At 32.3% G+C, this 72,089-nt stretch overlaps 5 protein-coding genes across 6 annotated transcripts in view; 4 read left to right on the top strand and 1 right to left on the bottom strand.

The window, feature by feature from the left end:
- LOC136975235 (glycine receptor subunit alpha-3-like) overlaps positions 1-10,870 on the top strand; it is a 13,491-nt gene extending 2,621 nt beyond the window's left edge. Inside the window, exons 3-8 of the mRNA XM_067270263.1 lie at positions 897-964; positions 4,277-4,503; positions 4,627-4,709; positions 5,833-5,991; positions 8,552-8,877; positions 10,634-10,870. Of these exons, the coding sequence (XP_067126364.1) occupies positions 897-964; positions 4,277-4,503; positions 4,627-4,709; positions 5,833-5,991; positions 8,552-8,877; positions 10,634-10,870 (1,100 nt within the window). The remainder of the gene's footprint in view (positions 1-896; positions 965-4,276; positions 4,504-4,626; positions 4,710-5,832; positions 5,992-8,551; positions 8,878-10,633) is intronic.
- Positions 10,871-12,629: 1,759 nt separating this feature from the next.
- LOC136975256 (POTE ankyrin domain family member B-like) lies at positions 12,630-15,328 on the top strand. Its single transcript, XM_067270291.1, has 2 exons — positions 12,630-12,747; positions 12,821-15,328. The coding sequence occupies exon 2, from the start codon at positions 12,892-12,894 to the stop codon at positions 15,217-15,219; it is 2,328 nt and encodes a 775-aa protein (XP_067126392.1). The 5' UTR covers positions 12,630-12,747; positions 12,821-12,891; the 3' UTR covers positions 15,220-15,328.
- A 10,708-nt stretch (positions 15,329-26,036) lies between these two features.
- LOC136975265 (glycine receptor subunit alpha-2-like) lies at positions 26,037-46,596 on the top strand. 2 transcript variants are annotated; one of them, XM_067270298.1, is made up of 8 exons: positions 26,037-26,142; positions 33,291-33,355; positions 36,594-36,661; positions 37,901-38,127; positions 38,227-38,306; positions 40,543-40,701; positions 44,522-44,847; positions 46,245-46,596. In XM_067270298.1, the coding sequence occupies exons 1-8, from the start codon at positions 26,132-26,134 to the stop codon at positions 46,467-46,469; spliced, it is 1,161 nt and encodes a 386-aa protein (XP_067126399.1). In that variant the 5' UTR covers positions 26,037-26,131; the 3' UTR covers positions 46,470-46,596. The 2 variants fall into 2 exon arrangements, with proteins under 2 accessions (XP_067126399.1, XP_067126400.1); XM_067270299.1 differs by lacking the exon at positions 26,037-26,142 and adding an exon at positions 32,302-32,347.
- A 4,124-nt stretch (positions 46,597-50,720) lies between these two features.
- Positions 50,721-67,686, bottom strand: LOC136975255 (lysosomal alpha-glucosidase-like). Its single transcript, XM_067270290.1, has 18 exons — positions 66,936-67,686; positions 64,692-64,852; positions 63,490-63,655; positions 63,303-63,399; positions 61,348-61,586; positions 59,842-59,973; positions 58,666-58,776; positions 58,465-58,581; positions 58,180-58,379; positions 57,968-58,101; positions 57,749-57,900; positions 56,876-57,024; positions 56,718-56,802; positions 53,493-53,671; positions 52,534-52,619; positions 51,847-51,896; positions 51,632-51,778; positions 50,721-51,546 (listed from the first exon to the last, which is right to left on the bottom strand). Exons 1-18 carry the CDS (start codon positions 67,581-67,583, stop codon positions 51,484-51,486), a joined length of 2,916 nt encoding a protein of 971 aa, XP_067126391.1. The 5' UTR covers positions 67,584-67,686; the 3' UTR covers positions 50,721-51,483.
- Positions 67,687-70,537: 2,851 nt separating this feature from the next.
- On the top strand, positions 70,538-71,284 carry LOC136975234 (uncharacterized). The gene has a single exon (XM_067270262.1). It carries the CDS (start codon positions 70,538-70,540, stop codon positions 71,282-71,284), a length of 747 nt encoding a protein of 248 aa, XP_067126363.1.
- Positions 71,285-72,089: the final 805 nt, after the last annotated feature.

The raw sequence follows: 72,089 nt of genomic DNA, 5'->3' as shown, positions 1-72,089 counted from the left end.
GAATGGGAAGAGGGCGGAATTCTTCTACAAGGGAAGATTTTAAATTGCTCCGTAAATTTATTCCCTGAAGGTCCTAAACGCTATTTCTGGTTCTACATGATTTTAGAGATTTATAATCGGTTTAACTGATACTTTATTTTACGAAACTATGCGAAATATGTAAGTTTTAATTTACAGCACACATTGTTGATAGAAACTATAATGTTTGTTTGCTAAAGACAAAGAAAGGCTATGTAGAATTTGTGCACGATGTTTGCTCGCATTATGTTTATATTCCTTTGGACGCATGTCGTACCACCCTGTACACACCATTTCATGTATTAAGCATTAGAATAGTGATATAATATTTTTTTTAATTTTAAGGTTTTCAAAAATTTCATTTAATTGTTTTGTTTATTGTTCCCTCCTAATATTTAGCGTCACTATTGGATGAATGAATAGATTAAAAATACGCGATCTGTCAAGGGTACCGCCAGAAAAAAATCTATAAAAAAGTGGACCTTATTTAGGTATTATGCACGTGAAAAAAATCCGGAAAACTGCACGTGACCAATCCGATGGTGAAGCGCGAACCCGCGACCAGGGTTCAGTGGGGCTTTATCCACTCGGTCACTTTATATTTCATTTTTTTTTTTACAAAATAGAAATAAGTACAAAAACAGAGGATAAACCTGAACAAATTTATAAAATTTTGTTAAAACATTTAATTTTATGATATATTTTAAAAAATAAAATGCTAAAAATATGTTCAAAATAACAATGTATCATAGTAGAAATAAAATTACGTTAAAATTAATTATATTATTAATATGTAAAAATACAAGTAACCTCATTAAGTATTATTGTTTAATATAATTTAAAGAAAACCTAAAATTTTAGAATTCTTTTTTTTTTAGATTTACCTTCATCGGTTTATATTGCGTGCCAAATACTCGGAATCGATGAAATAAATGAAGCAACTATGGTGAGTCGAAAAACATTTTTTTTTAAATTGAATAATAACAATGTTAACGCTTGAAATAATTTGTGAATTTAAAGTATTATTATAATTTTAATATATTTTCTCTATATTTAAAATTGTTAGCAGCGTGTTTTCTATGTGACAAGTACTTAAACAAGCAAACCAATAATTTAGTCTGTTTCATTTGAAATGGACTGTACTATTGATTTGCTTTACTGCTTTTTGTCATATAGAAATACCTAAAATGGCAATTTAAACTCTTATTTCTCGTTTTTGAATAAATGTTAAGATATCTCATGTTTAGGTTTAGTTTATTTAAATACGACGATGCGACACGTGGGCGAGCTTCCGAGGGGGAAACCTCTCAAATGCTCTTGTATGGGAAACTGGCCTTTATTTAGGTGTTACAAACGTGAATAAAACCCGGAAAATTCCACGTGGCCAGCCTGTTAACCAGGCGCGAACCCAGAGCTCGGTGGTTTTAAAATATCTCATAATTACCACAATAACACGATTAGTGTACCGAATATTTTGAAGTGTCAAGAATACTATTTTAGGTTTTTTTCTTTCTTAAAGTTTTCTAATTTGTAATTTAGAAATTTTAAAAAATTTCTAAAAGTTTCCTAATTATTTCTTCTTATTATTATTTTTTTTAAATTTGTAGAAAATTAACGAATTCTATTTTCAAAATTCTGAGCTGCACGTTAATAGAATAATTAAATTAATTTTATTTTATGAAACACAGACTATGAATTACTTGTAAAGTAGCTATTACAAAGGCAAACTCGAGTATTAGTACAATACAGTTGGCTCAGATATTGGAGAAGCAGGGTACTTTCGAACGGACTCTATACACAGATGACATTCCAATTTATTCTTTTCACGTGAATAAAATCAATATTTCTTTTATGCGTGTTGTTCCCGAAAAATATACAAAAACAGAATCTAATTAATAAAGTGAATTAATTGATTGTTGTGGAGAATGGTGAAGGTAATGTCACCTCCATCGTCGTTACAATGCATCTACCGGCACACATCATTGAATTTTGTATTTTGTTTATGTTTATCGAAGAAAATAAAAATGGAAATAAAGCCCAATATGAACAGATTATGCAGAAATATGTTTATCGAGTTTCAGAGTGGAGAGGTATAGGGGTGGAACATCCTCTGAAACATCATTAAATGCATTGTCATTAAACTTAAGTATAGAATTCTCGAAATAAACACGTCTTCATTGCAGTGAATTCACGCCTTCCCTATAGTATGTAAACGTTAACATTATTTTGAAGTACCCTGTACTGTCTTTGTGAATTCACATTTTCAAAATTTGTCCGTGAATATTTCCTTTAATGGTAACAATTAAAAAAAATTTCACGGACAAATTTAAATCTAAAATTAAAGAAATTTTTAGTTAAGTTCATATTTTGAAATCCCGATTTATTTATTTATCATTCACAACGATATAGAATATACTACATAGAGTGGCTGAAGCGACGCCATGTTTGAAGAAAATTAAATACACGTCCGCCATTTTCTTTTTAGTCAAAGGGCGTGGCATTTTTGTTGGGAAAGGAAACGAGGTGGAATATTTCAACTCGTCGATGCCACCAAGAGCGCTGTAACCGTGGTAACGGCCAGTTTACGTTGTATATTCTAGTTCGTTGATTATTCATTACTGCTTCGACGTGACATATATAAATAACGAACAGCAGTAAAAAAAGTACAATCAACGGTTAGTATTGATTTCTTTCGTTTTTCTTTATTTTTTCCATCTATTCCTGTAATAATTAATGATTTTTCCTTTATATAGAATGATGAACGTTAATTTTAGCGTAAAATCTTGTTACTCTCCCGGGAAAGTATTGTAAACGTGTCAAATTTGAGCCTCTGGATTTTTTTGCAAACCTAGACATTTCGAGACCCCTGAACCAAAAAAAAAAAAAAAATCAAGGGGAAAATTCCGTAGTTATGTAAATGTGTGCGTGCATGTGCATGTGCCTGTGTTGGCATCCATTTAATTTAATATCTCAGGATGGGGTAAAGATTAAGTAACGAAACTTGTCATGATAAATTGTATGTAAAGGGAATTAATGTTATTAAATTTTGGAGTACGTGACTCGTGGGAATGATGCCATAATACTAGCTCAAATTTAAAATTGCATATGGCGCCATCTGTTATAAGATGTTATTAAAACTGATTTTTAACATATTAATTACGTATTGTAAAAAGCAAAAGAGCGCGCAATTTTGAATGCCGAATTGCGAATTTTAATCACATTTTTAATAATTTATCAATTTAAGTTATATCCTTTCCACCTCAAATTAGTATTGTTTTTGTCCCTGTACAACATACTTTACCTGTTAGCAATAGAGTCCTGCGGGTCATTTATCTAACACATCTTAAGAAAACACTTGAATTGAAATAACGTGACTTTCGGTTTGTATCGGAAGTTCTTAGATAGTTAATCAGGGCAATCTGCCCCTATTATTTTTATATCTGGTCTCGTATAACATCGTTCTCGAGATTGATGAAATACAGACAGCAGCCGACCGTGGGAAAACGTCTACAGTTTTTTCAAATTGCAGTCCAATGATTTATTACGGACAGTAAACAGTAGGATGAGGGATAATACTTGTCAGTTTTATATAGTATTTTATTACAAAAAGTAAGCACAAGCACAAATTCTCGCGGCTATATTTTGCTCTAGAATAGATCCTGATTATAATGTATGTGTATTTCGTATAGCTTTGGTTCCCAAATGGTGGTTCACGCTCACTTGGACCGATCGAAAGTAAGCGATTTTCACTCGCAAAAGAGGTCATCCTATCAAAAAAGCTCAAATATATTAGCACAAAACTAAATTTGTGCCTGGAACCATCTGTCATTAAACTTTGGTTAAAAAGTAACTTTTATTTATAATTCCCCTGCGTTTTATTGAAAATATCGAAATTTTGCAGGGAGGTTTGTGTATTAGGAGGGTTAAGGCGATTAAATTTTTGTGACTAAAGGTCAAGGGAGTGAGGAAATAAAGGGGTCATGTGTATCTCCAGTAGGGTCGGATTTAATTACGATTTTACTTGTTATTGGCATTTACAATTATTTATAAAACCCATCCTTCCCTTCAAAATTACGCTTTTTGCCATTTTATAATAGTTAAAAATATAAAAAGATATTTTAATAAAATATGATAACAAATGGCGCCAGCAAATGTCGCCGGAAAGTTAAACAACTCGCTGCTGGATTTTTTTCGTTTTGATAACTTCAAAGCCTTTCTAGTTTGCAAAGATATAAATGAGAACTTACAATTATTTTAGGACTTCCATCTGATTTTAGGACTGATTGCAGTTTGGAAGGATCCGAGATTGCACATAGCGCATTTAGTTTCCAAACATCCCGTAATTTTTCCAAGTAATTTAGTAAGTAAAATTTGGAAACCAGACCTTGGATATCCAAATACCAAAAAGGTCGAAGCATTTGAAGAAACTTCAAAAATTTCCGTTGTAAAAATTCTTTCGGACGGATCGCTATTTGCAGCCATCAGGTATTTAATTAGAATTCAAACGTTATTACATTAAATATTAAAAAATATTTTATATTTGATCGAATTTTGCTTCATTTCAATGCGGTTTCGTACATTTTAAAGCCGTAATATTTCAAATTTCAGGATAAATTTTTTAGTCGATTGTCCAATGGAACTGCATAATTATCCGATTGACGTTCAGATTTGTAAGTTCTATATTGGTTTAGGTAAGTCATTCATTATCCCTGTTGAATAATAGAAAAATGTAATTCCTTCTTTACTTATTTAATGTTTAATGTATACTTTTTAATTGATTAAAATTAATAAATTTTCCAACTTTCACTTATTCGCAATTTTCAATAAATCAAATTTTTAGTAATACCTATTATGAAAATTGACATTGAATTGTAAAAGCATTTACCTTTATAACATTTTCATTATTTCTCAAGTGTACTTCTGTTTACATTTGTTTTATTTATATACAATTGTTTCCCATATCTACATTATGCTAGCCAATAGTTCTAATTAAACACAATATATATCGTGTGATCAATCAAACAGAGAAAGAATATTTGATCATGAATTGAATTGTGTTGAAAAAATAAAGCAATTCAACACGTGGGCGATCTACCACGGAAGATTCCTACCCAATTTGTACGGTAACTGGTCCCTATTTATTCGTTTTACACCTGAAAAAATCCCGGGTAACTTTACGTGAAATTCAAATCCCTTTAACGGAATTTCAATTTCTTTGAATTATATGTTCAAAAAATTACATATTACCCGTATTTCTATTTATTCGAACTATATTATTATTCAGTCACCGAGTATACCTGAAAGCAAAGATTTCAAAAATATTTTAATAGTTATACAAGCTTTATTAATTTTGTAGGATGCATTTCGATGACAGAGGTTACGTGTATGTTATGGTTATAATAATAAAAACTAGATTTTAATGTACAATAAAATATCTGTACATTATAAAAGAGAGATGTGGTAAATTCTATTAGAACAATGAAAACTAAAGGTTGGTATAAGGAAGCTTGTATATTCTATAAAATATACCCTGTATTTTTATAATTTATACAATATACCACTATTGTTGCCACAATTATAACCACAACACACGTAACTTCTGCCATCCGTATTTATGTAAAATAAAGCTGATCAATAAAGGATATAAGTAGTTTGAAATGCCTCCTCCAGAATTAAAGCCTGTATATTTACCTTTGTTGTGTGTTCTGGTGTGTTTTGTTCTTTCAAGCAATCTTATGCTTACTCCTAACAATTAAAACGAGAAAAGAAATAATCAAGTAATTTTTTCTTATAAAAAACATGTTTATATTATAGCTACAAATACAGATAAAGAAATCAGTGTAGAATGGATGGGAGAGAGGAGCAGTCCTTACAGGCATCTTGGTAAAAGTATACAAGTCAGAAATATGCATCTGTTAAAATACGAGACGGATGAAATCAAAGCTAAAAAAGTTACGCAAGTTTGGGTGAGCGGTAAGTTTATTATACTTATTTTTGATTAATTGAAATTATTTATAATAAATTCTCCTACTGGGACGTATATCCAAATTATTTCAAAGTAATTAGTCGACTTTTGTAATTAATATTTGTATAGATTTAATATTTTATAATATTTAAATGATTAATAATGCAGGATCAGACCCGTGCGATAATTTTAAAAGAGTAGTATTTTACAATAAACATTTTTGTAACTTAGTCTATTAATATTTACAATGTAAGTATGTAAATTAATATAATCATATATTTACTTTATTTAATTTTATTTATGCCCTAGGATTTACTATTGTACATGATACTTTTCCTACACAAACTACAGTCTCAGTACAACCTAAATTGTATAAACACTTTCACACACTAATAATTTTCTGGCTACTCTACTTCAAACGTTGAGTTGCCATGTTAAAGATATTCTTCAACAGAGAATAAACACGAGTAGAAATCTTTCTTTACAGTGATGAAACTGTATATACAGTAAATATGTTACCGGCAAAACCCGATTTTACGCCAAACTAGTTTAGAATTATTATTCAAGTATATTAATGATTAAATAAATGGTTAATTTAAGTTTATCATAAAACACAAATAAGTTCATTTTTAATTTTAGTTTGATTTTAAAAGTTATTTTTATTATTTCGTTTGAATTTTTGGAAATATTTTCGAAAGTTAATTAGCTTTAAAAGTGCGTGGCTTAATAGTAAAAAAAAAAATAAAATAAAATAAAAACTGATAAGTATTGATTACTTTATTTTTATTTTGCAGTTTTGTACAAGTGTTGTGTCACTTCTAATCAATACCGTTTTTGGTTAATGTTACCCTAGGCATCGAAGATGGCGGTCCGTCTCCGATTCCAGCGATCAGAAGACAGGGAACAGTGGGGACGCACGTTCTAACCTAACCTAACCTATTCTAATAATTTGGTTGCTAATGATTATGGTAATTTATTAGAATAGGTTAGGTTAGGTTAGAACGTGCGTCCCCACTGTTCCCTGTCTTCTGATCCGTGGAATCGGAGACGAGCCGCCATCTTCGATACTTAGGGTAACATTAACCCCGTTTTTATAATTAAGTAGACTATGTTTGAATAAATATTGTTCATCTAATTGATTGCCTTTTAATTTTATTTTAACCATTAATATACCTGAATAATAATTCTAAACTAGTTTGGCCTGACACGCTTACGCCAAACTAGTTTGGCCTAGGCAAAACTAGTTTGGCGTAAAATCGGGTTTTGCCGGTAACACACACTGAGTAGCCAAAATATTAGAGACACTCCTTATTTGAAATTAAATCAGTACGACAGTGACGTAGAGTGACGTAACAACGTAGCGTTGCTTATATAAGGAACGCTCATCTTCAGACGACGTAGTTATCGCAGAAGATAATGTCAAAATGGGTAAGACAGAAGATTTAAGTGACTTTGAACGAGGGATGTTCATTGGTGTAAGAAGAGCTGATGCCAGCATCTCTGAAACGACTCTCTTAGGATTTTCTCGCCCAACAGTATCTCGGGTATTTAGAGAGTGGCAGTTAACAATAAAAAAACTTCAAGTGATAAGAACAATTCTGGTTGAAAAAAGTTGATAAATGAGAGAGGTGAAAGGCGATTAGCACGCATAGTCCGCAGCAACAGAAAGCCTACAACACGACAAATTACAGCTGAATTCACTGCAGGTGCATCACAAAGCATATACCAACACACAACAAGATGGACTTTGCAAAGGATGGGCTTTAGCAGCAGGAGACCATCAAGAGTGTCTTTGGTATGACAGAATAATAGGGAAAGCGCAGCTATTGTGGGCCCAGGAACGACGAAATTGTTCACTTAAGGACTAAAAAAAGTAGCCTGGTCCAATGAATCTCGTTTTCTGCTCCATCATGCAGATGGCAGGATCAGAATATGGTGCAAACAGCATGAATTCATGAACCCCTCCTGCTAAATGACAACTCTTCAGGCTGGTGGTGGTAAAATTTTGGTGTAGGGAATGTTTTCCTGCAGTACACTGGGTCCTTTAATATTTGTGAATACATCTCTGAATAGCACAGCTTACCTCAACATCGTGCCGATCACGTAGACTCGTTTATGGCTGTAATGTTCCCTGATGGAGATGGTCACTTTCGGCAGGACAATGCACCTTGCCACCGTGCTCGATCGGTGTCAAATTAGTTTGACGAACATCAATCAGAGTTTAACCTGCTTCCATGGTCAGCTCAGTCTCTTGACATCAATCCTATGGAGCATTTGTGGGAGGAAGTCAAAAAATCACTTCAAAGCTTGGAAACGCCAACATCCAATCTGACCCAACTTAGAGCTGCCATTACGTCAGCATGGCCCAACATCCCTCAGCAACAGTATCAGCAACTTGTTGAGTCCATGCCAAGAAGAATATCGGCTGTGACCAGAGCTAAAGGTGGACCAACTCGTTATTAGAGGGTGTCTCTAATTTTTGGCCACTCAGTATATATATATATATATTTATTTATACTTTTAAAATAAATTAATGCAAAAGTCACAATTTTATTTAAATTATTTCAGGTAACTTCACTGTATTAATTGCCGAATTTAAATTTAAGCGACGTCTGACCGGTAACCTGATGAATGTCTACATCCCTAGTACATTAGTGGTCATGCTGTCATGGCTCTCATTTTGGATCGATGTTCACGCAGCACCCGCACGTATCACTTTGGGTGTAACTTCAATCCTCACTTTAGTCACTCATTTGGTGCAGTCCAGAAGCTTCGTGCCTCCTGTCGATTATTTGAAGGCTCTGGATATTTGGTTTATATTCTGCATTGCTGCTATATTTTTATCGTTGTTGGAATACGCATTCGCTTATCAATCCGTCATCACAGTAAAAGAGGTAAGTTTGAAACAGTTTATTTTATCTAACATTCAAATATGAAATAAAACACAAAAATGTATGCCTATAACTTTATGTCGTGTAAAGAAATAGTTTTAAAGAACACCTTTATTGCTCACGTTCTTCGAAATTGGGGTGGATGACAGTGGGCTGACCACCATCCTCATGTACTGTACTTCACTGCAATGTATTTACGGGCGCACGTGATTAAATTTTATACTTCGCTATGTTTATCGGATTTCGGAGTGGTGAAGTACATCATTAAATGTATTGTGGTACTTTAATATGTCCTCAAAGATTCAGTCTTCTATTTTAATTAGAAATGAACATTTAAGTTGCAAGATTTGAAGATTTTATACAAGGCAGGTTATTAAGTAAGAACGTTTAATAATAACAATATCGTATGAGTCGTTCCTCATCGAGCTGATAGCTCATACTTTATTATAGTACAGGTTGTTCCACTCGTAAGTACTCAATTTTAATTCGCCATAAAAAATGAATGGTTAAAGATATATAAAAGCAACAAGTGAAATCGACTGCAGAAACACATCACGTTTTACAAATATTTTTTTCCATACTGCAAGATGAGGCAAAAGCCGAATTTTTAGCATGTTTGTCTAGTCATGGCTTCGCCACAGGAGAAAGTGCAAGTCGTGGTCTGGTAAGCCATATAGCGTAGCCACTAAGATTTTCTGATATGACCTCTTTAGTATTTTTTCTGTGAGGTTACGTGTAAGATCTGGTTTATGCAAGTTTAGTTAGAGGCCTTCAGGATCTTCGGAAGTTCATCATCGCACCCATCGCCACTGTGAGACAGGACATGCTACAGCGTACATAGCAGGAAATTGCCTACCGTCTTTATGCTGTCACTGTGAATGTTAGAAAGCATATAGAGTTGTGGTGATCTTTTTCGTGAAATTTAGTGAGTTCTTCTCTCGTACGAAATCTTTGTTGAACTTATATCTTTAATTGTTAATTTTTTATACTTACTTTGAATACCTACTTTCGAGTGGAACTCCCTGTATATATAATTACCAATAAAATCTATTAATTACCTAGTATTTCCGTTATTTATAATATTTTCATTGTAATTATTGGAACCGTTTCATTTATTAATAATTTAATTATTTGAAACATAAAAAAATATTTAAAATCATACATAAGTACCGAAATATTTTCTTAAGATACAAAATGCATTATTCTGTTTTACTTTTTTAATCAAATTTCATACAGCTGGGCAGTGGCGTAGCGTGGGTGTCAGCCGCCCGAAGCGGAGGAAAATTTCGCAGCCCCCTTATTTAGGTATTTTTACAAGATATTATTATTTATTGTGAAATTTTGCCGCCCGGGGCCGCCCCTGCCGCCCCCACTACGCTATGCCACTGCAGCTGGGTAAGCAAACTAACGACATTGCTCGTTGCATATTGGTTTGATTATCGAGCTGTATGAAAGCTGTTTTACTGGGCAACTCACCCAATGAGAGCATCATACTCATAAAATATCCGCTGGAAAAAATTTAGTTTTAAAACTCACCACTTCGGGACTTTAGGCGCTGCGAGTGCCAGCTAATTAAATTTCATAGTATTCTTTTTCCTTTTTAAAATCTTTAAAACTTCGACAAGTAAAGTAGATTTTAAACTATTTATTTATTTATTAATATTTTGAACAATTATGTATTAGGTAGATTTGATTAATTCTTAGAACTATTTTAATTCAAAAAATTAAAATGTATACTTATGACTTGATATTCTTTTAGGAAAAAGAAGTTCAAACTCCTGCATTGGAGTCAGATCAGAAGAAAAAGAAATTTTCTACAACGGTTAAAGGATGGATGTCACACTTGAAAGACATAAAGAACACTCTGATTGTATCAAAACACATAAATGCTTATGATAAAGTGTCCAGATACATATTTCCTTTTGTATTTATAAATTTCGTTAGCTTCTATTGGTTATATTATTTGGGTCACAGATACTTCCATTCAGAAATGTGACTATGACAAAGTAATGTAAACATTTCAGTTACTTTAGTGGTTTTTGATGGAGATTTAGTAGTTAGTACTTTCAATATTTTAACCAGCTAATCTTTCCTTTTATCATCAATTCAATGCAATATGATTTACTTGAATATTCTTCAAAAAAGTTGCTTGATTTAATATCATGTGAGAAAATTTTTTTATGTTTTAAAGAAAGAAAAACGCCACTAGATGATTTAATGGCGCTTACGTTAAATTGATAGAAAAATTTACGCATTTTGAAAAAGTATTTATTGACAATTAAGTCAAAAACAATTGCACTTCTGTCTTGTACGTAATTATAATCAATACCTATCATATCTGGCCACCTTTTCTGCAAACTTTCGATCACGTGAGCTATAATGTCAATAGATGACAGTCTATTGGCGCCATGTGTAGGCAGTAAAATGGATGAGACAGACATCCAGTTCTTTAATCTTTGTTCTATGTGCTGACGCGTTGTCATAATGGTATTAGACTTTGTCAATTTTTGGTGTGTATGGGAACACTCAAGTTGTGCTAATTCTCTGGTGATCAACCGTAGAGTATCATCTATCAGTTTCAGAACGTTATCATCAATGGTGCAATCGCTGTTTGGGTACCTAACCTCGAGTCCGATGAGTAACGTATTGTGAACATCACCTGGTACCAACTAGTTTAGTAAATGGTCTCCGAACGAATTGATACTACGTGATATTCTCAACTTGTCAGTGTTGCTACTTACATAATTCGAAGCTAAGAACTCTGGATGACGTCCATCTTGAAGCGAAAAATCTCCATACTTAAATTTCTCGAATCAATTGTAGTAGGTCTTCTAGTTGACAGTGTCCTCACCAAATTGCCTTGTAGATGAGATCGTGAGCTTTGTTGTGCCCACTTTAAGTTATAGAGCAACAACAGCGAATCGTTCATTCAAATGTTTCATATTATCAGACATGGTTTATGAGACTATTTCCAATAAAACATAGGACAAAATGTGCTGTGGTTACTCTAACCCACATCGAACGTTCCAGAACATTTTTTCCAATCGTTTCTAGAGAAAATCGAAATGTCTTAAGTTTTACCTTTACAACCTGTAGCTATGTTATTGTGGATTATCTTGATTCTTTTGTGTTATATAATTCCAAATAAAATTATATATATATATATATATATATATATATATATAGTAAAAATGCAAAATTTTAAATTTTTTAAAAGTTTGCATTTTTACTATTTATATAAAGTCCAAGTCACATACTTTTTTAAAATATTTCAAAGAACACTAAAAAATTAGTCACATTATGATAAAGTACAAATAAAGGTCTATTGTAAGGTGTGTAATTCGTCAAATATGAAATTTTTTCGGCATAACATGAACCTGTAAGTTATTTACACTGTTTACTGTTGATGACAAAATATTATTTGCTGTATACAGTATATATTTATTCTTCCATCAAATTTCAATCAATACATACGGTGTATAATGTAATTTTTAGTATATTTTTCTATAAATGAATATTAAAACGTTTACTATTTAATCTAATAGAATATATTGGTTGAATGGTTGAAAAAGAAAGTATAGATATCAGCGTGCCATAATGAGTTTGGGTCGATTCAGACATTTCCATGGATGAATTGATCCGGTTATATCAAGTACCGTCCTTCACCAGTAGTTGCCACCCATTATGATATACAAAATAAACTTCATCTTAATTGCCGATAGAGAAAAATCTTTAAAATACTTACGTCTGATATCAATGCAAAACAAACGTAATTTATATTAACGCATTGTAACATCAGTAATTGTTTCAACAATTGACAAGAAAACAAGCCATATTGTTCGCATCTGCTTTCTGCCAATATTTTAAGTAACCGTGGGTACTCAATACATTTTTAGTTTTTTTGAAATAAAAATTGTAAAAGTAAATAATATTAATTCGGGATTAGCGTATACTAAAGCGTTAAGATCTGAAGAAGTTTCTGGAAAGTTTTCGTTGAAATACCATTAAATAATAATTATGGCAGCACCTCCTGTACCAGAGTCCAATGCTGGTTATACTGTAGACTTAAAAACCCAGAAAGAAAATTCCACGAAGTTGCATCGTGCATGTTGGTTGGGTAACGAGAGCGATGTTAGAAATTGTTTGAAGTCAATACCGTTGGATAGCAAAGATGATGAAAATCGAACTCCGTTACATTTGGCAGCAGCAAAAGGAAATATTGCAGTCATTGAAATGCTGCTTGAAAAAGATCCCAACGTAAACGATCAGGATATCAATGGGAAGACTCCATTAATGAAAGCCATTGAGGGTCATCACGAAAAAGCCATACATTTACTGATCGAAGCAGATGCAGAGGTTAATTTGAAAGACAGAGGAGGAAATACAGCCATTCACATAGCGCTCAATACTGGACAATACGACGTTGCACAATATCTGCTTCAGTATACAACTGAAGATAATATTGGTAATAAAGACGGAATTACTGCACTTCACATCTTAGCTGAAACTAAACGCGTGAAGCTAGCAAGAAAGTTTATACATCATGGAGCTAGTGTAGAATCAAGAGATAAGAACCTGAGAACTCCTCTCATGCTCGCTTGCAAAAAAGGTTATTTTCCAATGATATCACTTCTTCTGAAGAACAGGTCAGATGTAACTGCAGAAGACTCCAAGGGGTGGACTGCCATTGATTATGCTTCGATTGTGGGACATACACAAGTAATAAATATCTTAGAGCAATATGCTAGAAGTGATATAAAAAGTACATTTACTGTAGAAAACGAATCGGAGAGTAGCACAACTACAGATGAAAGCGAAGAGACTGAAGATATAAAACGTAGAAGGAAAAGAATGCATAAATCTCCATCCGAAAGAACTGTTCCTATTCTATTAGAAACAGATGAAGTTTTATTTCAGAGAGAAAAGGCTAAGAAACGGCATCACCATAAAAAAGGAGAAAAATATGAATCGGAAATAAGTAACCGTAAATCTACGTCGAAATTAGGCGAGGGAAAATTCGAAGATGAGGGAAAAATAGAAAGTCAACCTTTATCTGTTCCAGATATTGTAGCAGCTATGCAGCTATCTGCTAATCAGTTGGGAGATATTCAGTCATGGCTCAATCGTCAACAAGATATTGCTGAGAAAAAAAGAATGCAATGCGAACAGTTAAAAGAACACGTTAAAAGACTTTTAGCTGAGAAAGAGGAGCTGATAGCTACTAAAGCAAATCTGAAGAAGAATATCACAAAACTGAAGGAAAGTTTTCAGAACGTTGCTAGTAAAACAGAAGCTGAAGTTTTACATAATGAATTGACTGCTTTAAGAGAAAGTTTGGACGACTTGCAAGCAGAACACAATAGAGTTCAAAAAGAAAAAGAGGAGCTAGAACAAAAGTTCGACGAGCAACAAAAGATTCAAAAAAAATCAGGTGTAGCACTAGCAGACAAAGCAGAGCAATTAAAAAACGAAAATCAAGCTCTTCGAGATAACTTAGTTAATATTGAAAATGATACGCGAACGATTATCGAGGATTTAAATAAAAAATGCAAAATGGCAGAGGAGTTAGTGAATCATCTGAAAATTTTGTTGAGAGGCACTTACAAACTGCTGGAAGAAAAACACACACAGATAAATAAAGTTATGGATGAATTAATAGTAGAAGAAAACCTAATGAACGATACCAAAGAGAGTTACGAGCAAGTCAGAGAAGAGAATGTGCAAGTTGGAAAAAATATTGACGAATTGGGAACGAAGATGGTTTTGGTGAAAAAATATTTAACAAAAATCCAAAAACAGATGGAAAAACAGTCACTGATGAAAAAGCTTGTGAGTGCCGGTGTGATGAATGAACAAGGTGAAGATATCAAAAAAACTGCCGTTCAAACAGAAGAGATTAGGAAAAACGTTGGGCCCTCAAAGCAGAAACAGGAATCAGAAGAGTCTAAGCAGAAGAATAAACTGAAAAATATAAGAATTAAAGATAAAGAAGTCGGCGAATTGGAAGTCGAACCAGAAATAAAGGAGCTAGCAGCTCAGAAAATGGATCCTACAGGCTTAATGTTTGCAAATGTGGATGCTCCAACAGTATGCAAGACATCAACCAAAGCCGTTCGATATTCGTGGTTACATGAAAAAGATGAGGATGCATTGGAAGATTTTGATTTCTATGGTAAAAACTATCCCTCTGCTAAAACATCAGCTCCTCTTCCTTATGGCAACGACGCAAAGGATTCTGGAAGTAAACCAGGGGCCAGTACTCATGACGAAATACCAGCTTCTCTGCATGCCAAATTGGCTTGCGTCATTGCTAAATACAGTCAGTGTGACGAAAATGACGAATAAACATCATAAATTCTCATCGAATTTAATTAAAATCTAAAAATTAATTTAGCATTTATCAAAATCGAAAAATTATTGAGATTTGTAAAAATAAAATAAATAAAACAAAATTTTTAACCAGTTAAAATTTCTTTATCATTTTATTACATCAAAGAAATTTGATAAATAAGTAAATTTGACGAGCAATTATTTACTGTGACATCGTCACAATGCCGGGCCGCAATTTTTAAGCATACTTTTAATTTAAAATATAGCCTATCCTCATTCCACCTGACCTTTCTATATTTAACCTTGATTATTATCTACCTAATACCGTTCTCGATATTAAGGAAGGACAGAGAAAGAATTGATAGGTCGACAATTTTTTTCAAATTGCATGCAAAAATTACGTTGATCACCTTACTGTCGTGGCATAACAAAATAAAATTGGCCTAATCCCTTTAAAAATTCGATTTATCTTTTCGGTGTTTAGTATTTACCTTCGAACATAGATGCGACCACTTGTTTATGGATTCCTCAAAAAACTTACTTTGTGAATATTTTAATATTATGAATAGGAAAAATGAGCTCGAGTTATATCAGTGCTAAAGAAGAGAAAATTTTCCTTTTTTAATTAGTCAATGAAACTTCCATTAGAGTTTCAAATGAGAATCTGTTATAAATAGGAATATTGATAGTCACATTTTTAATTATATTTTAAATAATTTTTTAATTTAAAATATACACTCTCCATCTCAAATTAGTAGTGTCTTTCCCCCCGTACATAACACTTTTCTGTTAGTAATAGAATCGTACTGGTCAGCTAACTCGTTTCAGGAGACAGTTTTTGTATTGCTACTGGTAATGGAAAAGTGCGCTTCACAGGAACAAGCAACTACTAATCTATATATATAATCGAGACGAGTTGATAATAATAATAATAATAATAATAATCAGCGCAGAGCCCAAACGGTTAGGAGTTGAAAGTTGAAATTTGGTACATAGTTAGGGTACGTCACGAGAACGCTCAGTAAGAAGGGATTTTTCGAAATTCCTCCCCACGGGGGAGAGGGACAGGATCAAGTCTTAGTGACAATGGAAGTGTCAACAATGGAATTGTTATGTAACAAGGAAAGTGTTAAAAGAGAGCGACGTGCAAGTCGCAGATGCAGATTTTTTCGTTTTTGCGGGAAATCGAACATATTTTTAGACCCATCTAAAAATTCTCTAATTAGTCCGGAAATGGGAGACCCAATTCTTGCATTCTGTGAAAAGGGTAAAGTTGACTATAACGTAATAATCTTAATCTTCGCTATCATTACTTTTGCCCGAGCAACGCCGGGCCTATCTGCTAGTTTAACGTATATTTTTAATTAAAGTATTGATAATTGAAAATATGACTAAAAATTACAGCCCGGCATTGTGACGATAAATAATTGCTCGTTTTTTTTTATATTATTTTAAAATCCTAATGCGATTGACACTCTTTTCACTTTATGTACAATACATATTATAAGGTATTGTACATGAAATATGATGTGCCGTGCATATCTCTATATATATAATCGAGACGAGTTGATAATGATAATAATAATAATAATAATCAGTGCAGAACCCAAACGGTAAGGAGCTGAAAGTTGAAATTTGGTACACAGTTAGGGCACGTCACGAGAACGCACACTAAGAAGGGATTTTTCGAAATTCCTCCCCACGAGAGAGAGGGACAGGATTAAGTCTTAACACTTCCATCAACAATGGAAGTGTTAAGTAACAATGGAAGTGTCAACAATGGAAGTGTTACGTAACAATGGAATTGTTAAGAGAAAGCAACGTGGGCGATTTACAGGTGCAGCCGTGCAGATACGGTTTTTTTTCGTTTTTGCGGGAAATCAAACATATTTTTAGATTCATCTAAAAATTCTCTAATTAATCTGGAAACGGGAACCCAAATCTTACTCATTTTCACAGAATGCAAGATATCTTAATCTTCGGTATTGTTACTTTATATTCGGTATTCGGATAATCTTAATCTTCGGTATTGTTACTTTTGCCCGAGCAACGCCGGGCCCACCCGCTAGTTCTATTATATTGTAATAAAACTAATGCTGTATTTTTAGACGTGTTTGCAACTTAAAATATACTTCAAGAAAAGGATTCTTAAATTTAATCTTTTTTATTATATCTTTACAAACTGTTTGAGTTATAAATGCGGGAGGCGTCTTCTCTGAAGAAAACCACATATAAATAAACTAACTTTAATTAATTATGAATAGTTAATTAACTATTTAAACTGCCTATGATAATGAAATAGCTCAGTCGTTCATTATTGAGGCAAACTTTTAATGAAATTTAAAAAAAATTTCATTACAATAATGAATGTTAAAAGAAAATTTTCTACGTATTCCTTCTTTTATTAGGCAGAAATTTTTTTAAAATTGCAAACCTATAAATTTCCACTGTCTGTCTGTCGTCTGTCCTTCCTTAATCACTAGAACGGAATCAGATATATGTAAGATGATAATAGAAACGTAAACAGACAGGCAGGAGACCCCGATTAACTATATATTAACTTCCGATTTGGATCAGAAATCACGTTATTTTAATTCAAAACTTTTCCCCTCGGCATGACTTAATTGTTAACAGGAAAAGTATGATGTACAGGGGTAGGATACTACTAAAATTAGTTGTATCAGTGCTAAAGAAGAGAAAATTTTATCATTGTGACCATGTCACTAAAAAATATCTCGTCTCATTTATCTCTGTAATAGAAAATAATAGTAAATTAAGTGTTACGTTTGAAAAACAGCAAATTGGATTATCGTTTCTTTATTAGATTGCGTGTTTATATAAAAATCAATAAATTTAACATTGTTCTCCTGCTACAGGGTGAATTGTTTTGTATAAAACTGTACTTCTGTTTTCACTCTGGCGTTTGCAATGACGTTACTTTCTTTCCTCAGTTTTACTTCCCTTCTAGTTGGATGCATGTGGTAAGTTACAAAATCATTTCAAATTTTATTGATGTAAACATAAACAATATTAACAATGATGGGTATAATTACTAGTTTAACTAATCGGTAATTAATTAAACTAGTAATTATACTAGAATTACATCTGTTGCTGTTTTCCTTTAAGCAACTTCGAATTCATACAATTACTGACTGATGTAAATAACGTCTAGAAATTACAGTTCAATTCTTCAATTCATTACGAGTTATTTCCTTTCGTACGTCACAACAAGGCCGGTTTGTCGGGCCTCAGTGTGAGGCCCGTGCTCAGAGAGGAATTTCTAAGCAAAACAATGGGTACAAAAGTAGATATACGGTTGTAAATCTAAGAAAAACAGGGTACGATGCTTGGTATTCGTCATTATTTTCATTATTATATTTTGTTTTTTTCCATAATAAAAATTACATATCTACTTTTATACCCACTGTATATATATATCTGCCAGGTCCACAATGGGACGTCCGGATGGAAAATACATTGTGTCCGAATCCATAATGGGTTTCATAACAAGAGGCCCTCTTAATGTCCATAAGGCAGAAAGAGTTTAAATTATTTATATATGTATTTTATTCATATTATAGTTATTACTATTATATTTATATTATAATATAATATAATATATACAGTAAATAAATATATATATATATATATATATATTTTTAAAAGTGGAACAGAAGATGAGAAAGTTATTCCTGACGGTTACAATCCTGACGATCCACCAATGGTTAACAGTAAGTTCAACATGCAAATGAATCAATACATTTTCTAATTTGTTTAATTAATAGATAATTTAATATTACATATAAAGTCCAATACATATACCGGTACATATATACCGGTACATATAAGGTACGGTATATGGTATATGTACCAGTATGTACCGTACCGGTACATACCGGTAATCACGGGTGAAGATTGTCTTTCTTTTAATATTACATTTAAAAATAAATAAAAACGAGAAATTACTTATTGTGTCATGGTCATAATGCCGGTCTGCACTTTTTAATCATATTTTTAATTTATTTAATCTAAAATATACGCTCTTCATCTTAAATTAGTAGGTGCTTGTCCCTGTACATCATACTTTTTCTTTACAAAACAAGTTGTTCCTATCATTTAACTCCTTTCGGGGAAAATTTTTGAATTGGAATAACGTGATTTCTCGTTTGTATCGGAAGTTATTATATAGTTAATCGGGCCTTCCTACCCCTAATAGTTTTATATCTTGTCTCGTCTTTCATCTGTCTAACATCTTTCTCGAGATTGAAGAAAGACAGACAGCGGACGGACGATGGTGGAAATTTATAGGTCAACAATTTTTTCAAATTGCAGCCCAATTATGGCATGATTATTATTATTGTATTATTTTAGATTTACCTGCAACTGTTTATGTTTCGTGTCAAATATTGGGAATCGATACAATAAATGAAGCAACTATGGTGAGTAAATTATTATTAAATTATTAATTTAAGAATTAATATATAAAAAATGCTTCTAAGTTTAAAAAATTAATGTAATTTTCATATTTATTTTATTTTCAAATTAAAAATTGTGGAATAAGTTAACAAAATATTCTTTGCTACGACGACTTGCCCATTTACTTCACCACATAATAGTATGGTGAAGTAAATAGGCATGCTGCCTCCATACGCAGCCCACCAGTAACCGAGTGGATGACTGTGAACACTGGAAGTTAGTCGTGGGTTCGTGCCTGGCCAACGGGCTGGCCACGTGTTTTCATCACGTTTGTATCGCCTAAATAGGGGCAGTTTCCCACAGGAAGTTACCTCCTCAGTAGATCGCCCACATAGCGCGTTGCTGTAAACAAATAAACCAAATGGTATAAACATTTTTGTTTATTCACGAAGAAAGGAATAGTCATAAAATATTTTTATTTATATTTGCTCTTAAGCTGTCGTTTTATACATATAAATATTAAAAATATAAACAAACATTTTATTTGTTCTGAATGATTTATGCTTTAGAAAATAATCTTTATAGATTTAAACATATTCAAGCATTTCAACTTTATTTGAAAAAATAATTTTCATTTATTTAATAATTATATTATCTGATAAACAATGAAGAAACACACACCTTTAATAACAGATCGATAATGTAAAGTAGCATTAAATATACTCGGGTACTAGGAAAAAATTGGAGGAGTGGAACCCTAGTGAAATGCAAATATTGGTCGTGGGTTCGCATTCCCCCAACGGACTAACCAAGCCTACCACCTAAAAGGGAACCAGTTTTTATAGAAAGTCCTCCCGGGAGGGATCCCCTTTGGCAGACTGCCCACGTGTTGCATTGCTTTATCCATTACATCCTGCAAGAAAGCATTCCATGGAGGACGTTTTCTTGGATAATTTTGAAGCCTTTTTTAACTTGTTAAAAATAAGTTTTAAGCAAATTAAAAAAATGATTAAAAATTTTGAAATTCTTTTTTTAGGATTTCCGTCTAATTTTGTTGGTACTTGTAGTTTGGAAGGACTCGAGATTGAATTTAACGCATTTAGTTTCGCAACATGCTGTAATGTTTCCAAGTAATTTAAAAAAAAGAATCTGGAAACCAAACTTTGGATATCCTAATACCAAACTGACTGAAGCATTTGAGGACACTACGGAAATTTCTGCTATAAAAATTCTATCAGACCAATCCCTGATTGGAGGTTTCAGGTATTTCATAGAAATATTTAATATATGTCAGTAGTTTTATATGATTATCTTATTGAATTGACCATATATGATACAATGTTATTCATTTTTAAGCCTTTATAAATATTTTGATTTCAGAATGAATTTTTTAGTGGACTGTCCTATGGAATTGCACTTTTATCCGATGGATGTTCAGACTTGTCAGTTTTTAATTGTTCCAAGTAAGTTTATTTATTGTTACTTTTAAAGGATAAATATAATTCGTAATTTAGCCTGTATATCAACACTTATTATTTTAAATACAGTAAAAACGATTCCTGAACGGTCTTCTAAAGCAAAAAAAAGTGTTTCTATGTATAACATGTGGCTAAAAGTAATTTTGTACCAAAATGTATGTTAAAATGTAGTTTTGTACAAAGTAAATGTTCTGTTTTGTACCACTCTGTGGTAGGTACTGTACAACTCTACACCTATCACATAGCCTTGTGGTATGTACTGTACAAAGCTATACAAAGACTAAACTCTCCATGTAACTGGAAATCGCTACATTATCTGTTGATTGTAGCGCCGCGAAGCTAGGTTATATATAACACTGTGTTAGATTTTAAGTATATTAATTTACCTTTAAATACAGTAATTGCGTTACAGTGTTTATTTTTCTCATGAAAATAAACGAAAACACACGAAATACACACGAAAACAAAGGACCCCAAAGAATGAGTATGTGTAGAAAAACATCCCGGAGGGAAGGGTTAATTTAAATTCAGGAGGAGTTAATTTCTTTTGTGTAATTAATCTATACCATGTTGAAATTTCTCTCTGTTGCGTGTCGCTTTGCACTGAATTTTTTTCAATGTTAAGGCTAATAAAATTTTTTTTAAAATTATTTCTTTATTTTTCTCAAACAAAATAAATATATTTAAAAATATAAAAACAAAAATCATTATATTTCGGAAATTAGTCTAGTCTCAAAACGTTCCGATTCAGCACAACACAGTCCTCAGAAAAACAAGCAAACCTTACCACTCACGATGGGAAAGAAGTCTCATTCAAATACTGCCGCGTCCTTAAGTACCCTCTCATAATCGCGCCAGTGCTGCCAGTTAAAAACGCATATAAACTAAAGTAATATCGGAGCATCCCAAGACATAGCCGAATATTGCAGCGCCACAGCATTAGCGGAAATTAGAATTTGCCGACTGAAACGCTTTCGGTTGATCAATTTTCGGATAACAACGCTCTACTGTACTGTATTTCTAACTTGACTTGCCTACAGACGCAACGCTGCTAGCGAACACCGTTCCAAATGACAACGCTGTTCTATTATAGTTTAGGCGGAGAGTGGCACTCGGGGATTCCCTAATAGCGCATAAATTTATGAATATTATTTTTAGGCTCGTATTTAAATATTTATATTGTTTTTATTGTTTATATGTGCAATATATTTAAGTAAAAATTATTTTATATATTTTTTATTTCTATTATTTCTAAACATGAATTTATAGTAAATTTATAAAATATTTGAAAAAAAAATTGATCTGGCATCAAATTTCAGCGACCCCCCAAATATTTTTTACGACCCCCTTGGGGTCGCGACCCACACTTTGAGAATCACTGAGCTAGCCCATTGGTGATGCGTGAACCAACAACAGTGCTCAGTGGTTTTGCGATGTTTCTTGTTTTAAATAGGCCTTGTTATAGCAATTAATATTATAAGATTCACTAATATTTACTTGCAATTCAATGGGCAGCAATTTTCAATTTTCATACCTATACTTATGCCGTCACCCGTTGTTTTTCTGTCCTTCGTTGATCTCGAAAATAAAATTAGATAAATGAAAATCGAGACTAGACATTGAACACTTAGTGGCCGGAGCCCCGAATAACTATATACGAACTTCCGGGCTAAACCGGAAGTAACATGGATTTTCTAAATTAAAAAAATAATTACAATTTCAGTCCGGCATTATGACCATGCCATAATGAATATTGCTCATAATAAATTTTGTTTTCTTTCAATTAAGAAATATTTTCAAAAACGAATGAACCTACTAGTTTTATACATATTTCAAATTCATCAAAGATAATTGAAAAGTAATGGAAAGTGGTATTGAAATTTAATTTAAAAAAGTAAAATTGCAGGATGAAGGATAAGTAATTGCGTATTAAAATTGTTTACCAACTTTTTCAAGATTAATATACTCTTATTAATAAAGAGCAACTATTTATTGTGGCATTGTCACATTACCTTGCTGCAAATTTTTAGATTCGGATGCACAATGCTCTTCATTTTAATAGTTTCTTGCCCTTTACATCATTCTTTTGCTGTTAACAAGAGAGTCACGCCAGAAGAAACTTTTTGAATTCAAAAGTAAGACTGCCGTTTCAGATCGAAAGTGTATATATAGTTAATATGGGCCTCTGGCTCCTAAGCTTTCCATTTATGTCTCGGCGTTAATCTATCTAACACCATTCTCGAGATTAAGGGTAGATATCACACAGACAGACAGACGCCAGTGGAAATAAATAGGTCTGGAACTTTAAAATTGTAGTCCGATAATATAAATTTCTGAACCGAAAATAAAGTTTTACACATCTTAAACTATGAAAAAATGTAACTGTTTCACGTACACGATAAAAATATACAACAAAAAACAATATATTTAATTATGCAAATAACGTTTGGTAGTGAGAAAATACACGTAACGTATGCAAATACAATAATAGTATATAAAGAACCGTAAATCATACATGCAAATAAAAAAATATACCAACAAAAACAACAAATGCAATTCACGTTTATTTCTCAACGAAGAGCATTTAAGCGTGTACTATAGATTACCACCTATGGAATTTCAGGACTTTGATTATATATTTGAACTCAGGGGACCGAGACGAGTTCAACGGTACCCTATTTTTGGACCGAAGACGAGAAATAAAAAAGTTATCATAGTTTTTAAGTTATCATACTTTTTTAATGCTCTCATGAAGACGGCACCATAGTTGCTAGTACTGCCATCTTGCGGTAAAGTCTGCAAACCATGACGACGGACTACGGTCATCTCTAGGAGGGTTAAACACGCGATACGAGAGCGGAGAGAGCAACGCGACTTCCGATCATCGCGCGATCGCCATTTCGGTCGGTTAATGTTACTTATGGCAGCGAACATGGCGGCCGTTCCCACTGTTCGTGCTCTTGACTGACCTCCCGGAGGGGAGCCGCCGGCAGGCCGCCATGTGCTAAACGTCACTAGTTATTGATTCACGGTAGTTCTTGAACAAAGTAAAAAAAGGGGGAAACGTCTACTAAAGGCAAAAGGCGTTGCTTGCCTAACGGCAAGCGATGCCTTTTGCCTTTAGTAGACTCCCGATCGCGATAACGAGGCCGACTTAGCGGACAGAGCGACGCGACTCCCTATCATCGCGTGATCGCTGAAAAAAAAGTATGATAACTTTTTTATTTTTCGTCTCCGGTCCAAAAGTAGGGTATCGTTGAACTCGTCTCGGTTTCCTGTGTTCGGGTATATACCCAAAAACCCGAAATTCCATAGGTGGTAATCTATAGTGACCCCGCATTTTACAATAAGCTCTTTCTTATACATGTAAATTAGGAAGAAGGAAACCGTTATCGGAATTGTAATCACTGGAAATGTCCACCATGTGAAATGCTATGTCCAGCAAAGTTACGCTATTCTATCTGCTTCCTCATATGCTAGAAGTACGAGGGGGCCAGCCAATCGCAATCATCTGAAAAGAGATCAGTTGCACGATATCAAACCGCCTTACGAGTGTATCAAGGAGAAGGACGAACAGACACGATACACAGAGAGCCCAAACGCTGATTACAAACCGATCAGCTAAATTTTATCCAGAAACGTCTGAACGAAGATTGTTCAATCGCAATCTGCACTTTATGCCCCCTAGTTTAAACCCCATTTTAAAAATTTAAAACGCTATTACGTGTTAGAAAATGTCAGAAGTGAATACAACTTTTCCATTCTTTGTCTATAGGTGGTTCTTAGATAGCGGTCGCAGACTGTGGACCACATCATTTATTATCAAGGCCTTGAATAAGGCCTAATTGTAAATTATAAAGCTGTTTTGCATAACAATTTCCCGATCAAATTGCATACTGTTCTATTTCATGTTGCATTCTTCCATTATATTTTCCATATTGAACACATTATTCGACTAACTACGCGTTTTATGACTAGGAATGTCTACTCATTTATGGGATATTTTTCTTTTTGTGGTGAATACAGTATTCTCTCCTGAATCTACGTTACGAGTACAAGTGTGCCAGATTGTAATTATCTCCGTGATTAAAGTATTATTTGGAAAATCTGATATTATCAATTATTACAAATACTAAAGATTGGATTTGGGTTTAGGGATTCTAGTAGCTTCTACAGCAGACAAATGAACAAAAACTACGAGTCTATAAGAAATCAGAAAGATTTAAGATTTATATCTTTACTAAGAGGTAATTTGTTTGGACATTGGCACCTTATGGCTTCATGGGGTCCAGGTAAATTTGAATTAGGGGACCCCATGTACAACTTTGACTTCGAACATTTTTCAAAAATATTTACTTATAAAAGATTGGTTCGAGGTTGGTGGGGCGTCAAGGCATTTTCCCCTTTTGTTCATAGGATAATGCACCACTATCATGAGAGCTGTGTAATAGAATACACAGTTCTGGAATTGGTGAATACATATAATTATGAGTACGGTAAGAAAGCCAAATATATTTTGCTTAAGTGAAGTTCATACAATCAACTAAGTGTATATATTGAGAACCCGAAATCGATTCCTGATTACGATTGCCTTTAATAAGTGTAATTGTTATCTCTTTAGTTACAGTGATTAACTTCATTGCAGGTCGAACCCACAACAATGGGTAAAATTATGCTGGCTTTGATGAAGCTAAATACTTAATCATTCAGTCCAATGCTTTCAATAATGAGTCAAATTTTAAACACGTAAAATTACTTTTTTTTTCTTTCTTTCTTTCCTTTTTGCTGTTATTGTGCAAATTATTATATTAGTCATCACTTGAAGTAACAAGTTTAAAATTAAAAATGTAAAAAGTCATTAAACTAATTTCAATTTATCTTTTAGCTAAGTATACGGCGAGTGAAGTCCGTCTTAAATGGATGGGAGATAAGAATAGCCCTTACAAATATCTTGGTAAAGGTGTACAAGTCAGAAATGTAAACCTGTTAACGTACGAGATGGATGAAATCAAAACTAAGACGTTTCAAACTGTATGGTTGAGAGGTATTGCTCATAATACTTATTTTTTGATTCTTTATACCAATTTCCAATAACTTGCACGCCCATCAATCGCCGAGTGAACAAAAACCACTAACCCAGTATAGTCAGTCGTGGATTCGCGCCTTGGCAACGGATTTTATGGCAACATGCAGTTTCCCAGGTTTTCTTTACGTATGCCACGTAGGGTTTCCTAGGTTTTCTGTACGTATCTAACAACTAAATAGGACCAGAGCGCCCAGGTTGTGCGTTGTCTAAATCTAATCCAATGTTTATAAATTTAACTTAAAATATACAGGGCTTCTTTACTTTTAAATATAAAACTGATTTTATTTTTTTCTTTGCATTTCATGTTCTTCATATAGAAATTTTAAATTATTCTGTATTCTGCAATACTCAAAAATACGAAAATCCAACTTCAGAAACATCTAAGACTGTATATTGTAAGAATATAACAATTAAGGAAACAGAATAATCGCGTTTTAAGTTAATAGAAAGTAAACCTTTGCCCATACAAAAAAAATTATATAAAATACAGTTTTATCGAACTGATTCGATAGAAATATATTTTATATTCTATTCGGAATAATGGATTTTTATTTATTAATCTGATATTATATCAATGATCAGTATTAAGGTGACTTAGTGGACCGATTCTTTATCCGAGGCCTATTGCACTCCGGAAGCTCTTGTGGACTCTATGCATTCAATATTCATGAGTCTCGAGGAGTTTTCTCGGTTTTTTTCTTGTGTCTAACACCTAGATAAAGCCAGTTTTACAAGAAAAAGTTCTCCTGGGAGACGTTTTCCTTCTATTGCGTTGCCATATCCCACAAGTTGAATTTAAGTTCTTGCGTCTAGCTCCTGGCATGCTGCAAAATGACGACAATTTGACGTCATTTTGCAGCACACCTTAACTTAAATCAGAGTTTCGACCAAACCCTGTATAAAACAGTACTTACTTTACAAGAATTTAATTTATTTTTCGTATGGCAATAATTATAAAGATGAAGTCCGTCACGTTATGGGAATTACACAGCTGCGTATTTTGCGTGATGCTTAATTCGACCCTGCCACGCGCACATTAATTGACATCAAGATCTTCACTGTTGGTATCTAGTAGCCGTTTAAAGCTTAAAACTACATATTTTAATCAAAACCCTATATTTTAATCAAATATTCCTTTGCGTGCTGCTCTCAATTTTCAAGTAACTTATTATTGCTTCCTGTTAGACTATAAGAGAAAAACACCAGAAAAAAGTCATTTCTAAAGTCTCAGTTTAAACATGAATTATTCAATTAAATTAAAAATTTGTCTTGTAATGCTTAATTCGTGATTTTCTTTACAATTATTCCAGACAATATCTCTACAATAAGCGCCGAATTTACATTTAAGCGACGTTTGACCGGTAACATGATGAATGTCTACATTCCAAGTTCATTAGTGGTCATGCTGTCATGGCTGTCATTTTGGATCGACGTCCACGCAACACCCGCACGCATTACTTTGGGTGTGACTTCAATCCTGACTTTAGTCACTCACTTGGTGCAGTCCAGAAGCTTCGTGCCTCCTGTCGATTATTTGAAGGCTCTGGATATTTGGTTTATATTCTGCATCGTTCTGATATTTTTTTCTTTACTAGAATACGCTTTTGCTTACCAATCCGTCATCAAAATAAAAGAGGTATATTCAAAACGGTTTATTATTTATATATATATAATTTCATAAATATTAAAAAATTAAATACTTTTGAATTTTTATTTATTTATTTTTTCTGTTAGGAGAAAAAAACCCAAATTGAAACGATAAATTCAGACTCGAAAAAACAAAAGATCTCGGAAATGATTAAAGGATGGATGTCGCAGTTGAAGGATATAAGAAACACTCTGATTGGATCAAAACACATAAATCCTTACGATAAAGTGTCCAGATACATATTTCCTTTTGTATTTTTCAATTTCACTAGCTTCTATTGGTTATATTATCTGGGCTACAGGTACCTAAATTAAAAACATCACTTGTAAATTTTGGTGTTTATAATATTTTAAGGAATTAAGCTTTATTTATTATTAAAATTCATGCTTGAATGATCCTGTACACATGCTAAATGCTTCAATCACAATTTTTAAAATGCCTAATACTTGTGGGCATCATTTAACTCCACACATTTAAAACAAGTTTGAAATACAGTGATGCCTTATACTATACTTCGGATTCCAAATGTTCGAAATACGAATCAATTTACCCCTACTAAAAATAAGAAATACAATAAGAAGTAAAATAAAGACTTGCAATTTGATATTCTTGCAAATGCTTTTTAAGAATATTAATCCACTACAAGCTTGCTTACAATAAGAAAAACGTACGCATTGAGTCGATACAACAGGCCCACTATTAAATGATTATATAAATAAAGCTCTATAGCTGAGAATTTACCAATCTTGGATACCAACCTAGGAATCACTTCCTGGATGTAAGTGAAAAAATTCTGTCATAGCCGCCAAATGTAATTTTAAAATCGATAATTTTCTTCTGTTGTAAACAAGACCAAAGTCAATAAAAGCTGCTAATTTTAACTATTTTTGTGTGCTTTTCAATTTTTTATACATTTCTGAAGGTCTAATATTCGGTAACACTAATTTAATCCATACACCTATCGACTTAGTGTAACTGTAAATTAATAATTAAAACTCATTGATTATGCAGCAATCCTTGAAAATTGTGAGACCTTTAACTATTTTCAATTTGTGGGTGCTCGGCGATTCCCATTTTCATGAAAGAGAGGCATGAATTAAATAAGATTGGGAGTAATGGAATGAAAGATGACGTAGGTATATTTTAAGATTGATCTGCACAAAAATTTAGCAATTTTTAGAGGAAGTAGGCCTTTAAATTGACGGAATATAAAATAAATAAATAGTCAAAACGAATTTCCCAGCCATTTTAAAAAATTCAGAGAGAATTAATGAATTCGATTTTCAATACAAAACTACAGCGAAGATTCCACACTAACATACAAAACTGCAACGAACATCTATAAACAGTGAAATTCTTAAGCAATCTACATATAAATAATTCATTTAATTTACTTCTATCGTGCATGTAGTCTAATTTCTAAGCATTACAATGTGACGGTCAGATGATGAGGGACGAAGTCCTTCATATCCGGATGGATCATCCTCCGAAAATTCAACCCTTCCAGATTCTATCTGGGGTCCTTAATTAAAGCGGTAAGCTGCCACCTCAACTGCTCAGCCATTCTACTGTCATATCCATCATGTATTGTATAAATTATTACTTTCACATCAAAGACAATAAACAATATCTATTCAATAAAACAAAGTGACTTACGTGATTTGATTTTCCTCATTGCATAATTACAATAAATTAATTTACTAAGTTTTATTTATTATTTAAAGACTTAAGAGATTTACTAATAAATTTAAATTTCGAAAATCCATAAATAATATGACCGAATAGAAATATAAGTTGGTTTTTAACTTCACAAAGGGGAATTAAGTGCATAAACATGCGATCGATCTACACAGTGACCTCAAAGGTTGTTGTCCAGGTAACGGTAACTTTTCTCAACGCGCATCTGACGTGCTACCTGTATTAAAAATCAAACATTAACTGAATTCTTAATATTGAATATAACGCTATGGCATATTTGCGGGTGTTTAGGCAATGAGACATGGGCAATCTGACAGGGAAGAGTGACTCCCGGAAAGCCTCTTATGAAAAACTGACCCCTATTTAAAAGTTACTACTAAGAAAACCCGGAAAACTCCACCTGGCCAGGCGCGAACTGCCAGTGTTCGGTGATTTTATCAACTTGGCCACTGGTGGACTACTTATGGAGGTGATGTGGGTATTGTATTCCTAACAGGAGGCTTTAGGAATAAATTTTAAACTAAGAAATTCGTCTTGAACAACAAATCTAAACATACGTTTTAATAAATAATTCAATATCAATAAATTAATGACGCTCAGTTATCAATAGCCTACTTATACTTCGTGACTGTGGATTGTAATAGAAGGTAGGTCATCAAGTTTGTTCCAGAAATTTTCTTCTAGATGTATCGGGAACATTCTAGAACATTAGTCTGGCGGGTATATATATATATATATATATATAATAAGGGACGATCATTTCTCGGCAGCGAGGGAATATGGAATAATCATCCTCCCTTAGAGCATAATCTTAGTTAGGCTATCTCTTGTAATGACCCGAAAAGTCCACACCAACCATCACATTCTAGATCAGCGATGTCAAATCTTTTCTCAAAAGTAGATTAAAATTGAATTCTAAATTTATTAATTCTAAGTTGTGTGTTGCAGAAGAAACTCTGATTCTATTTGTGTATGTGACATTTTTCGATGCTATATTTAAAAATCTGCAAAAATACAATTATTGCAGGAGTAAAATTATAATAAAATCGTTCTGTTCAAAAGTGGCACTATTACTTAAATGGCGCCTACATAATATAGGTCTATATGGCGCAATATTTCTAAATTCCCCACCAGCTTTAACCAAAACCGCCTTAGCCCAATACTACTAGTGTGAATTCATTAAAATTATTTTAATAGTAAAACGTGCAAATATTTATTGTGGCATCGACACAGTTCCGGGCTGTAATTTTTAATCATATTTTTCATTTATTTCATATAAAATATTTGCTCCCCATCTCAAATTAGTAGTAGCTTGTCTCTGTACATCATACTTTTCCTGTTAGTATCAGAGTTGTGCCAGTCATCTATCTAACTCCTTTCTAGAAAAATTTTTGATTTGAATAATAAATGGAAAGTGGAATTCATGATTTGATGATTATATGATTGATGATTGATTGCCACTAGGTTTAATTTGAATAATAAATTGGAAACTGCCACGTAGTGACAAATTCCAAATTTATTATTCTAATCAATTAGCTTTTTTACATTTATTCTAATTAAAGCATATTCGTTTAATTTCTTTAAATATCATTATTTGAAGTCTAAAGTTTTGGCACCCATAAAAATCTCTATAGCTAAGTAGTAAGTATTTTACTAAATGGCGCGCGTGGTCAAAAACATACGTCTTCCCCAGCATAGGTCTTCAATTTGAAAATTGCAACCCAATAATCCAACAAACTGCATTTTTAGCATTCGAAATAACAGCATTATCATTATCGATTGTTGTTTTCCTCGTTGGAAAGCAAAATGTTGCGCGCCCACAAGTAATTTAAATATTAATAACAAGTCGCATTCGTTGCAACGTTGAGTACAATTACCTTGTTATACCAAATTAGCATTATTAATTTAGAGATATTAGTTGCATTTTCTACTTCAGAGATTAAAAAAGGGTATTGAAGAGATTTAAAAGGTCACCACCTCTGGCAGATATCCTAGTGTTGAAGTGCCTCTTCCATAAATTTAATCCGTAAAAATTACAGCGAACTCATATAGAAATCGAAGAAAACTTCAAAGATCCGTCCTAATAATTCACTATCCCATTTTCCAGCTGCAATAATTTACTTTTTGGCATTCAATATCTTATTTTATATAAGACCCCGACCGGAAATGCACTACATCTCTGAGTCATTGCGAATTTTTATTTTGTGCAATAATCAATAACGTGTTCATTAAATCAATCTCAACACATCATAACAATATCTGCAAGGTTTAGATCGCTTGTTATTTATGGAAATACTCGAAAATACAAAAGCAAAAATGTCCGGTAACCTGGTATTTTCGGTAATCCGGCACCACTCTATTTCCTTAGATAGCGGATTAACAAACTTCTGCTTCACATAAAATCAATTTAAAAATGAAAAACATAGTTTTTAATGTCCACATTTTTTCAGACATGCTCTTCGTCGATAAATTCTCGTAGTTTCATAGATTTTAATATAAAATCTGATGAAATGTAATTAATTTAAACTTTTAATTAAAAATTAACAATTAAGATTAATTTATTCCTATTAATTCGTGTGATTTAAACAGTGAAAACAATTCAGTTGTAAAAGCAGGAAATTATATTTTAGCATCTATAAAATTTTTAAACTAGATTGCGTGTATATAAAAATCGATTAATCTAACGATAATATTTTTACTACTTATCCAATTATATTTGATAAACTACAGCAGTGTTTTATTGCCTTTACCTTGGCATCGCACAATGATATTACTCCCCTTTGTCTCGTTCACTTCCCTCGTAATTAAGTGCTCGTGGTAAGTTGCATATTCCTTTAACAAGTAATTTACATAAATATATGCTAGATTTAAAAAGTTTAACTAATTACAGTTAATTTGCGTTATATCCATGCTACTTTTCTAAAGCAATATCTCGATTGCCTGAATGGCAGGTTATATAATTATTTAATCTATCTGACAATTAATTAATTGAAAGTTTTGCAAATTTCCCAAGATATTTTAGTAAATTTCCTGAAAGATTTGGGAATTTATCAATTAACTTTGCTCATTACTGTAGAAGAGATTGATCTCCTATGTTTATATGTAATGTTAATAATGAGATGGGCACGATTATCTTCACCCAATTTGAAGATTAATAGCACCTGTGCCTTTTGTTAAAAACTTCTGAAATTCTGCAGGGAAGTTTACTTATTAGGAGCATTGATGCTATTAAACGGTGGTTAAACATCGAGGGGTGTGGGTGATAGAGGGTTGTCATGTGTTATATCTCGAATGAGGTCAGACTTAATGAAGACTTTATTCGTTATTAGAATTTACAATTTTTTATAAAACTCATTTCTACTCTCAAAATTAACTCTGGTGCCATTTTATAATAAAAATTAATAATATGAAACAAATTAACAGTAAAATCTATAGTACAGTAACAGGTGGCGCCACACAATTTTAACGTTTTGCCGGATAAGTTAATCAACCCGTTGTTGGAGTTTTTTTTATAATTCCCTTCCTAAAATTTATAGATTGCACCATACAATTGTAATAATGTTTTTAAATCAATTAATTTTATAGACTAATTTTAAATATTTTTAGGAAATAAAATATTATACACTGCATAAGACACTATAGTAGCGAAGGCGCTGTTAGCATTAACTGTAATGATATAAATCTAGAAATAATATTGTTAAAACATAAAATTTTACTACCTTTTTTACTATTTAATATATATATTTTTTCTTTTTTAAAGTGAAACAGAAAGTATGAAAGTTATTCCTGATGATTACAATCCCGACGCTCCGCCAATGATAAATAGTGAGTTCAACATATTGAAAGTTTATTACCAAAAATTATTAATAATTAAATAAAATTTCATTATTAAAATTACGAATCATTAAACGAACCTCCCAATAACGACCACCTCTAAACGGCGGCCATTTTTTAGAACGTTTCTCTTTGAAATAATAAAACCAGCAATTATATTCATTGTGGCGTCGTCACAACGCCCTGTCGCAATTTTTAATTATTTTTAAATTTAAAAATCAAAATCACGTTACTTCCGGTCCAGACCAGAAATTCGTATATAATTAAGGTTTCCTTATCTGTTTTCGATTTTAGCAGTGTCTTGCCCCTGTACATCATTCTTCTCCGGATAGCAATCGAGTCATGCCGATCATCTTGCTAATTCCGTTCTGGAGAAAACTTTGAATTGGAATCACGTGACTTCCGATCCAGGCTGGAAGTTCGAACACATATATTCTGGACCTCAGTTCATAAGATTTTCATATCTGGTCTTGATTTTAATCTATCACAAACTGCGCTCTCAAGATTAACAAAGGAAAGAGAGACAGCCCTTCGCTGGTGGTCCTACCACCAACCCTTGAGTACTGCGTGAGCGTACCACGAATTCAGTTCTACACCACTTTCTACTAAACCTTATGCACCATACCCATAAAGGTCATCCTAGTAGTTAAAGTGCTGTATACTGTTAGGTACAGTATGATTATACCGCCCCAGATACTGAGCGCTATGCCCTCCTTATATAGTAGTGGGTTAAGATTGCAGCAAGACGTTTATGAACAACGCTGCTGCTACCAGATGTGCTTTCTCCGAGCAGGAAGAGACACCCTAAAACCCTAATACTTAGTTAAAACCAATATAAATAAAACCTATATACCTATATACAAGTAAAAGAATATACAGTATATATAATATATATACTGTATATTTTTTTAGCGAAAAGATTTTAAAATCTTGTATATATAAAACCCTTATAACTAAGTTAAAACCATGTAAATCTAAAAAACAATATACCATAAAAACCAGTGTGCCCAGACCTACATCATAAAAACCTATACAAAACCCATATAAAACCATATATGTATAACAATATATAAAACCCCTATAAAACCCTATATGTATAACTATATATAAACCCATATACCTACATATTTATAAACCTTAAAATATCATACAATGAGGTATAGTAAAGCCTCATAAACATATCCAACTTAACCAAGTTAAACACCGGGACTTTACATCATACTATTATATATACAATATATCAATATATTACTAAGCACCATAAAACCATAAAAGCAATATTAAAAAATCCTGGTTTATACATCAACCCTTAAAATCATTCAATGTACTAACATTCCCTTTAAAATTTTGTATGCATCATTGTATGTATTTGTATATATTCTTAGTGCGCACCAAGTTGGTTCAAACCTCACCAAATGCTACACTATGAGAGGAGTCTATATTTAATTAATATACTCTTTAACTACTCCAATTCATTATAAAATATAGTACAATCCAACATAAAATGTTAGAGGGTCCACACTCGCAAAGGTATATAATCAAGTAGAACGACAAGTTAACTTTTAAAGTCGCCATGCTACCCAATATTTGCGAAGAGTAATAATTAGGTTGTACCCAATTTGCCTTCAACCTCTTATTTATATCAGGAAAGAACCTATATGTTATTCTCTTTTTGGTACATCTGTTTCACCGGTCTTGCAACATGCCATTGACCTTTTCAGACACCTCTATTTTCTTTGTCTTGGCTAATTTACTTGTGCCATCAACACCACTCCATAATACCTTAAAATCATGCTTTTTCTTATACGTGCATTACAATACCACTTATCTAATTTCAAGTCAATAGGTAAAAGCCCACTTATTACCTGTAGGGCTACCATAGAAGTAGTACTATAAGCCTTTGTTAATATTAATAGGACCATCCGTTGGACCCTTTCTAATTTTAACTTATGGTAACCTTTTATATGATCATCCATGCTAAAATACCATATGTTAAAACACTTAAAAATAAATTCTTATATAAAATACAGAGTCGTGAAACTGGAGCCTCAAAGTTGGCAAACGTATATGTGCGCCAAAACTAAAGATGACCCTTGGAGTCACCATTAGTTTTGGCACATACATACCTTTGCCAACATTCTACCCTTAATACCTTTATCCTGCTTTTATATACCTTCGTATTATTTAGGTACACACTTTTTAAGTACTCAGACCTCGAATTATCCGAGAACCTTTGATACACCCTTCTACTCTTATTCATCTGCCTCTTTAGGCTATCCAGCTCATTACACCACCACTTAGAAACTATGCGCCTCCTTTCTTTTTTAGGAATGTCACTTACCATAGCATTCCGGATACTACACTGTATATCGGTGCAGTACCGGATAACATCATATTCGTTCTCCAATACATCAAAGCTTTTTAGAGATAAATTTTGAACAGAGAAGAGAGGCGAGAGTGGGAACAGGAAACAGACAGGTGAGAGTGGAAAACAGTGAAAACACAGGCCAGAGTGGGAAAGAGTGGAAACAGGAAACAGAGGCAGGTGAAAGTGGGAATTTATAGGTCTACAATTTAAAAATTTCAACCCAATAACATTCAAAAGCCAATTTCCTATCTTCTGTCAGTGGCCGTTGTTCGGAGGTTTGACTATATATGACTGAATTAATATAACTAATAAATTAAAATATACTTCACAAATTTTATTGTAAGTTTTTTTCCTGACAATCAGTTATTTATGCAAATTAAATTAAATTTTTATTATTTTTATATAATATTTTTGAAACACGTGTGTATATTTCTTCAAAATTTTAAGCATTTAGAATAATTTTGTTCTATTTTAATTATTTATTTACTCTCTTTTATAAAACTATTTGTTTAGTTTTGTATATTCTAAATTACCCATGGTAACAAATCCATTATTTATCATTATAAAAATAAATTATTCTATCTTATGAAATAAGATTGTTATTATGGAATATTAAAATAACATATTATTATTATTATTCTAATAACTTACAATTATAATATTTTAAAAGTTTTCTGTTTTAAAATAACTATTAAAATAAATCTATATTATATAAAAACAATTTTACGTTTATTAAATTGATTTTAATTTAATAAATAAATAAAATGCCATAAAATAAGGGAAAATAAACACTGAAACTGTTCCATAAAATTTGTTTTAAAAATTATTTAAATTTTTTAGATTTATTTATATTTTTTTCAGATTTGCCTACATCGCTTTATATTTCGTTTGAGATACTTGAAATCGATAAAATACATGAAGCAACTATGGTGAGTCCAAATACTAAGTTTACAGCAAATAAATGAAACAATGCTTATAAAAAATTCAACAACGAATTGCTTAACTTTCCTAGCAACATTTGGTGGCGTCATCTGTTATCATATTTTATTAAATCAACTTTTTATATTTTAAACCAGGCCTGGCCAACCCAAATTGTTTCGCGGGCCACTTTGATCACGCGTAATATTACGGTGGGCGACAATTTAGGCAAACATGCTTTTAAAAAAGTAAAACAAATACAAAATGAATAAGATTTTACTGTTACACCAAGAGTTCGTACTCGCACTTGTGCATTATAACAATGACACATGCAAATTTTCATTTATTTAATTGTTTTGGTATAAACATAACGGGAAACAAAAGTTTTAATAGATATATAATATCGCTTAGAGGACCACACAATTTAACGTGACGGGCCGCGGGTTGGCCAGGCCTGTTTTAAACTATTATAAAATGGCAGGACGCTTAATTTTCAGGGTGGGGATGGGTTTTATTTTTAAAAAAATTATAGGCGCTAATAACGAGTAAAATCGTCATTAAGTCCGACCTAGTGAAGATACATACTATCTCCATTATCTTCCCATCCTTTCGACATTTAATCGCCAAAATTTAATAGCATCATGCTCCTCGAATGCAAGCCACCATTTGCCATGGTGGCTTGCATATGAGGGACATGATGCTAGTAAATTTTAGGGATTAAAGGTCGACGGGGTTCAGGGATCGAATCAAGCAACCCCATAGGAATTTTTCCGGGAGTGGTGTGTCTGGTTTCATTTATTTATATACGGCCTGGGAATACCTCCCTGGATGACTTTCTAAGGAAAACTGGTCCCCATTTAGATGTTACAAACGTGAAGAAACCCAGAAAATTCCACGTGGCCGGACAGTTGGCCAGACGGAAACCCACGACCCAAATGCGAGTTTTTAGTGGTTTTATGCATTCGGCCACTGGTGAGCTTGGTTTGTCCCGAATATATCGGACCGAGATCATTCGGCCGTCGTATTGTAGGCCTGGCCAAAAACACGATGGGCATGGAAAAAAGTCATCTTAGTTCCCATAAGGCGAAAAGAGTAATATTTTATTTTATTACACAGTTATTAATATTGCACAAACAATATTTTAACAGATTATTAATTTTCTTTGATAATTTTCAAACTTTTCTAACGTGTTAAGAAGCGAAATTCTGAAGTATTGATTAGAATAATCAAAAAATTCAATTTCTTTTTAGGATTTCCGCCTGCTCTTGCTATTAGTAGTAGTTTGGAAGGATCCGAGATTAAATTTAAAACATTTAGTTTCTCATCGTAGTAGGATTTTCCCTAGTGATTTACTAGGGAAAATCTGGATACCGAAATTTGGATATCCTAATACGAAAATGATAGAAAAAATTCATAAATCTTCTCATATATCTTGGGTTAAAATACTTCCTGACGAATCGCTAATCGGATTTTTAAGGTATTCAAAATCTAGATAAAATGTTAAATTTTAAAATATTTCTTTTCAATCGAATTTTAATTTTAGTACATTTTTCAAGCTACGAATTTTTGATTTCAGATTGAATTTTTTAGTGGACTGCCCAATGAATTTGCGTGATTATCCCATAGATGTTCAACAATGTCAATTTTTTTTTTGTAGTAAGTAATTCATAATTGTTTTTGAATGATGTAGAAATATAATTCGTTAATTGGCTATTTCATTTATTAAAATTAAGGTATCCCCTTCTATTTCACCAATCCAGTTATTCCAATTATATATATACATATAAGAGTAGAACTTCCGAAGCGATTAATGCGTAAGACTTGCCTAATATTATTCTATGGGACCCGGGATTGAATTCGGATTATTCGAAAAATCCCAGGAATTTTTCGGGGCTGGTTCGTCTGGATGTCGCTCCACCCCACCACAGGGGCTGGTTCGTCTGGATGTCACCTCCACCCCACCCATTATAGGTTCAGGCCCTCTGTTGTGGGCCTGAACCTATAATGGGTTTTTTGCTAAAAAAGCCCATAAGAACTTGTATATTGTCTGCTGTATCCGAAATGCTATGCAAGATCTCCAAGATCCTACCAGCAATCAGTCCAGAAACTCAGATTTTTCTTTTGCAGAAATTGCAATTTAATTTCTAAAACTTTCATTTATAGTTCTACATTCAGCTTCGAGTTGCTATTTAAGATAGTCACGCACTCTATTGAAAATAGCCTACCACTGGACTTTACATACCATTTTTTATATCAATCGCTTTTTTATATCATTTACTGTTGAAGCATATTATACATAAGATTCTGATTTTTGTCAATTTCGACCAAAGAAAAAGAAAGTAAGCAATTATATTGTTAAAATCGTACTTTTATGTAATAAAATGGGCAAAATACGCTTACTATGAATTATTATTCTTGTTGACTTCTCTAGTAGATAACATTAAATAAGCTGTTATGTTGATACTTCTTGTGCCTAGTAGGATCTTATGAACAAAAAAAAAAATTCAACGATGACTTGACTAATTTGACTAAGACACATTAGCACAAAGGTAAAATTGGCCATCTGTTATGAGATATTATTAAAAATAACTTTTACATTATTAAACGGAATAGATGACAACACATGCACTACATACGTGCCCCGGGTATTATTTTTTTACTATTTTTGGATTCAGAGAGTCTCAAAACGTTGAAATTTCAAAAAATCGGAGGGTCAAGAATGACACGATTACAATATTATGTTTTAACAGCCAAAAAAATAACGCAGGAAAGTAACGAGAATTCAATGTCACGTAGCAAATTTGAAATTGGGGACAAGTTCAACAGGCAAGTAGCAACAGCAAACGAAAAATGTTCTTTCATGCATACCAATTGGTTACTTTGAAGAACTGCAAATGCAACTGAAGTATGCAATTACAATTCATCATTCTGAACGTCAATAACCTGATAATGTAATGTAAGACTTGATCATTTGTTCACGATTTTAGAAAAAAAAAAAAAAAACTAAAATCTTACCTTTTTAATTTCGTCAAAATTATCATAATAATGAAGCCTTCAGACAATTATCCCACTTTGTAAGGATAGGAAGTAGTGAAAGGGTTCTCCAGAAAGTCTTACTTTAGGCAGCTGTATACCTTATCCTCTTGGCCTAAGAAATAACTGCATTCACTGCATAAATGAACTTCTAACTTTACCAGACTTGCCCTGCACTGCATCTTGTTGCAGTGCTTGGCAAGTCTGGTGAAGTATAACACATTAAAATTGAAAATATTTACAAGAAACTACTTCTGTTAAAAACAGTAGAACTATGTGTTCTTGTCCTGTATTTGATCGTAGAATTCCTAAACTATATACAATTGCCAAGACACTTATTACCAGGGCACACTCAGGATTGAATCTTGGAAGGAGCCGAGTTCGACAGATAAAAACATTTTTAATGAGAATAAAATAAAATTTCTACCTTATGTTACCACTAATCTATAAATAGTACAGAAATAGAAAACATGACACAATATAAACTTTAAAAAAACATGAATTTTTTAATTGGGAATTAGGAAATGGTTTCTGGAAAATTTTCTAGTGTTTGTTTTCTTTGTTTGGAGAGCGTCGGACCCTTGGTTCCACTCTGGGCGTGTCAGCGCTTATTATAGTCGTGATATAAAGCAGTATGTGGAATGTATTTACTCAGTCCGTAAAATTATTCACACAATTTAACGTAGGTTATTATATTTATTTATTTTTTAATGTTTACATCTACATGCAAATATTCTAAAGGCGTTTACACTTTTGCATAATTATTTTTTTTAATGTGATGATAATTTTAGCTTGTCAAAATACTTGCAATGAAAAGTAATATTTTCTATATTATAAAATAAATTTCTATTTATTGTAGGTATTGTTGATGATAAAAAAGTCATTTTAAGATGGATGGGAGAAGCAAATAGTCCTTACAGATATTTTAGTAAAAGCATAAATATCAGACATGTGAATTTGTTAACATACGAAATGGGTGAAGTTAAAGATAAGAAGATGACGCAAGTATGGTTGAAAAGTATGTTTATTATAATTTATATATATATATATATATAATTATAAGGTTGAGCAGGTAAGGAGACAGCCTGCCACTCTGATAGATCCGAAATCGATTCCTAGGTCAAAAGCTCTAGAAATTTTTCGAAACGTGGTTCTTTCGAAATTTGAATTTTTTAAAAATCTGGCAAAGGATTTTGCTCTACTTGCTCGGCACTGTAACCGGTGGTTAAGGATGGTCCTTAGCTTCCTGTTCCAGTTAAATTTTAGGGTGTACTATAGATTACTCCCTATGGAATTTCGGGACTTTGAGTATATATCTGAACTCAGGCGACCGAAACGAGTTCAACGGTACCCTACTTTTGGACCTGAGACCAAAAATAAGAAAGTTATCATATTTACGATTTCTTGCCTTTAACACGTATTCTACGCCATTTTAGAGTTTTCCACTAGGTGGCGTTCGACTGTTCGTGCTCCCAACGGACTCCTCCTGGAGGGTAGCCGCCGAGTGTTTAACGTACTAGTTATTGATTAACGTTAGTTCTTGAAGGAAAAAAAAGGAAACGTAAAGCGCCACCTAGCGGAAAACTCTAAAATGGCGTAGAATACGTGTGAAAGGCAAGAAATCGTAAATATGATAACTTTCTTATTTTTTGGTCTCTGATCCAAAAGTAGGGTATCGTTGAACTCGTCTTGGTCCCGAGTTCAGATATATACTGAAGTCTCAAAATCCCATAGGGAGTAATCTATAGAATATCCAAATTTTATAATTGAATACTATACTAGGATATAAAATTTAAATACTACATAGCTTAAAAGGAGTAATTTAATTGGATTACGATAAAAATCTGCATTTGAAAAATTTTACAATTTAAGAAAACACTAATATTGGTTGAAATTTTTAAAAAATTGTATGTGGCGCCATCTGTTACGAGAAATTACTAAAAAAATAACTTCCTTATTAATTATTATAAGATGGCAAAAAGGCTTAATTTTGAAGGTAGGGTGAGTTTTTCACTATATTGTAAAATTTTCATTGTCCTACCGAATTCGAGATATGACACGTGACCTCCTCTATTCCCACCCCCTTGAGTTCCTTACTAAAAACTTTAATAGCATTAATTTGCCTTTTATGCAGGTTGCTGTGCCAAACAGCTTTTCTTAATCTTTTCCCTACCTTGAGATACTAAAGGAAGTAGACACAAGCATGCACACACCACCACTCATGCATGCACACAAATACATACACTTGCATAATATAATGGGAATTTTCGTTGTTTTTCTGTTTGTTTATTTATTTATTCGGGATCTCAAAACGTCAAGATTTTCAAAAAACCTCAGAATTTCAAATCTCACACGATTACAATACTTTCCGTGTTATGTTGTAGCGGCCTAGAAAGTAAAACTTACTCCCGAAGGAACTCTTCCTTAACTGATTGCCCACTTGTTGCGTTGCTCCATCTAGTACGACAGCAGAAACAACAACAACAATCTAAGAGGTTGGTTAAATTGCACTTTTTTTGTAAAAAGAAAAAAAAAAGTAAAAGAGACACTGGTCTTTCCGGGGTAGCCATTCACAATATTGCATTTCTCTGTCGCCCTGGGAAGATGAATTATTTTTTACATATCTTTTATAGTGCTGGACATTTTTTTTTTCCATTGGATGGTCATCATTTCCCCTATTCGGGGATCAGAGTCACCCTTGTCCCGCTCATGGCACCACAAGGAAGACGTTTACTTTATTTCTCTTTTCATTAAATCTGAAAGTCATTATAACGTACATCAAAAAGTCAATTTACATTCAAACAAAGTTTTAGGCTACTTGCCCTACAGTATTGCGACTCTTGTCGCATTAGATTGGGGTACCACTCGTATCCCTTCCCCACGACAGAAACTTCCGCGTGAAAATATTAACTTCTCGTACAACATCTTTGTGTCGAAGAAGCATATATAATTCCGTCCCGTCTGTGTTTAGTACATCACTTGCCAACAGCCGAAGCTGCATCCTTTCGTGTTCGAACCTAATACAATCTCCTAGGAGATGCTCGATATTGTGAGCCCCATTTTCACATTCGCAAGAGGTATCTTGCCGTTTGCCTATTCTTGTTAGATATTCTCTGGTGTTGCAGTGGTTAGTGAGGAGCTGGGTCATGTAGAAGTTTGGCCTGAGCCACTTTAATTTATTATCCCGTTCATCTATGCTTGGGAGCAGCCAGAAGGTGTTTTGAAGGCCCTTTGCTCCCGTTGCTCCATTCATCTTGCCAGTCATTTATAGTGTTTTGTCTTAAAAGTTTTTTGCTGTAGGATACTGGAATCCGATTGTAGGAAATGCCATCCAGTGTTGTAACTTGTTTCGCCAAAACATCTGCTCTCTCATTGCCTCCATTGCGGCAATGGGCCTTAACCCACTTAAAGTAATCTGGCATATTATGTTCATTGATTAGGGTTTTTGTTTCGAGAGCCAACTGATTTGTATCATCGAACTGCTGCAAAGTTTGTAGAGCAGCTATGCTATCGGTATGTATAGTGATAGAGCCGGTTGGTTGGGCGGAAAGCCCCCATCTCACTGCTTGCAGGATAGCCAACAGTTCGGCCTTGAACACCGAACATCGGTCGTCCAGCCGGAATTGTCCTTGATACATTATAATGTTATCCTGTTCGGCCACGAAGGAAGCCCCAATCCGGCCTTCGACCTTGGAACCATCGGTATATATGTTTGTTTCACTCGTCTCGATCTTCTGCCATTTTAATTTCCTTCCTGCAACTATATTTAGGAAGGTACTTTGCCTTGGGTTTTAACTCGTATTCCGTTCCTTCAAACTGGTCATTAGTGCTGGACATTGTAAAAGATTTGTCCACCAATTGCCCAGTGTATAAAACTACTGGTTAGTGGTCGTGGGTTTGCTCCTCGCCTGGTCAACAGGCTGGCCACGTGAAGTTTTACGAGTTTCCTTCGCGTTTGTAACAGATAAAATCCAGTTTCTCTTAGAAAGTCTTCCGCCCCCTTGGCAGATTGAAAATTATAATTCAGTTTGGTGTTATCAATATCTTAAATATACGTCACAATCTGGAATTAATTATTATTTTGCAAGCTTTTATAGAATACAGTACGGAAACACTAAACTTGGTACTGTCATAGAAGAATGGAAGAGGTGGTAGTAATTCGAAAATAAACTTATAAGATCTGTGGAATTTTATTTCATGTCTAATTTTCTGTTCTTTTTTTTATATTTCCAAGGGAAAGGATATTAACAAGAAGTTGACAATTGTATACAATTACGCTTTTGAGTGCACATGAAATTCAAAATTTATACGACGTTTCACGCCTGAAATAACGACTGCATTCTTCAGTGCAGATTAACCAATCAAATCTTAACGCTCTAAATCTGTTTTTTGAAAAGTTTTAAATACATGTCTATGATTTGACGACTTACTGAGTTATTTTTCAGAATAATATACATTTTTTGTGGCATTCATTCATTTAAATGTAAATACAATGAATTTCTAAGATTTGTGGAGAACTTTCATCACGACGAGCATATTAAATTTGCAGTGAATTCCGAGAGATGTGTTCTTCGAAATCACCCAGGCACATTAACTGGCATCAAGATCCTCATGTTTGTATTTGTAGCTTGATAGTCTTTTATCTTTCCGGTTTCTGTAATTTAGCAAAGAGTTTCTTTGTAATGCTCTCTTTATTCACTTTAATATGTAGCCTATAATTTCTGAATTTCTTTAGCAGAAAATAGACTTCAGCAGAAATCTTTTCCTCAATGTTCACGTTTAGATTAAACTGAAAATTTTCTAATACTACAATTATGATCTTGTCTATAAAATTTCAGGTAACTTCACCGTACTATTTGCCGAATTCACATTTAAGCGACGTCTGACCGGTAACCTGATGAATGTCTACATCCCTAGTTCATTAGTAGTCATGCTGTCATGGCTCTCATTTTGGATCGATGTTCACGCTGCACCCGCACGGGTCACTTTGGGTGTGACTTCCATCCTGACTTTAGTCACTCATTTGGTGCAGTCCAGAAGCTTCGTGCCTCCTGTCGATTATTTGAAGGCTCTAGATATTTGGTTTATATTCTGCATCGTTCTGATATTTTTATCTTTACTGGAATATGCTGTAGCTTACCAATCCGCTATCAAAGCGCGACAGGTAAGTCAAAAAAAGTTTATTATATAATACTCTTATATATGCTAGTGTTGAAAATAGTTAAATAACCAAAAAAACTTATTCTACTGTACATTGCAAATAGGATGGTATTGTTAAATTGATTCCCCATTTAAATATATAAAGTGAACTTCTTGGCACTCTTTTCATTCAAAAATTATTGAAGATATATTAATTTTCTTAATGTAGTTACGTAGGAAGTCACACACAGAGAATAGAATGGAACCTTTTTTATTACACCGAGTATCATATTTTTGTTGAGGGCAAACACTTTGAACATGTATTAAAATAATGTAGCAATTGTTGACTTCATTTTAATTGTTTAATTAAATCCTGACACTCCTTAATTAGCAATGTTAAATAGATGTTTAACGTATTACTTCTTATAAAAATTAATTTGAAATTAATGAAGAGTAAAAGTGATTTTTAGTGTCTTCTTACTTTTTAGCTTTTCTTTTTTAACTAAGCATCCCTCACTAAAACATGCCCTCCTGTCTCCTTTTTATTTTCAAGTAAATCTCAATCTGGTGATGTGCAATTAAAATTTATAATTACCGGTATATTTTGTTTTGTTTAATAGAAATATATCAACTTTCTTCAACAAGTAGCTTGCCTGTTTTCATTTACTCTTAACACCAATTGCAAACTTCAATTGCAAATTGCAAAAATAAATCTTTATGATTTATTTTTGCGTTAGTAAAAAAAAGGCATTTCGAATACTGTTCTATAGCTGTTCTATATAATTACTTTTCATGCACATCCGTGTATTTTCTTGTGTTAAAAAATATACTACAATTAAATATGAAAATATGTCTTCTGTTCTTCGGAAAGCAGCAGCAAAAAATTATAAGAAAAGTGACAAGAAGGAATTAAAGATTGATAAACCAAAAAGAACTTTAATTCGTTGTTCGAAAATTAAGAAGTAAAATATTTAATTAAAAGTTCTGTATTCGCATAATAATATACACCAACCATCTTCATAAAATCCTTCTAAAATTCTAAGAAAATTCGAAATTTGTATTTCGATTGACGTCTCTCATAAATAAGTTATTGGGCTGCAATTTGAAAAACCTGTACATTTATAAACGCGCCCACTATTTTCTGTCTCTCCGTCTGTCCTTCCTTAATCTCGAGTACGGAATTATATTGATAAAAGCCGAGACACGATTTAAAAATATTAGAGACAGAAGGCCCCGATTAACTATATAAGAAATTCCAATATAGAGCGAAATACACATAATTTCAATTCAAACTTTTCCCCTTAGAGGATTTAAGTAATTTCTTCAAATTTGTAAACATTTATGCTGTATTTATTTTGAACTGTATAAAAATTTTTTTTAAATTGTATTTTTAACTTTTTCATTTTTATTATTATTATTTAGCAGAAAAAAGAAACTCAACGTTGTTCGTCAAATACCGATCCGAAGAAAGGAAAGGATCCAGGAAAGATTCAAGGATGGGTGTCTCACTGGAAGGATATAAAGAAAACTTTGATCGATTCAAAACACGTAAATGCATACGATAAAGTGTCCAGATACGTATTTCCTTTTGTATTTATAAATTTTGTAAGCTTCTATTGGATATATTATCTAGCACTCAGGATATGATAAATATGACCGTGAAAGATTAATGAGAATTTCTTCTAAGAATTTTTCAACATTTTAAGGAATTAATCTATGCTAATTCTTTCTAGACACTAAAATTATGCAATTTAATCTAAAAAGATAAAGACACACACGAGCAGCGCCGGATTAAGCCTCTAGCGGGCCCTAGACAAAATTTAAATTGGGGCCCCATTTAAATAAGTTGCTTCTAAACAAATCTTATATAATGTGACATTAGCGTAGTTAGCATGGGTGACACCCGGTGCGGATATCGTGGTGTCACCCCAAGTCACACCGTAGTGTCACCCTTTTTAACTCTTTTATAAAACACTATTCAATTGTAATATCTTCGCACTCGAGCAACTTGAACGCTATATCGAATATGCGATGTCGCGACGTATAAGTTTAGATTTAGAAAATAAATCATAACCATACATCAGTACTACCACGAGAGGCGGCCCTAGGAATATTTCTAGATGGTGCGAGAGATCCCGTGGCGTACATTACTTCTGACGCACGGGTGGCTGTTGACCTTTTTTTTTAGGTAATGGCTAGTCGAGTGGAGCTTAGTAGGAATTGTTAAATACAGCCTTTTCTGTCCTATCGTATTTCTTAAATAATTTTTAACTCGTTTTGAAACAGAGAAATCTTCTGCACTGAAGCCGGGCCCCTCCGAATTACGGGCCCTAGACATTTGTCTACTTTGCCTATTCGATAATCCGGCCCTGCACACGAGTATAGGACCCATCAGTACAATTAATTTCTACCATGAAATGAAATTTCGAGTATACAATGATAAATAAAATACAAAGTTGAAATGAAATTATAAATGCTTTTCGTGAATTGATAGAATTTCGTATATAAAATAATAGAAATAAGACATCAGAGTTCCATCGTTGCATTACTCTAAAGCAAAATAAAGCGTTTTAAGACCGTAACGCTTTGGTTATGCAAGCGATCAATTGGTTATGAATTTTTAAAATCTAAAATAATTCTTAAAAAATTAACAAATTCTATTTTCGAAATTCTGAACCGCACGTTAATAGAAGAATTAAATAGGATTCTAACGCAGAAAACTGTTTCGTTCTGTCTGCTTCTGTTTTTCAGAAGTTTTGATAAAGGATTTTCCCATAGAAAATGCCTTAGACTTTTGCTGGAGATCGCGTGCATAACCTGAGAGGTTGCAATCAGCTTGATAATACAGTAGAGCGTCGATAAGTGAAACGTCGGTAAGTGGAATGGCCGGAAAGTGGAACGATTTTCAGTCGGACTGTGTCGTGCTGAATCGAATGTTTTTGATACTAAATTTACTTCTAAAGTATAATTTTCATGTTTTTTATATTATTTAATATATTTATTTTGTTTGTACAAAATGCAGAAATAATTTTTAACGATACGATAGCCTCGATGATTATTATAAAAATTTTCGTTAGGCTTAAAATCGACGAAAATTCAACACGAAGCGACACGCAACGGAGAAAAATTCAACAGGAAGCGATACGCGACGGAGAAAAATTTGAACATCGGACAGGTTAATGTATTTTTTCGTACAAAGTCGGAAACTGGAACAAATCATTAACTGGAAGGACCCCAGTCCCCAATTGGTTCCACTTATCGACGCTCTACTGTACTTGGAAAATAATTTGCTGTTAAAATCCATTCGAAACTGAAACTGTATCAATATTTAAAACATTCAAGCAACATTGCCATTTGTTTCCATAATATCACAAATGTATTTTACAATAAGTCATACATATTTTGAGGTTAGTTTTGATATATCATCACGAAAATATATAACAGAAATAGAGGCGATAAAGTCGTCAGCACTTCAGCAATACCTAGAGCAGCAGCTCTGCAATCAAATTCAAGCATGTGTCATGGTAAAGTGACTCATCTTATCATGGGGCAGAGTTCACAGGGGTTCTCCCTCGAATTTTGTCCCATTAACATGAGTTAGATTAAATTCATCTATAAACAGAAAATATAGTTTTTAGGTTGTTTCAATTTTGATCTGTGTTCATTGTACAAAACTGATTTTTACAACATTGTGGATTAGATTTTACTAATTAGATTTTAGACTCTAATTAGACTTTACTGCTTTCATCAACAGAATGTTGATGAAAGCAGTAAAATCTAATTAGAGTCAAAGGGAATTTGTCTGCATCCGACCAGAAAGACAAGAAATCAAGGATAAAGAGATTTGTAAAGAAAATAAATGTCCTCAAGGATGCAGGCTTATGAAAAGAAAAAGAATTTCTAAGGAGTTTAAGCTGGAAAGAATTAATTCTTCATATACATACAATCATTTAAGAATTTCCATAATGTACAATAAATCTAAAATTATGTATAATTCAATTGAATTGTATAATCCACAATTCATTTCTTTTATTCTGTATTTAATATATTCCCATGTTTGTATTTATAATGTATATATTATAATATTTATGTAATTAATGTAATTAAATTAACATATTTATTCAAATTTTACATTATTATTACTTTTTGCTCTTAAAAATATTTCTGGGCATCCTTTTAATCTCTATTCATTTGTAGAATTTCAAGAACTTTCTTAATAATACAAATATTATTTAAAAATTAAAAGAATTTGATGCATGTTCTTGTCTTAAATTGCTTTTAGTGTTCAATAATTCTCTACTTTAATGATTCATTATAAAATAATAACTAACCTTTTCAAGATAACATGAACTTCTAAAAATGTTTAAGATTGTTTTAAGGTTGCTTTTTGTATTTTGTTTATAATAATACTAAGTTCCATACCACACACTACGCAAGCAGGGCCGTGCGGTAGATTTTCTCAGTATGATGCAAGTCTTCTAAATGCTACTTCTTAAATGCGCTTATGCCACCCTTAAAATGCTGATGATGCGGCTGCCTCTCTGCATCATAGCACGGCACGACCCTGTACACAAATCTAGAAAAATTACGGCTTAACAGCAGCAAATAGGTCTAAATCACATTACAGACAGCAACCATACTAAACACGTCACAGCAGATACAGTACATATACGTAACAGTAGTAAGATCGTTCATTGATATCTTCTATTGTGCTCACAAATTCGTGCAATAAAACCTGCCTATACGGAAAAATTCTTCGGAACGGACCGATTAAAACCTGTTCAAAACGGAAAATAAATTCGGTACCGTACGGCACGTGGTCGAGAACGACTGAACATCGCCAACGTTAGAATATTTACAGTAAAATCTGCGTAAACCGGAATCTTAAAATATTTCAACAATTTCTATCATGTATTTTGTGTTTCTTACCTTACTACAGAAAGGAAATTCCTCCGTAACGTATTTTCACTTCAGGTATCCTGATAATTATTATTAAAACAATTCGTGAAGGGTTCTGTCCATCTGCATTGCAAATTCGAAATTCCTTCTTAGCTGCCATGTTTGATAGTGACGTCACTTTTCGCTACATCTTATTGGCTCAATTATAAGCAAATGACATTCCGATTGGCTACGGTTTAGTGTTGCCACATCTTCTAATATAATTCTCGTGAAAAAAAAAAAAAAAAAAAAAACATTTCGTGAGATTCGCGCACAGTATATTTATATTTAACGTGTTTATTAAAACACAGTTATATTGTCAATAATTAAAAATATGAGGATTTAATTACTAAAATGTACTGAGACACGTGATAGCGCGATTCTCGTTTGACTCTACATACCACCACTTCTGTTTAGATGTAAGGTGTCATTCAAATATAATTTACCAATTTTAAGTCGTTTTTCGCTCTTTACTCCTCCCTGTCACACTTTGTCGCCAAATTGTAGACTCTCTCTTAATGATGTTAGTAGTATTCAATAGCGGATCACGCCTAACATGTAATCTTTCTTTTCTCATAATTATGGATTTCACTAGACCCACAACAGGGTGAGGGCCAAGGCCTGGAATCTGATAAAAACAGTGTATGAAAATTCCCAAAGATCCGATTGGGAGTTGAAATTGGGCACCTCGAAAGGGCACATTAAAACTTTTACCAATGCAATCAAGCCACGGACATTATCATTGGAAAATAACAGCACATATCTTCTAAACTGACTTTATGTATTGTATAGCGTTAATTTCCTACACTATTTTTATTAACAATAATGAAAGATACGGTAAAAACTTGTGTAAATTGCAATCGTAGGGTACCGAATATTTTTTCCCGCATACGCAGGTTTCCGTTTTATTCAGGTTCCACTTCGGACAGGTTTTTATTTTATACATTAATTATAACAAGCTGTATGCCAATAAAATTTTATTATCTAGGAAGAAAAATACACTTTGTTTAAATTTTACTTTCATATCTTACAATAATATGATAAAAAGTTACAATAATTTCATTTTATATTTACCAATTTTTACATTATTATTATTTTTTTATCCTCAATACTTTATATAAAAATAGGAACAAAAATTATTCTTCATTTGAAAAAAAATCCCTGCAAGATATAAACTGAAAAACATTTTACGTGAAACAAAATTTGGTCTTTATTTTTACAATGGATTTTAAGAAAAATTATTTTGGTAAAATTATAATCAATAGTGTAAAAAAAAATATTCTAGGATCTAGTAATTTGCCAGTGCAATAATTGCAAGAAATAAATAATCTTCCTATTATTAAGTGACAATAATGCAGAAACCTTAATTACAGAAGCATGGCAAAATGTGGTAACTGATAATATACACATTAAAAATACTCCTGAATATTGATAAATCTTAAAATTGTATACAATTAACAATTTTCAATCAAATTTAACATCAAATCAAAGTTTTCTTAGAGCAGAACTGTGCAAAAACATTCTATTTTCTAAACATAAGATCTACTCATAAAATTACCATTTTTTAATATCACAGACACTTGCAAAATCATTAAATATTTAATGACAATAAAAATTAATCATAAAATAGTTAATTAACCATTCACTAAATAATAATCTTTAATTTAAAGATTATGCTTATACTAATCATAAAATTTACGTTCAATCAGAAAATGATACAGTTCTACTTCCAGTGGATATAATTGTTTTGCGTGAAATTAAGATTTAAATTGTCCAAATACAGTACCTAAACATGAATAAAATCAATGTATTATTTTAGTAAATGTTTTTATAATATATAATGTTAATGTATAATAAAAAAAGGCACGTACTTTTCGATCGGCTTCGTAATCGAACGTAATGGGTTTGCCGTTGACGGTAACCGAAGACGGTTTCGATTCGCAATTAATTACCGTGACGTTATTTAATACTGGCGTATTGGCATAACCATGCAATATTGTTCTTGTTGTAAGATAATTCTGAAAAATTTATAAATAAATTATATTATTTTATAATTAAAAAATTAGTATTTTATAAAGTGACTTACATTGTAGCAGTAAAATGCTACATGAGTGTACTGTTTTTGTTCTACGGAATCTGTTGGAAATAAAAATAATATAATTCAAAAAAGTTTTAGTTCAATTTTTAAGCATATAAACAAATAATTGAAAAATAATGATATTAAAAACATTCAAATTAATTAGTAATTTAAAAATGGAGAATAACACAAACTGATAAATACACTTAAATCAGTTAATTATTTTTAATTGTCTGGAATAACAACAAAAATATAGATACATTCAAGTAATATCATTATCATTGCATTAAAAGGGTCACTCAATAAGAATGTTAATGGCCAAAACACAGTTCAAAAACCTAACATAAATAACAAATACAGTAAAAAATAATGATTTTTTTATGCATGAATTCTTTTAAATGTAATTATAAATCAAAATGGTACAAAAAGTATTTAAAGAAAAATATTTATTAAATATTTTATAACAAGTTGTTTTGATATAAACGTTTCCTTGACTGATAGTAACTTTCTTCCTGAACAGTACATTATGGAAATATAATTAATCAGAAATTACTGAAAAGCCAAATTCTCTACATAAAAGTGCAATTTCAAAATCAACATTTCAGAATCATTGTAATAAAGTAAATTAAACATTTGTTTTAAATTAAATTAATTTAAATTTATTACTTTTAAATAATAGATAAATAATTTTCTTACCTAAACTGTCTCCATCGTCCCAAAATAATTCACCTTCGGCACCAACCACATCCAAAATTACTAATAATCCAAAAGGATTCAAACGACTATATAGAGGAGAAGAAAGTACAAAATTTCATTTTGTACAAATATGAAGCAATTTATGAAGAAATATTACTTCAAAAACTGCAAGTAAACTTTTTCATTTGATCACATTTGAATAAAAAATTTTTTTGCGTTAAATTAACTCTCATAATTCATAATTTATGCTTGATACTGCATAAGTTTAATCATCTTGTTGCTAGATTTTTACCAAGTAGCTGTATTAAAAGTTTTGATTTACTTTTTTATTGGGTGCTCACAGCTAACCAGAAGAGCTATTTTTATTTTTCCTTTTGGTGTGTGCCATAATTGACTGAATGCTAATTTTTGTAAACTGGATCAGAAAGCCTAAGACATGTTTTGTATACATATTGATGTATTAGTATTGCATATTGATTTACTGTTCTTGGATTTTTGTAATACCCCACCTGCTTGGCCTGTACTAAATAAAATAAAATAAATAAAAAATATTGATGGTCAAATGAAAAGGTTTGTAGTATTTTCAATAGATACTCAATCCCATGATTTTACTATCTTGTTATTGCTCTGATATGCATTATGAAAAACTCTAAATTGATAATGATTATTTACTATAGACTCAGGATAATATTGAACTAAAAAGAATATTCAATGTATATACTTAAAAAGTAAATAATATTCTTATTTATTTATTAAATCCTTTCTTATTAATTAAAATTTCACATAAATATCATTTATTAATGGAAAATGTGGTTTTTTAATATGTAAATAAAATTTATTCTTTTAACTATCATATAAAATATAAAAAATTTATATCATTAGTTCCTCTTTACATCAACACTGTTAATACTGAACAATATGTAAGTATATGTGATCAAATTTTCATAATATACACTTACCTAGCAGTAGTTGTAACATTGGGAATTTGAGTGGGAATTACTCCTCCAGCTTTTAATGCCAAATTGATTTTATCAATAGGTGCATCAAAAGTATTATTAACACCACTGTTCAGTCTTTTGTAGGTATAAAAGTCAAACCATGTGTCATTTGGGATGTATGCAGTTACTGTAGACACATTCTAAAATAAAAAACAAAAATATCAAGTTTTTCTGTCATATAAATCAATATGACAAAAATCTTAATATCTATAAACAAAAAATATTATATATAAATCTATCTTTTGTGTTTAAATATATATATATATATATATATATATATATATATGTATGTATATATTCAAATTCTTGGCACCATATTGTATAAAATTAACATCTATACTACTTTTTATGGCAGCCGAATATTTATTATACAGGTCGACCATCACTAGTTTGGCACCAATTTTGGCTAGTGTAGTTTCAAGTTCCCTGGGTCACCGTACCAACCCACTGCTATTTATGGGAGTGCTCAATGTAGCTAGAAGTATATTAATGACAAAATGCACAATAATTTGACAAGAATTTTCATTTAATATTTGTTTTTGGTATATTAACCAGCTTTTATTGATTTACAGAGTATTTTATAAGTAGGATGTGTTTGGTAGCTGTATAGTGGTTAGCTGCTGTGTTAAGTGTATTCTAATTTAACCATCAGTAATCCTGCACCCATCAGGTCAGAATGATGCCAGATTAGTAATGTTTCAATCTGTACATAAAAATGTTTTCAGCCTTTTCACACCAACTTCAGTTACACAGAATTCTTGTAAATTAAATGCAGTTTAGAATATTATAGATTCAAATAATAGCTTACGTTAAATTTAATATATAGTGGGGTGAGAACCAGAAGTTTTATCGGACTCAGAGACAATTTTACAGAACATTTTGAAGTTTAAAGTTTTGCCATCTCTTTTGCAGAGAGAACAAAAAACTAACTTTCAGGCCCTTAATGCTCAAAAAATAACAAAACTCAGTTAACAAATTACAGTAAAAAACAGAAAGATGAAAATAATGTAAATAGAACAATTTGGTTCTCACCTTATATAAATAAAACATGTTAATAAATTATTTAAAAGTAAACAAATGTAGAATAGAATTAAAACATTTTATAAAATTAAAATAAAGTTTTACACGCATTTTTAAATATGGTTAATTAAACCTCTAAGCAAAAATTGGCAACTAGTTATGAAAGTATGTGCATTAATTACATCATCATATTTCGATGTATATTGCTATTGTAATGTTGCTTTAATCACCTAACAACCTTTCCTAATTTTGATGATAAAGTGTGCACTCCAATATTACTTTAATACCTTGTTCTAAAGTGCATCAGACTATGGAAGTTCCTACTAAATTATTGTTCTCACTAATGGATTATAATACTCTCTCATTCTCCTGCTTATCAAATGTTAGAGCCTATGTAGTAAAACTTCAAATATTCTAATGCATCTGGATTACTAAATCCTTTATTCATCAGAATTTTATACTTGAATTTCAGGAAGAATTATCTTTGCATTTTCAGTTCATCTTTTTCAACAAACTCCTTTTCAGCATTTCAATAGAGTAATTTAAAACCCCTTTGACCTTGTTATTGTATTCACATCTAAAAGTTAACTTTAAAAGAGTACTGAGAGAGCTCTGCTACATTTTATCCTCTTTCATTTCCTTTTCTTACAAGTCCAATACAACCCAAATGCAAACTTCCAATAAAAAATAAATGAATAAAATAGTCCAGTATTTAAATACGTCTCAAAAGATACTTCAGAAAAACAAAATGATTTACATAGTTTTTGGGATAATCATATATATACACCAACTTCATCCATCTCTCTCATTCTATCCTTATCGGATTTCAACATTTTCATATCAGAAGACAAATATCTGACAAAACTCACATTATTACTCCAGCTCCGTACATAAATAAGACAAATGTGTTTTTGTGTCATTTATGTATGGCATAATAATAGATGCAAGTTATTTGCCTGTGACAGCTACTGTTCTATAAATAAAGATTTACTATCTCTGGTTTAATCAAAATGTGTTATAATTAATCCCTCAATGACCTTAGTTGAAAAACCATGGAATGCAGCTATGCATCTAATCTTAATCCTATATTTATAGGCCAGGAATAAGAGGCAAAAATAAATGTATCATCTACGTTTATTTCTTGCCCATCTTTCCACACAAATAAATTGTCTATTTACCTACATAATAATCTTATTTTATATTTAGCCACAATTGAATACTCTCTCTACTCATTTAACTACTATTATGCTAGATCTTCTAAGATTAGAGAGCTTATTGGAACATTCATCATTTGTTTATAAAAATTCTGATCCAATATAAAATAAAAATGAAATCCAAATAATATGAAACATTCTTAAATAATTTTACATTCAAGCCTGCCCTATACTAATTAAATTCATATTTCAGGTAAGGCTTTAATGTACATAATATTCTTATTTAAAAATTTGTGTGTAAAACTTTACTTTAGATTAATTTTTAGAATTTTTTTTTAATATTTTACATTTCTTTACTTTTAAATAATACAAGGTCATTGTAAATTACTGTAATTATGCTAATTACTACTCAAGAATTTGTAATGTAGCCATCTGACTTTCATCTCCTATCTGCATTCAAATATGTTGCTCCAGGAAGAACCATAAACTTAAATGGAAACACCACAACAAAGAAGGCATTATATTCTGCAGTTTGCAAAGTCAGAATTATTTGTCGTCGTACAACATGAGTCATCTGCAGGAGCTGTAGAATTGTGATTGCTGTGGTAAGAGTAACAACAGATATACCCATAGCAAGTATAGGAAGAATCTGAATATTGGTTAGATGTGTGCAATGTGATACGAGATGTGCACATTGAGAAATTGCAATGTGACTTAAACAGTTTTCCAATATTTTAATGCATATTACAGTAATCTCAGATAATAGTTAACATAATTACAATAATTTACAATGGTACAATTGTACAATGGTACAAACAGCACAATTGGTAACATTGTGCTGTTTATACATGATATATAGAAATGAGTCAAAATAATGTTTAAGAATTTCACATAGTATTACCATAGTTAATGAAGACATTTATCTAAAATTAAAGCATCATTATACTGTATGATACTCTAAAAGTAATATTATATTTATGTAATACATGGTATAATAATTACTCATTCCTACCGATTCTAAAGTTGGTATTATCATTAAAGATTTTCCCCATAAAAACTGAGTGTCTATGCCATAAGTATTTTTATCATGAAGATATCTGGAAATACAAAATTGTTAATATTGATAATAAATAAAATTAGAAAGTTAAAAAATATACAACAATACTTCACTCAAAGAATAAAGGTCTTGCAACAGTAAAACCATGAAGGTGACTTTTAAAAAATAATGTGTACAAATAAGGTAGTAGATAATATCGTATTGTTAAAGCTTTTTTGGCTGCACTGACTACTTTGGGACCCATAGAAACGGGATCTTGATCCTGTAAATTGCATAAACTATTTTTGTTAGTTATGTTAATAATTTAAGATAAATTTTTATTTTCAAAATGATATAATGATCAAGAAGTTTTTGTTCGACAGTCATGCAGTCACACATATGATCTGTCGTGTTCAGAGTAAGCTGATATAAAGCCAGAGATATAGCCATCGGTTTAGTAAGGTATTTGTTGCAATCAGAATTATATATAGAATGTGTGGTACACATATTGATGGTATCATGGTTACCAATAGGTGCAAATCAGATCAATGTACCATTGTCCTGTTTTTGGTTGCAGGACTGGTAGACATTCATCATAGAATAGTGAAGATATATAGAGATGTATGCCTGCCCAAACCACAATTGTGGAATGGTATGCAAAGTTCTGTGACAATATGCATCCTCTTGTTGACAATATTATCAAGCACAAGTTGGACATCCTTAAATGGTAGGCCCTAGAATACCCAATATACAGTCCAGATCTCTCCATGCAATTTTCATGTCTTTGGAACAGTTATTTTTTCAGAAGACCAATCAGATGAAGACATGAAGAGAATTTTATTGAACTTTTTAATGAAGAAGCCAAACTACTTCTACCAGACAGGCATTGTTAACCTCGTTCATCAACGGGTCAATATCTTTAACACCAATGGCAATTTTACATGGAACAAATTTACCAGGCCCTTTAGCCCTTGAACAAAAACTTTTTGATTATCTCATATACTAACTATTGCATCATCAGTGTTATGATTTCTTGAAAATGGATAAAATGCTCCCAAAGCTGACCATCTGGCACACAGTTCTTCGGTAGTATTTCCATTAAAACCACAAATGTCTGCACCAACCATTGGAATTCCAAACATATTGTAATTCAAAATAGCTGAAATTTGAAATTTTATATAAAATGATTTCAAAATACTTATTCAATCTAAAAAAAATATGGTTACATGGTATTGTCCATCTCATATTATCCCAATTAGAGAAGATGTCTCCATCCCAATTTCCCGTAAAATATCCTGAACCAGAAAATGTAGAACGTGAAATGATGAATGGACGTTTCTTCCTTATTGTTTTTAAGGCTCTAAATGCATTGATAAAATTATATTATTATTTATAAGCAATTACTTAATAAAATAGATTTAACATTAAAAACTTTTACTTGTTTGTAGCAATAGCTTCATAAAATCCATATAAATTGTGGACATTATAATGTATTGAAGCATTCTGTTGACATGTCATACATAATGTTCTAGTACATAAAGGCTCCATTCCACCAGGAACATAAGGTGGATTTTCAAATCTTGAAGTTGGGCATCCATCTTTCTGACCATTATAAAAATTAGATGGTTCATTCATATCCTAATTAACAAATTTAAATAGATTAAAGCAATTTTAATAAGTGATGACACAGCAAATGTATTATCAGTATTAATACAAAACTTACAATCCAAGCACCATCAAATTTAACTTGATCATGATAATATTGGAATTGTTTAGTCCAATAATCTATAGCTTTAGGGTTTGTAAAATCAGGAAAAACAGTAGATACACTATTCCAAACCTAAAATGTACAATTTAATTAATATTTAAATAAAATTACAAGATTATTATTAGTTAATTTAAATCAAAAGTTGAAAACATATACCTTGCCAATGAATATTTGCCCAGAACTATTTTTAACAAATATATCCATCTTGATCCCATCATCGTATGGAGGATAAGTGCCCGGTTTCTCAGAACCGCTAATACCAGGATCCTAATAAGGAAAAGTATGGTAAATATTTGAATAATGTAATAAATTATAATAATAAAATATACAGAAAATTATTTTTCTAGAATCTTACATTGAAGTTTTTATAATTCTATATTTTATACTGACTGCATATGATAATACTGAATTTTGTTTTAAAATATTCAACTTTATTCTTCTTTAAATCGTGCTTCTTCATTAACAAAATTTTCATCTTAATACTCAGAGATATATTCTCTGAATTTAAATTAGCATATGTAATTCAAAAGTAATTTTATATTACATATTTAATTAATCAGTTTTAATAAACTGGCACTAAATAACAGTATCATCATATGCTGTTGATATATTTAAATTTCTTATATTTACAGAATAAATTAATTCATTCTAATTTTGCATACATTTAAACACAGAAATCGTTATAAAAACAAAACTGCAAACATTTTTGGCCTCATTAGGGCTGACATTAGGCTTTAGAAGACTTTTATCTTCTTTGTAAACCAAACTTATGGTTTCTGGAACATTTTCAAATCATCATTCTGGAATATATGCTTTAAAATTCATTCTCTTTATATGTCACATGACCAAACATGTTTACATTTTTGTTTTTACAACAATTGTGCCAGAAACATATACAAGGTCAGCGTGACTTAATTTACAGAATAGTTCCAACTTTAGTAATAAATTTTATAATAAATTCTACATCTTCAGAATCCTTTGCATTAATATTGCACAGGCTCAAAAAATTCCATCTTATATAGCATTAGAACACTCAAATAGAACATATTTGTTTTGATTCTGAAGATAGACAACTAGTCCAAAATCAGTTAGTACTGTAGGTAAAAGTATTTTTTTATGACTCAAATAAGCAAAAACTAAATAGAATTCATTATTTATGGATTATGTTAATGATTTAGTAGTACCCTACAAAAGCAACTTGCTGTAAGGCATAATTGAAAAAGGCAATTAATTTATTTAATCATGATGGAACTGATTTGCTAATAATGTTTTTATTGGTTAAATTGTTCATTACATACTATTAAATAAAATTATTAAACATAAAATACTTACAATCATTGGAATATAATGCATTCCTACTGAATGTAATTCGTCGACAAATTCCGGTAATCCTGCAAATCTAGTCTTGTCGTAAGTAAAATCATTGTGTCTAACCATATAATCAATATCATTCCACTGTACATCCTAAAATGAAAATAATAAAATAAATTATCTAAATAAAGTTCTGTTTACTCATTTAAGATAAATTATTATAAATTGCTTAATTATATGAATAATCAATTTTAAAACTAAATTAGTTCTGTCGCTTTAGGGTTTTTTTTTCATTTTTGACTTTGCTATTATATCTGACTACAAATATATTAACAGAAAGTATTCAAATATTAAAAGAAATAATATTGCTGGATGCCAGTAGTAGATCTGGAAGTAACAAATGGGGGGGCTAACTCAAAAATTATAAGTATTTGAATAATTAATAAGTACCTTTCATTAACATGTGCAAAAAAATTATACTATGGACAGTCAGATAAACTATTTTAAGAACATTTTGAAGTTCAAAATGTTCTTAAAATGGAAAACATTCATCCCCTAGAGCCAATTACTTGGATCCACCACTGTTGAATGAAGCATAACATTAAGATGATCAGATTAAGTCATCATTTTTAGAATTATATTTTAATTCCAATAGTCTTTCATGAATATTCTTTAAATGTTATAAATGGTAGCGTTTATAATTATGGATTTTCTTGTTCGCATTTCAGATTATTTTTGTTATATTTTTGTTTCAACAGATCAAAAGAATTTAGCTCCCATAAAAAATTACATGTTGTCATTTGCTCTCTAATAATTGAGTAGCCCCCTCATTACATTCAGCATGTGGGAGAGAAACAAAATGAGAAATTTATCAGATGGTGCAATAAAACTGATGCATCTATTCTCCTGTTTTGTCTACTTTCAATCTCAATGCCAACTTGCTTCTTTGTGTGTTGTATTTCATACAAAGTCAGTGATTGGAATAAAGTAATATTTCATTGCCAGTAGAAAATCAATAATAACCAATTTTTAAAAAAAAAACTGTTTGCTTTTACATTTAGAAAACCCAAACAAGTACTGGTACATTGTATCCAAATGAGCAATATAATGAGGAACTATCCATAATCACTACTTATATTTGTTAATTAATGTTTTATTTAATTAAATTGTCTAATAAAGTAATTTTTTTCTTTAAATTGTGCAATATTTTATTGTTTAAATACATATTTAAATGAAGAGGTTATAAGAGATAATTAAATAAAATTGTTCAAGTTCAATATACTTTTGATGATAATATGTTTCATAAATTGGTGTTTTGTATTCAATGATAACCTAAATTAAACATTTCTGATGTAAGAGCTTAGAACAATTATCATACTTTTTATAATTGCGAAAGCAAATAAACAACTCTGCACCCAATACTTTAATTATAGTGTGATAATTTGGCAGATCTTCCAGTTGTAAAAACAAACTTAAAACTTATTTCAAATGACAATAATTCAAACAGATAATAATTTTCAAACTTACAAATGGAATCTTAGCATCTCTATTTTGTTTCCAAATTTGTTTTGTTCTGTTTAAAGTATTATAGCCATATCTGCAAAGATGAAATCCTAAACTCCAATAAGGCGGCATAAAAGTAGTGCCAATGACTTTTGTAAACTGCATTATGACACCGTCCGGATACGGTCCGAGGAAGACGAAAAAGTCCAATATTCCCCCAATTGAACGAAACGTAACTGCGGGAGTTGGTTGTAGAATAACGTCTATAATAAAATATATTAATTTATTAAAAGTTTGTACTTAATATTTACATAAACATGTTTAAGTCAAATTTGTATAAGATATTATTTTAAATTCATTTATTATTATGATAACAGAATTATTGCATTGATATTATAATGTGGTAACCAATTTTAAAATTTCAAATAAATATAGGTATAGAAAAGTTTACATATCATATAATTTAATCAGTTTTTTAAGTAAAGAAAACAGACATGATCTTTTTTAACAGCGATAACATCAAAATAATTATCACTTATAACAATATGTTTATATACATTTTGATAAATATTGAAGATTAAAAGTCAAATACTATTGCATTTTCTCAGGAAATCTTGCAATATAATTGATAACTGACAAAATGATAAGAAATCAAAACTTTTATTTCAAATATAATTCTTTAATTAAATTGACAAAATTTCTATTAATTTTTAAAAATATCCCTGTAAATGTGATAACGTCATAACTAATTAATGGCATGTAATAAATGTCAAATGTTTCAATTCCGATTCTGTATTGAGTTCAATAATTACATTAAAATAGTTTCATATATGACTTTCCTATCAATTAACTAAAACTAGGTTAGTCCAAAATTTATTATTACATTTGTTTAATGTAGCTTTAAATACACAGCTTAATTTTGGTTATAGAAATGAGTTTGATAAAAAAATTGTAAATGCTAGCAAGGAATAGGATCTGCATTAAAAACCTCCCTGCTCGGAATATGAGAGACAATCCTCTCTATCTCTATTGAATGCATTAATTAGAATTAAATTAAATCTAGTGACAAAATATTGCATATAAATATCATAAACAAGTTACATATTTTTTTCCTAATTTATAGATTAAAACAGATGTAAAATCCTTAATTTCTAATACATCTACTCTATTGCAACATCAGCAACTGTAAGTTATACATTAATTTATTAAAACCAGTGCAAAATATTTATTTAACTCATTTTAACCTATAGACTTGGAGATTTGGTTCTTGCTGATAATACCTTGCATCAGGTTAATCACATCAAGATTATTGATTATCAAAATTCTAGGGCAAGTCCACATTACCGAAAAAGCAAGCACAAAAAACTGTCATTTGTACAAGTAAAAGTATTAATAAAATTTATCAAAATATTATTTTAACTAAATCACAAATTATGCTTCTCATAATAGAATATATTTTTGTAAATTATAGCTATATAAGCTAATTAAACAACTTTTTTTATTCTTTAAATGTCCTCTTGCTTAAGAGAATGCAGATTGAGGTTGGTGTTTTAATATGTGTAAATTATAAAATAATTATAGTGATATTCATTTGCACTGCTGGCCATTAAAATTGGTACACCAGGAAGGAAAGCAAATGGCAAAATCATGTGTAATTTAATGGAGAACACATGATTAAAGTGACAAGTAGTCTTGAGGTACAGAGACCTCAGCACGTTGTACCTTTCACACAAATTTTCCATTCGTTGTGTGCCACCTTCATGGTATAGCAATTTTAATGGCCAGCAGTGTAATATATCTCAAGAGAATAGTAAACGCTGAACTCAAAACATATGAAAATATGTATAAAAAAGAACATATTTCCTATTTATTGTGAGTTATCATATCAAGAAAGTTTTCTATATATAAATAAATTAAACAAAAAAAGTTAATACAGTATAATAATTACTTAATATGAATGTTATAAGATAAAAACATACCCATAGCATTACTGTTTAATAAAAACACTCCATGACTCCATTTACCGCTGTCTAAACATAAGTAAAATGGGTGACTTCCATACAGATTCATATTCGGCTATACAAATAAAATAGTATTTTAATACTTCATTCAATATGCATAAACACATATACACATCTAGTCTACATTTGATATTAAACCATTTACCGTAGGTGATCTATCACGATTGAAAAATGTGAATCGCTGCCAAGAGACATTCCGCTGTAATGGTGCCTTATGTTGTCCTAAGCCATAAACATAAGGAGATGGCAATCGACTAGACAATTGCAGAAATTGATCCGAAAATACCAGTCGTCTCAAATCGGTATGAAATCTAAAGCAAATAAAGTCCATATTTACAAATATTTTACGTCTGAATGTAAACTTCAATTAAAAAATTTAATGCTTCAAAAAATTCACTTATAATTTTACCAACATTAAAACATCCATCTAAATGCTAAACTATTATTAAATTTAAATATTACATTTTACAAAACAAATGTATTTATTTTAAAACATACATGTTACAGCCAATGATGTGAAATATAAAATGACAAGAATGTCTATTTAAGTGAACAACCAAAGTAACAAAACAATGATGTCTTTGATCAAAGTTCATATCATTGTCCAAACACATTAAATATTCACCTCTTTCACCAAACATCATATCCTTTTTAAGAAGGTATATTGATAATGCTCAGGCTTTGATATGAATGGCAGCCAATCATTGCTCATTGCTGAATAACAATCTAATAAATTAATTTTTTTGGTTCATTTTGTTCTAAAGCAGCACACACCTATGTTTAAGGACATTAATTTTATAAGACAATCATACAATTCATATTTACTTTTTGGAAACTGCCTGGATCCCAACAGTTATAAATGAATTAATAATCAGGCTAAATAATCATAAACTTTAATATAGGACCTATATTACTTTTCTACCTCCTGGATAAGAAGGTATAGGCCTATGTGATAAATAAAATCTACTTTTTGTTACTAAAATAAAATCCAAAATAAGGTTGTAGCCCTAACTTAATTTGACAGTTGTCAAAACAGACTGAACTACTTTTCATTCAGTTGTAAAGAAAAATATGCAGAAGAGAGAAAAGGGTATACATTACATTGAGTGCAACAACTGCCATGACAGCTCACATCATTAACCAAGCAGCACTGAGCATTGTTGTTGTTTTAAAGCATTGCCAATACCACCTACTAGAGCAGTGACTGACATCCCTGCTCCATCCATCCACGTCCTTACTTAACACAATGTGTAGATGACTATCTATTGAGATGATTTCTTATACTCATGTCATTGATTGTAACATATATATAAAATGAAAATATATGGATAGATACTGTATATTTACATAGTTTCATTAGTTTTTATTCTTTTCACTTTCAAGTCACCATTTTTATTTAACTCTACGTCATATAGCATATCTACCAGTGATTCATCTCTACGAAACAGTTTGCGTTGGAATATCTTTTCCAACGGAACTTCATAGCGTTTCTTATTAGGATCAATTATCTGGAAATATATAAAATATATAAAAATTAATATAAATACAAACAAATTTTCAGATTTCGTTTCAAAAACAATGAATTTCTAAATCTTTCATCTCCTTTAATATAATTCAAATACAACATCGAAATAATAATCAATCCCATTCAACAAATCTTTATTTTGAACTTCCCAAATAAACTTTAAAAAACTAATGTATATTGCATAATAAAATTAATTTATATGCATTAATATAATTAACATCTGCCTACCACACTGGGATAACAATAAAATAAGACTATAACCAATAACTGGTGCAAAGTATAGCTAAGCAATAAAAAAAAACAAATGTTTTCATAACCAAATATTTGCAGTAACTGACATTTACCACAGAACAGTGATAGTTATAGTATTTTAACTACATATAATATAAAACTATCATTCCAATAGAGCAGTGGTTCTTAACCAGGTATTCACAGACTCCTAAGATGTCCATAGAAAGTTTTCAAAGGTCATTGGGCTTGAAAGGGTAAAAATCAACTTATTATCTTAATTGTATGAAATTGTTAATTATTGTGTTAAGAAAAAAGTATATACAGGGTCATTATAATTAAAGTTTCACTTTGAAATGGCCATAAAAAGGAAAACTACTGGACAGAAGAATGTTTTCAAACTTGGTAATAGTTTATAGGAAGTCATGGGATTTTATTTTCTACCAAAAAAAAATAGTTCAAAAAAACTCACCACCAGCAGGGAATGGCACTGTATACAATATTGTTAAATGAAATAAGACACGAAGACATCAGTTGAAATTGTTTTTAATCGTCCACCATTACCTGAAAGCAAGTTAAATTCCTCCTGATATGCTAAGAGCTACTGTTGAGAACACAGTAATGCGATTTAACTTGCTTTCAGAAAATGGTGGACGCCACATTGAACATACTTTGTAACACATTTTAGAAATGATTTTCAACTGATGTCTTCATGTCTTATTTTGTTTAACAATATTGCATACAGCGCCATTTCCTACTGGCGGTGAGTTTTTGAACTATTTTTTTTTGGCAGAAAATAAAATCCCATGACTTCCTGTAAACTATTACCAAGTTTGAAAACATTTTGTCCAATAGTTTTCCTTTTATGGCCATTTCAAAGTGGAACTTTAATTATAATTATTACTATATCATATGTGTTTTATTTTAATAAATGTATTTCAATTTAACTGGTTTCTTTTATAATTTTATTTTATGCATTTAAAAACATTATTCTGAGATGGTGTCTGTGATCTTAACTTGACAGAGAAAGGAGTCCACAGAACAAAAATGGATAAGAATTCCTCTGTAATAGGGGATGCAGCTCTCATGTATTTCTGATAGGTAATATGTGGTTCCTAGTGTGACAAAGTTTGCCACCCCTACACTAAAATAGGTAAATGTTCACCTAGGTAGCCCCAATAGCAGCACCTCTGTTATCGGGGTGCCAGTCATTTTCACTACTTTTTTTAGCAAAATCGATGCTTTATTTCGTATTTTTTACATAAATCACACCACCCCCATTTGTTGACCCTTTGCATGATATTCGTCTCCAAAGATCAGTTTTTAACACATATCAGTCTACCCACTATCCTACATGCTTTGCATGTAGAAATATTCCTCGGTGCTCACTATCACTCGCACCTCAGCGCTCGGTGGGAACAAGCCCCCACACCCTCCTAAAACTATACACCATCAAGTACTTCGTGAACAATCAAGTGGGCTACTCGAAGCTGGCACAGTCACGTGGTCTAAGTTATTACAGCGATACTGCCATTGGGGCTACTTAGGTGAACATCTACCCTAAAAGAATATATGCTAGTGATATGTAAACTAGTAATAAAAAGTTTATTCCTATCTTTTTATTGATCAAGATTAGTTTGAATGTTCTTCACCACAAATATCTGCTTACTTATGGTTGCAAGGCAAAAAACAAAAAATCAAATTATGTTGCCAAGCCACAAGGACCACATTAGGATTTTGTGGGTCACAACTGCTCATAACAGCTCTACGTGATTAATTTTCTCAATTATTCTCTACATCAATATAGTCATAACTATTTTCGGTACAAACAAACCTACCTGTATTCTAAGCGAATGATGTTCCATTGACACTTTGACCAAAACATTTTTAACATCATTCGGAAATCCAGATGGTATAATTCTCTGAAGACGTGCTTCTATCTCCCATTTAGTATTTTTGACAAATGTAACATTATAACCTGTGTAGTTTGCAGGATAATAACAATATGGCACATTCAAGGGAGGAAAAGTTAAATTGACATTTGCAGCTCCATTCTGTACAAGTTTCCAACAACATCCTCTAGCAACACATTTATCTTCAGTAACTGGTGTATCAGGATAACAATCAAACTTTTCATCATCTGGCACAACCGTGCAACTTGCTTGCTCTATCTTCTTTCCCGAGGAACTGTAATCACCGTCGTCATCATCATCTGATATATCAGTAATTTTATAAACAAATATATTTTCACTTTCCTTCAATTTACTGATCGATAATTTTCCGAAACCATCATCTTTCAAGAAGATTATTTTTATATCTCGAGTCTTATAGCCGTTGAAAAATATGAATGCCAGAACACAGAAAAATATAATGGAAACAAACCATAGAAGCAAAGCCCCCAATTTTCTTCTTCTGACATATTTCTGTCGAGGTAGAACAAAGACATTATTTTTTTCAGATGCCAAAAGTATCGCCTTGTCGTCCATATTCAGCTGTGCATTAACGAAATAAATATATTTTCTACAATTCCCTTCCTTTCGATCTATTTTATCGGAAACGAACACATGATCGCACACCTACCACGTGATATTTACATGCACATCTACCAACAAAACACCGCCTACCGGAAATTAATATAATCTAATCAATTACTTTCTTTTTGCATTAAATTGTGATGACGATAAAAAATAATAAAATTCTATTCTAATTAATTCTTAATTTACTATTTAAAGCCATATTTTAGCTTCATCTAATTACATTATAAACTTTTGAATTTAACTTACATGAATGCGTAATTCCGGACCATGCCAATTGATCCTCTGTGATGACGGCTGGATGGCCGAGATGGATGAGCATTGAAAGAGACCCTCTTAGTGCCCTGTGGGCTAAAAGTGTGAAAAGAAGTTCAAATCTAAAACAATATTGTTTTTAGATTTCTTTACATGTAACGTTTTTGTTATTAGGTAGGCAAGTTAGACTGTTACAACAATACATGATTATCCTATTAACGTAATTAATTGCTACATTTGTAAAAATACGCAATTGCAATGAAACTGTATGGAAAAGTTTATCAGTCTAACGTAACTAACTAAATTGTCTGTTTTAATTTGCCATAGTAACAATATGAGATACAGTAGAACAGTGTTTCCCAACGTGGGGCCCACGCCCCACAGAGGGGCAATTTGATTGTTAAGGGGGGCAATTCGAAAATGGACTCATCCAGAGTTTAAGTTAACCGTATAGCCGCTGTATGCCATATTTATTGTAAATATTGATTTAAGTTAGTTTTAATTTTCTTTGTTCTTTGTTTCCCTTTCCTTCTAGAACTTCCCTTTATAACCCTTTTCCCTTGGGGTGGGATTAACAATTCTGGGAACCACCGAGAACAAAGAGATGAACAAGGCCCTGAGGCCGGTGAAAGAGGAGAAAGGGCATTCTTTGCCCAGACCTCGAGGTGGGCAGACGTGAGTTGTGGTGTTCCAGGTTGCGTTTGGCAATGACTGGAAAGTGCAAAAGACTATGATGAAAGGATTGGGTTTTATCGCGGTTACAATAAAACAGTGTGGCAATTAAGTGCAAGAAAAACTTCAACGAACACGACAATGAGAGACCTTCCAAAAGACCTCAACGTTGGGGGGGGCATAAGAATTTTAGAAAGGCTTAGGTGGGGCATAGCACAAAAAGGTTGGGAAACACTGCAGTAGAACCTCACTTAACGAGCATAATTCGTTCCATAATCATACTCGTGATGCGAAACGCTCGTTAAGCGAAACAATTTTTCCCATAAAAATAAATGTAAAATACGATAATGCGTTTCACGTCGAAAAAATACTCAAATCTTTTATGTTTAACGTGTATTCAAAGAAAATTATACTGTTTAATTATAGCCTTTACATAGTCCGAGAATTTGGCATATTGTTTGGCGTATTTATTATATAACGGGCTATGTTGTTGATGTTTATATGTAATACGTCTGAACACAAGTGTAAAAAATGTGTGATAACAAGCGACACTAAGGGTCGAGTTATAAAGTTATAAACTCCGTAACGTAATCGTTAACCGTACCGTATTCGGTAAAAAAAGTATGGATCGACCAAACTTACGGTAGGGATACGGCAAATTGACGAACTGTGCGTGCACTAAGTCAGTCGCTATACAATCGGAAGCTGCTCTAACAACAATCACCGATTATATCAAGCAAGCCAAAGCGGAGGGTAAACACACACTCATTGCCTCAATTGACTTTCGCGGGGCTTTTGATAACCTGTGGTAGCCTGCTATTCTGTATCAACTCCAAATCCATCGCTGCCCAAGGAACTTATTTGGTCTCATAAAAAGCTTTATCAGTGATAGGAAAGCTGGCCTTTATATTAATAACGTCAACTACACCCACGACGTTACCGTGGGTTGCCCGCAGGGCTGTATAGCGGGGCCTGGCCTCTGGACCATTGTACATAATGATTTGCTTACGAGTATCAACAGCACCAATTATAACAACAATCACCTTTTACATGGTACGGTCATCCTCGTATTGGACAAAAACAGTGATAATCTTCCTATTCTCTGTAATAACCTCCTCATCAAGATCTCGAGCTGGAGTGCCAAAGTTAAACTACTTATTAACTATTCGAAATGCTCCTACATAATTTTTTTTAAAAGCAACCCGCTTCAGAGGAGTCCACGTATAGAAATTGACGGTATCCGTATCTCTTGGGTCAGAGAATTCACCTACCTTGGAGTCAGGCTAGAGCAACGGCTGCAGTGGACCAACCAAATTGATATGATGGTTGCTAAGGCCACAAAGGCATCAAACGCCATCACCAGCATTGCTAAAAATACCTGGGGCATCGGCTTTAAAGCGGCCAAGAATATCTATGTTGGGGCCATCGAGCCAATTCTGTTATATGTAGCCCCTGTCTGGGCTGATGCTACGTCAAAGGTGTATATCCAAAGAAAACTTCTGAAGGCCAAGAGAGTTGCTGCTCTTAGAATGTGCAGAGCGTATCGGACGGCTCCAACCTCTGCTCTATTGGTTATTGCTGGCCTGATCCCTATTCACATTAAGGTGAGAATGATGTCAAGAAACTGGAAGGCCAATAACCTCTTTCTTAATGATTGCCCTATCAACAATATTGGTAACAGTGACATTCTCTTGGAACTACCCAATAACCTCAAGGAAGACATTTTCTCCTATGGAATAGAGCTAAAGAGCACTGCCTCAAACATTCTCCAGGATTATCCCTCAACCATCAGCGACTCATCTGACCATAATGATATCAACGATATATCCATTTTTACTGATGGATCCAAGGACGATGACAAGGTGGGTGCTGCTTTTGTTCTCTACGACCACCAGACAGGGAAGACTCACCGCTCTGCCTTCAAACTTCGCCCACATTGTTCTATAGCTTAAGCAGAGATCCTTGCCATCACTAAGGCAATGGATCATGTTTTCGCCGACTGGTTCCCACATTCTAAATCCATCACAATCTATTCGGACTGCATGACTGCAATTTGCTCCATTACTGGCCTAGGGAAAGGAGGAGATAATATTCTACGTATTCATCGTTACCTCACGCACAATACTCACGGACATATTATACATCTTAAGTGGATGCATGGTCACTCAGGTGTCATTGGTAACGAGGCAGCTAACCACCTTGCAAAATCTGCAGCCATCTCCTCGCTCCCCTCCTGCTACAATAAATTTCCTTTCTCCAAGATCAAGTACTGGAACTATCAAATTGCCATTCAACAGTGGCAAGAGGAATGGAACAGCAGCAATACTGGTAGACTGACTTTTGACTTCATTCCCAGCATAACTCGCCGTCTGGAGTGGAAACACTTTTCACCGTTCTTTGCCATGATCCAGCTCCTCACTGGCCATGGCAATTTTCGTGCATATCTGAAACGCTTCCGCATACGTGATGACGATGTATGCACGTGTGACAACTCATCTGTCCAAGACAGTAAACATTTTCTTTTTAACAGTAGCCTAGTTGACAGCAAAAGAAACAACCTCCTTGGAAGTGTTCTCCATGCTGGATACAACTGGCTTTGCCCTCTCAAGGTTCTCATCGAAAACAAAGACATCTACCATAATCTTAGCGACTTCTTGTTGGCAACGAAAGCACTAAACCCATCGAGGGATCCGCCCAACACCGATGACGAGCGTGACACTGCATGAACGAACTTTTCTTCTGTAGTGTGTCTGCCTCTAACTGTATGTGTTCGCCATGCTTCATTGCATAACCCTCGGCTGTGTTTACGCTCATCCAGTGTCAGTACCTCCTGCTGTTTTCATGCTCTTAAAAGGTATCCTTCTGTATCTTACCGCTGTAACCTATTTTAACTTTTATGTTTGTACTACCTCTCATGTGTTTTCGCGTTTGGCAAATTTTGCCGTTCTTTACTACTGTAATCCTAATTACTGTCGGTTCCTCCTATGTATACTGTGCTCGCTGTGTATCTTGTTCATACTTGTCACGCCATCTTGTACATAGTTTTATATTTTTCTCTGTTTTTATCCATGTACTCTTTTTGTATTCATTATGTATTTTGTAGTTTTTTGACATTTTAATAATTCGCTTGTGCCAGTAAATATAGGTGGCGTATGAGTCGACCAAAATGGTTGCCAGAAAGGGTATAACGTGCTTGACAACGTACGAGAGTTACTTGTGTGTTGTCTTTTTAATATCTTTTCTCTCTGTAGTCAAAACGTTTTATTCGCATTTGTATCCGATATTAATCCTAGTTGATTTCGTAGTTGTTTAAGTCACGATGATTACACTTTGTGACATTTTAGAATATGTGGCTGATCGAAAAAGATGTCTTACAGAAGGAGAGGAAATACCAAAACTGATAACTTCATATCTATCCAGCTCTTTCTCAGCAAACAATTCACTTCAGTTTCACCACAGCTAATTTTGCTGAACTTAAAATTCTTTTATACAAATGTTTTCACCCTATCTAATATAGGCCATCGTCAGATT

This window comes from Centruroides vittatus, unplaced genomic scaffold (genome assembly GCF_030686945.1).
Source record: "Centruroides vittatus isolate TY-2023 unplaced genomic scaffold, ASM3068694v2 contig_367, whole genome shotgun sequence".
In the NCBI taxonomy this organism is placed as follows: Eukaryota; Metazoa; Arthropoda; class Arachnida; order Scorpiones; family Buthidae; genus Centruroides; species Centruroides vittatus.
This window is presented reverse-complemented; position numbering and strand designations above follow the sequence as displayed.

Bases quoted from the DNA above. Each gene is read 5' to 3' on its own strand.
- LOC136975234 (XM_067270262.1), top strand. From the start codon at position 70,538: ATGGATCATGTTTTCGCCGACTGGTTCCCACATTCTAAATCCATCACA.
- LOC136975256 (XM_067270291.1), top strand. From the start codon at position 12,892: ATGGCAGCACCTCCTGTACCAGAGTCCAATGCTGGTTATACTGTAGAC.
- LOC136975255 (XM_067270290.1), bottom strand. From the start codon at position 67,583: ATGGACGACAAGGCGATACTTTTGGCATCTGAAAAAAATAATGTCTTT. The intron at 61,587-63,302 runs GTATGTTTTTAT...ATTTTATTATAG, and splicing joins ATTAAACAGTAATGCTATGG to ACGTTATTCTACAACCAACT. The intron at 58,380-58,464 runs GTAAGTTTTGTA...TTTGTTAATTAG, and splicing joins AATTTGATGGTGCTTGGATT to GATATGAATGAACCATCTAA.
- LOC136975265 (XM_067270298.1), top strand. The intron at 38,128-38,226 runs GTATTCAAAATC...TTTTGATTTCAG, and splicing joins TCGCTAATCGGATTTTTAAG to ATTGAATTTTTTAGTGGACT. The intron at 40,702-44,521 runs GTATGTTTATTA...ATAAAATTTCAG, and splicing joins GACGCAAGTATGGTTGAAAA to GTAACTTCACCGTACTATTT.